The following is a 72,089-nucleotide window of genomic DNA, read 5'->3' on the forward strand; positions in this document are numbered from 1 at the left end:
TTGCTTCAGGATGAGAACAGAAATCACATGACGGCGGCGGGAGGCCCCATTAGCTAAAGTGGTGCTTCAGGTCAAGAACAGTTTCAGGTTAAGAACAGACCTCCAGAACGAATTAAGTTCTTAACCCAAGGTACCACTGTACATAAAATCACAATCAATTAATTAAAATATGTTCTAAAATCAATTCATTCTAAAATCAAATCAGAATCAAATTAATGGCAACCATTGGGCTAGAATTCTATGAGGGACAGAAGGGATATGCATAACGGACAAGAACTCCCCCTACATATATAAGTGCTCAGTTAGAATCCTTTGTGTGGTGAGTTCCCGCCCTCCCCCCAGTGGAAATAAAGACACATGGCACAATTATTAAGGTTAATGGGCTAAATGTGGCCACAACTTTATTGGTTACAGGTGATGAGCATTATTGGCTTAGGCATTGGTCCTAACCGACTATCCGGCTTCAGCCCATCCGCTTGAAGTCCGGGAAGGGTTAACCAGCAGTAGGGGGAGTCCTGCTGATGCACATCAACTAGGAACTCCCCCGGGGTCACTGCTTGGGGGGGCGTGCCTTAGGCCCTCACCTCCATAGGCTTCGGACAGGGCCATGGCCCCCGGAATCCTTTATCGGACTACCCTTCAATATGTGGGGCAGGTGATGGCGCTTCCTCCCCTCTTCCATCTACAAAACAAAATCAATACCAATGCCTAACCGCCAATACTAAGAGAGTTGTGATGATTTGTTATGAGGTAGGCCAAAACCGAGTGGCTGGTGCCAATTTGCCAAGTGGAAAAATTCCTACCAGGCCCCTCAACGGAGACCAACCGAGGTCCACGCAAAGTCAAAGGACGAAAACCTTAAAGGGTAGGAGGGTGGGAAAAGCAGGAACAGCTGGCAGGTGGGAAAAGAGGGAGATCCCCGGCAGGCCACGCCCTCAGAGCCAGCTGATTGGCTGGCCAGGGGGTGACGTGGCTGGGGATTCCCCCAATCACGCGGAGGCTGGGCTCCAGCAACTGCGTGCGTGGTGGGGGCGTGAAGCCTGCAATCCCACCTCCTCTGCAGGGTGGAAGTGGTTTTTCCACACTGTCCAAATGCATGGGTGGCAGGGAGGTTGCGAACATCAGCAGATGAAAGTGAGACCAGTCCACACAGCCCCCTCCTTGGAGTTTCACCACATGGGGAGGGAAAGGTTTTCCGACCCTCTGTACAACCACCACTGAATAGCCTCTCGTAAAATACAGGAATTAAAATCCATTCATTTCCTTGAAGTTAATATTCCCAAAATTTGTTTCTCTTAAACGACAGCACACACAATCCATACCAGACTACAATGATTCGAAAAAGAAACTCTGTACAGTTTTGGGGAAGGTAAACTAGACATACAGTTTATAAAGAAAAGTATTCGAAAAGTGAACTACAGAAGGGGATCATATGATATCAAATTACTTAATTTCCCCAAGTTTTGTCACATAGCACATTTTCATTAATTTAGATCATATACAAATGGCATAGTCAGGCATATATCAGAATCTTCTTCCCACTAAGAAGTGTTTGCCATCTGCTTACTTAATGAATTAATTGTCTGGCCGATACTCAAGAAACCAACTCGATGCTAACTCCACCAACTATCTACCATCTCGTATCTATTCCCTCCTTTCGGTGTAAGATTGTAAACTGAAGATTGCCTCTCATCTTCCAGGAAACTTGGATGACCTCACAGTCCTGGATCCATATGGATGTGCTATTAAGATGCGGATCATTTGGGCTTGTGGGTGAGGGGTACTTATATATTGTCAAAAGAGGAAACGCATCACCAAAAAAGAAGGCGGGAGAGGGCACAGATTTGCATAAGATTTGCATATGGTAACTTATATGTGTAGATGTAAATATTACTGTAATTCAAACAAAAATAGCGGGGGAGACTGTGAGAGAATAGAGGGCAATAGAAAGGCAGAGGGGCTGGCTCTAACCATGTTTGGCTCTGATCCTGCCCACTGTTGGATTTATGCGCATGCAGCCCATAAGAGAATGCAGCTCTCAACAGACATACAAGGTTGCCCACCCTGGCATACCTTGCCTTGTTAACTACCAGTAGAGTTAGTTGTCTCCCACGACTCTGGGAAATCGGATTATAAAGACTATATGCCACTGTGCTCTGGAGCTATATTGCTAAAGGAACTGGATCCGTTTTACACCTCCCTGAGATGAACTGCCATGTCAACAAAATTATTTCATTTGGGGCCCCACAAATCCATGGCGATTGGAGGATGGATGGCAGCTAACAGATTGAGGTTGAATTCCGGCAAGACAGAAGTACTGTTTTGGAGGGACAGGGGGCGGGCTGGTGTGGAGGACTCCCTGGTCCTGAATGGGGTAACTGTGCCTCTGAAGGACCAGGTGCACAGCTTGGGAGTCATTCTGGACTCACAGCTGTCCATGGAGGCGCAGGTCAATTCTGTGTCCTGGGCAGCTGTTTATCAGCTCCATCTGGTATGCAAGCCGAGACCCTACCTGCCCGCAGACTGTCTCGCCAGAGTGGTGCATGCTCTGGTTATCTCTCGCTTGGATTACTGCAATGCGCTCTGTGTGGGGCTACCTTTGAAGGTGACCTGGAAACTACAACTAATCCAGAATGCGGCAGCTAGACTGGTGACTGGGAGCGGCCGCTGAGTCTATATAACACCAGTCCTGAAAGACCTACATTGGCTCCCAGTACATTTCCGAGCACAATTCAAAGTGTTGGTGCTGACCTTTAAAGCCCTAAACGGCCTCGGCCCAGTATACCTGAAGGAGCATCTCCACCCCCATCGTTCAACCCTGACACTGAGGTCCAGCTCCAAGGGCCTTCTGGAGGTTCCCTCACTGCAAGAAGTGAGGTTGCAGGGAACCAGGCAGAGAGCCTTCTCGGTAGTGGTGCACGCCCTGTGGAACACCCTGCCATCAGATGTCATTGGAATAAACAACTATCTGACTTTTAGAAGACATCTGAAGTCAGCCCTGTTTAGGGAAGCTTTTAATGTTTGTTGTTTTATTGTGTTGGGAGCCACCCAGAGTGGCTGGGGGAACCCAGCCAGATGGGTGGGGTATAAATAATATATGATGATGATGATGGCAGTCTGTCGTTCTGTTTTCCTCCTGTCCCCCATATGCTCTACTTTTCTGTGTCTCTGTCAACGCTATGTCAGTGGGCTTTGAGGCGGTCTAATGTTGCCTGTGGAGCACTGAAGAGCTCCAGATTGCTTTATAGTTGTTGTTAGAGTGGAGGATTAGAAGCTTCATTTAACTTTAACAAAATAATAATCCGATGCTCGGATTGTGAGCTGGCTGCCTCCAGCTCCTCAGCGCTCTGCAGGCAACATTAAGGACAGCCTCACCTTGTGACGCTAGTGGAGGACGTCCCCACCCAACCCAAAGAAAGCTCTGGGAATTCTAAGCTGGGTGTTGTGAAGTTGTTAAATGCTTTCCAAGTGGGCAGGCAAGAGGATGCACCAGTTGGTTGAGTGGGTTTCTTACTTCCAAACTCCTCTTGTAGCTGTAGCGGTAACAACTGCAGAGGAAACAGTTTAGGGGAATTAATAGTGGAAGCCGGAAACAGGCAAGAATTTAATTATAATTAATGTTGCATTTTGTACTCACTCTTATTCCTTGTGGGGAATCATACGTATGTCAATGAGCTAATCAATTTATCAACCAACTCCATAATCAGATTGCTACTCTTTGCTCTCCTTCCGTCATAGATTTCTCTGCTGCTAAGCAGCCTGGGCACAGAAAAGTGGTGCTAAATGAGAGAAATCAAGTCCAAAGGTGACCTCTAGCTATTAAGTGAAAATACAAACACACCAAATTGGAGCAGGCTGATCTTTCCTTTCATAAAAAGTGGGAGGGAAGAGAAAAGGAGAGGGTTTTATAAGGCATCCGAAACAAGACTGTATTGATGGTAAAACTTCTATGTGGCCAAGGTTTACCGAGCAAATCTAAGCCAAGATGACTTGAAGAATAAATCATGAGCTGCTGGCATGAATGGCTTATCTTTACACTTCTGGAGAGCTGTGCCACTGTTAACTCCTTCACTGCTTAGGAAAGAACGGCAGTCCGCCACAAACATCTCACTGAAATGAATGGGGCTTGCTCAAACATACAGGTCACATTGTAGTTTAAAAAATGGTTCACCCTGTGGGTTTCTCAGGTGGCAAAGCTCCTAACAACCATAGTTCTATCCTTAAGCAGAAAGATGGTTGCAGGTGACATGAAAGACTTCTGGTTGAGAATCTGGAGGTTTACTGATCACATACCCTCCAACATTTCTCTGATGAAAATAGAGATGTCCTATTCTATAATAATAATGATTTTATTATTTATAACCCGCTTGCCTGACTGGGTTGTCCGAACTATATATACAGTGGACACTATTGCCGCATCTGCACATGCAGATCTGCACACGCCGCATCTCCACACGCGCGGGTTGTAATTCGGCACATCTGCGCATGTGCAAAGTGTGATTTAGCGCTTCTGCGCATGCGCCAAAACCTGGAAGTAACCCGTTCCGGTACTTCCGGGCTCGGCGCGGTGTGCAACACGAAATCACGCAAGGTATGACTCTCTCTCTCTCTCTCTATACACACGCACATATATATACATACACACCACACACCACAAAACATCAAACATTAAACAACTTCCTTATACAGGGCTGCCTCCTAAAGGTTGTACAGTCGTACCTTGAATCCCGAATGCCTTCCGAGTCGAACATTTTGGCTCCTGAACGCCACAAACCCGGAAGCGAGTGTTCCAGTTTCCTAATGTTCTTTGGAACCCGAATGTCCGACGGGGCTTCCACAGGTTCCAATTGGCTGAAGGAGCTTCCTGCAGCCGATCAGAAGCCATGCTTTGGTTTCCAAACATTTTGGAAGTTGAATGGACTTCTGGAATGGATTCTGTTCGACTTCCGAGGTTCTACTGCATTGTTACTTATCTCCTTGGCTCGGGGGGGTCGCATAACTCCTCATCCTCCAACATTTCTTCAGTGAAAATAAGGACACCCTAAGGAAAAGCAGGACATTCCTGGATCAAATCAGAAACCAGGGCGGCTTCTTTAAATCTGGAACTATCCCTGGAAAACAGGATGCTTGGAGGGCTTGCTATCAGAACACTGGTGTTGTATGTGTGCTTCCAGGGGGGTGGGCGAAGAATATGCAGGGCAACACAGGATATGCAGTTCCAGGACATTTTCAGAGCAGACGTAGTTATGGTATGTCATCTGCTGGAGCGCCAGGGTAATTAATGGATCAGCCTTGCTCTGACACTGTGAGGCTTTCACATTTATGGGAAAAGCCATAGCTCATTGCTGGAGCATCTGATTTGCATACAGAAAGCTGCAGGTTCAGTCCTTGGCATCCCCAGGTAGGGCAGGAAGGGGTCCCCATCTGAAATCCTTTGGGGTGGGGTGGGGGCACTGCCACTTGGAGTACACAGTATTGAGTTAGAATTCAGGGGTCAGCAGTGGCGTAGCATGGGTTGTCAGCACCCGGGGCAAGGCAAGTAATTTGCGCCCCCTAACCCGTGGATTGCGCCCCCTAACCCGTGAAGCTGCCAGCTTCTTCTTGCTGCTGCCTGGTCTGGTCTGGTGTGGTTCTCTCCCGCGCTCAGCGCTGCACTGGGCGGCCGCTGCACTGTCCCTCCCCCAGATAGTCCCTCGCTCTCTCTCCACACCGCACGCCTGGCACCCCCCCCCCTCCACAGTGGGCGGCGACCCGGCGGCTTGGATCGGATTCGCACAGCCAGCAATGCAGTGTGTGAGAGAGAGTGAGCCAGGTAGGGGCAGAGAGCTGCGAATGCGAGCACGCCCCCCAGATGTTGCGCCCGGTGTGGCCCGCCCCCCCTGCACCCCCCCACGCTACGCCACTGGGGGTCAGCAAACTTTTTCAGCAGGGGGCCGGTCCACTGTCCCTCAGACCTTGTGGGGGGCCGGACTAGATTTTGAAAAAAATAATAATGAATGAATTCCTGTGCCCCACAAATAACACAGAGATGCATTTTAAATAAAAGGACACATTCTACTCATGTATAAAAACATGCTGATTCCCAGACCATCTGTGGGCTGGATTTAGAAGGTGATTGGGTCGGATCTGGCCCCCGGGCCTTAGTTTGCCTACCCACTAACTAGATGGACCAATGATCTGTCTCAGTATAAGAGAATGGTCTGTCTCCTATGTTCATATAGTTGGTGTTGGATCAGCACAGAAGAAGGCAGAGAACGGGGGAAATCATCATGGCAGGTTAGTGCTTTCCTTTTGACAAGATTCCACTTCACACCCGCAGTTTAAATAATGACCCTTCTTTGCAAGATTGTTTGCATTTCTAATTAAAAGCTAAAGATTGCCTTTCAGTTGACTGAAGATCTTTTGTTAAAGCTTTTACAAGTTGAACTTACACAGTCAGAGAATGTAAGTCAGCACTGCTAGGGATGGGAGGAGGAATTCGATGCAGTGTGCATTTAAAACTGAAAGTCAACAATATGCAAACCAAACATAGCTCTCTGAAATTTGCCTGATATTTTTCTTGCTTTGCAGCTCCCCAATCAAAGAGTGTTTATAAAAATGTGTCTATTAGGGGAGAATATGAATAAAAATGAAGACTTTTGGGGGGGGGACATATAAAATGCATTGTGTTAGATAAAACAGCATGCAAAAAATGTGTGTGTTGGTCAAAACTCACTCTGAAAATATGTTCATTAAGAAAAAATTTCCACATCTCAGAATTCTTGGTGGGAAATGTAGGTCCCTGCCCCATGGTAAATGGGTTGAACCCGAATCATTCCTCTCTCCATTTTGCCCATTCAGCCATTTTGACGCAAACTAGTGTTGCAGGAATTTATGTATAGGTTGGGGGGGTTGCCTCTCCAGCAGATATCATGCACATGCAGCCCACTACCAAAATCAGCACAATCCCTTTTGTGACTTTTGTGATTTGTCCCCACAAAACACTTCATCACAGTTTCTTCCTATCTATTCAAAGGGCCTCTGCTGCAGAATACCAAATGTAACAATTCACTGATCAATGTATCTATGTACTGGCTCACTGGGAAAACTTCAGAAATTCATACAGACGTGTGAGCTCAGCTACTCAGCAGCCCCTCTGCCTGAGTGATAATCCCTGGCCTCCTGATACCTGAGTGCCAGGCAGGTAGCCATTCCAGAAATAACAAACCCAGATGAAGACAAAAGAGTGTGATTAACTTGGCTGGGAACCAGGGAAATGTAAATATCTCTTTTGTTACACTTGATGGGTGTTTGGTGGAGGGCAAGGGGAACCATGGGGCAGGGTCCAGGATGCTCAGATTATTGCCACCAGACCTCCCCTTTCATGATGTAACCGTGATGTATGAGTGATGTAGTTTGGGGGGGTGTAACATGGGGATTCGCAGCTAATAAAAGTTTGGGGGCTCTTTTGTTCGGGGCTTCCATCTTGTTCCACCTTGTGGCAGGTGGGAGTCCTGTCACGACAGTCTTCAGTAAAGACCAAGCCTACTGGCTGCTGTTTTGCTCTGGTATTCCTGGCTGGTGTCCTTGTTTTTTGTCCAAGGGAGCCCTCAGATTTCTCCATTAACACTGGAGAAGCCTTCAGTGGCACAGGAATAAGCAGAGAGTTGTTCAAATCCATCGAAATGCGTTATTAGACCAAACAGAAACAAGTTAACAATGCCTATCAGGTTCTTTCAGTGCTACCTGGGCAGTGCCTGAAAAATAAATAAAACCTTGGCTTGAACTCGTCTGCATTCTGGCCAAGCGATACACAACGCTGTTCGTGGAATGAATTGGCAATTGTGTGAATGGCTTTCTAAAAGGAGGCTGCAGTTGTGGGAGTCTGATCTGGACTGGGACTGAAGTAGAGGCAAAGGGGTGAAGGCTCCCCATGACGGGGTCCTGATCTGGGGCAGAGTTCCCCTACCGGCAATTACCTCCTGCGGGTTTTTTCCAACAGTAAAGCATTTTTCCGACAATAAAGCATGATCCTTTTATGTTGTTTGCACTGCCTCTCCGGCAGGAAGTAAAATCCCTACAGTTCTCTTCCCGTCAGTCCCCAGGGTAATAAAAATAATGGGTACTCAATTTCCCCTCCCATTGAATAAGAATGTGCAGTGGCAACACATGTGCAATTCTAGTCATACCTGAATGTGGGTCATTGTTTGCAGACAAGGCCACAGGGCTCACATTTCTAGGTGAGGAGCTCTCGAGTAGCAAGACCGGAGAAACCAGTGCCTGAACTTCAAAGGCCCATACTAGGCTAAAGATTCCAATATTCCAACTTGATATTGGTTGGTTGAATCCTGACAAGACATAAGTACTGGTTTTGGTTTTATTACAATCAAGCAGAGCATAAGTTTTGTGATATAAATAAAATAACAAACAAACAAACAAACAAATGAAATGAAATAATCCATGAGTTAACCCACAAACTGTCCCAACCATTCCGTTTTACCATATGATAATGCAAATATCTATGTGCCTGCTGAGGAACAGATTGTTTCCATTGCATGCCCCCCCCCCAAAAAAAACCCAACCCAGCCCCCCAAAAAATCCAAACCAGGAAGGAGGCAAAGAAACCAGAAAGACAGCAGAAGAAAAGTTAAAGAGAAGCTGGTTAAAACTAATTTTTAAAATGTACATTTCAATGCATTTTGGAAAAAAGGATTCCATTTTAAGGAGCAATATAAAAACAATTAAAAATGCAAACGTCAGCTAACAGATGAGCATAATTATGTACAATTCTGTTTAAAATACTTGAAACAGCTATGAGTGAAATATGTCAATCATTTAAGACTATTATATTAAACTATACAGTAATACAGTTCACTGGGCACAATATTTATTGTTGAGCTACATAACTGGACCCCTCTAGAAATGTCTAAGCCAGGGTCAGCGAACCTGTGGTCCGCCAGATGTTGTTGGACTACAAATCCCATCATCCTTGACCATTAGCTGTGCTGGCTGTGGCTGATGGGATTTGTAGTCCAAAAACATCCAGAGTGCTGCAGGTTTCCTACATCCCTGCCCCAGCAGTCTAAGCCGAATGTGCCAGAAGATGGTTGGGTCAGGATCCTCAGTCACAATGCAACCTGACAGATAGTTATCAGCCCGTAGAGCTTGACACCACAGAGAGCTTTAAAAGCAATGGCAAGACCTATTCCTGAGTCAGACATGAAGGCTTCGTTAGGAATTACTGGAGCAAATATGCTTGTTGCAACTTAATCAACTTGTTGCAACTTAATCAAGGGGAAAAGGCAATTCGAAGGTAGGAACTGCAACTGAAATGCTTTTTCTATTTTCGCTTCTTCTTGCTGATTTTGTAAAGACCCCCTATGCAGGCTCGTTTTCTATAATGTGAACTTATTTTCCAACCCAGCCTTAGAAATGATTGTGTTACTGAATGCCCCAGCACTCTTTGCTGCAGTCACGACTAAAAAAAAAGCCCCATCACAAAACTTCTGTTTCAGTGTATCTGAAGAAGTGTGCATGCACACGAAAGCTCATACCAAGAACTGACTTAGTTGGTCTTTAAGGTGCTACTGGAAGGAATTTGTTTTGTTTTGACTAAAAAAAAAGCCCCTGTAACCCTAAGCGGACTGTGATGACCTACCTCTCCCAAGGGATTGTCCCCCAGTTATAAGTATTTATAGCATATGGGGCTGAGTAGGGGGATAGTACAACCTACCATTGGTCTGCATAGTCCATGTATCATAATCCAAACAACAGTGAATGTTCGGATTCTATGTAGCCAATTCAGAGTGAGGGTATATCGTAGTTATAGTTTTTGAATTATGGTGCTGGAGGAGACTCTTGAGAGTCCCATGGACTGCAAGAAGATCAAACCTTTCCATTCTGAAGGAAATCAGCTCTGAGTGCTCACTGGAAGGACAGATCCTGAAGCTGAGGCTCCAATACTTTGGCAACCACATGAGAAGAGAAGACTCCCTGGAAAAGCCCCTGATGTTGGGAAAGATGGAGGGCACAAGGAGAAGGGGACGACAGAGGACAAGATGGTTGGACAGTGTTCTTGAAGCTACCAGCATGAGTTTGACCAAACTGCGAGAGGCAGTGGAAGTCAGGAGTGGCTGGCGTGCTCTGGTCCATGGGGTCACAAAGAATCGGACACGACTAAATGACAACACAACAAATGTAGCAATGCCATCTCTCTTAATAGGTGTTGGGGCTTAAAAATGGGGGGAAATGAGTCACCTCCCTTTTAGAGGGTAAAATATCAATAAGAAGCACTCCAGCCGTGGCAATTTTGACTGCTCTCAGGCTGACAGTGTCATTTTGTTACTAAATGCAATTGTGCCCAAGTTTGCTTTTTTCCTCCTCCCTCCCACACCTTTTTTTCCTTTTGTGACACGTCTCTTTGGCTGTAAGCTTGAGATGATGGATCTTTACCACTGATCAAATAAAGAAAAAATCAGGAATAATAGCATGGAAAGGAAAGTACCTATCCTTCCATGGCTGGTACCAGATTTCAGGTTGGAAATTGGTTCCTAAGGAGATGAGGAAGGGTTCCCAAGACAGTGGGTTGGCTTAGAAAAATTGCTCTCCTGCTAATTTTTCGTTTTCATTAAGGAACAACTCTGGTCATTTCTGAGTTGGCGGGAATAATACAAGGTAAACATACTTTGCTCCAGCTCTCCAGCTCTCTGTGCAATTTGAGTCATTGCACGGGGATGTAGTCCCGCGTTCCCACCCTTTGTCGGAAAGACAGCTCATGGAGAATGCCTGAACTGCCATTTAAACCATCACAATCACTCAGAACCCGAAGCCGCTTCATCACTGCCTCTTCCCTTCACACAGGCAGGAAGTTATTAACTTCCCAATAAAAAAATGTTTAAATGTCATTAAAAAGTTCCAGTTGTGTCATAATTCTCCTTAATGGTGGAAATTTCAGGCCTGGCCCCGTAGTCCTGAGATTGCATTTTCAAACAACCCTGTGCTTTAAGTCTCAAATTACCTAATTACCATATTTATTGGCAGATTCTGTTTTCTAATCCCTGATGACTTTCTCAGATATATTTATGCCTCCTTGCTTTTTACTGTTATACAAGGGAAATGTACAAAAGCTAGGCGGGTGGTGGGCTGTGAAAGGGGCTTGCGAGACCCCAAACTGGAGAATGTTGTCACTCCTGAGCGGCGTTACAGACTGATAACATCCTGCCAGTGGCGTAGCGTGGGTTGTCAGCACCCGGGGCAAGGCAAGTAATTTGCGCCCCCTAACCCGTGGATTTGCGCCCCCTAACCCGTGGATTTGCGCCCCCTAACCCGTGGATTTGCCCTAACCCCAGATGTTGCGCCCGGTGCGGCCGGCCCCCCCTGCACCCCCCACGCTACGCCACTGCATCCTGCAAACCAGCCAATCCAAAAACCATTTGCCTGCATTATCAGAATGAAGCACAAACAAGTTAGCTAGGGAAAACTGAGAAATCAATGAAGTAAGATCATTCTGAGAAATGTCTATGTGGGACAAGAAGCTACAGTTAGAACTGGATATGGAATAACTGATTGGTTCAAATTTGGGAAAGGAGTACAACAAGGCTGTATATTGTCTCCCTGCTTATTTAACATATATGCAGAATTCATCATGTGAAAGACTGGGCTGCATGAATCCCTAGCGGGAATTAAGATTGCCGGAAGAAATATCAACAACCTCAGATATGTAGATGACACAACATTGATGGCAAAAAGTGAGGAGGAATTAAGGAACCTTTTAATGAGGGTGAAAGAGGAGAGCGCAAAATATGGTTTGAAGCTCAACATCAAAAAAACAAAGATCATGGCCACTGGTCCCATCACCTCCTGGCAAATAGAAGGGGAAGAAATGGAGGCAGTGAGAGATTTTACTTTCTTGGGCTCCATGATCACTGCAGATGGTGACAGCAGCCACGAAATTAAAAGACGCCTGCTTCTCGGGAGAAAAGCAATGACAAACCTAGACAGCATCTTAAAAAGCAAAGACATCACCTTGCCAACAAAGGTCCGTATAGTTAAAGCTATGGTTTTCCCAGTAGTGATGTATGGAACTGAGAGCTGAACCATAAAGAAGGCTGATCGCCGAAGAATTGATGCTTTTGAATTATGGTGCTGGAGGAGACTCTTGAGAGTCCCATGGACTGCAAGAAGATCAAACCTATCAATTCTGAAGGAAATCAGCCCTGAGTGCTCACTGGAAGGACAGATCCTGAAGCTGAGGCTCTAATACATCAGCCACCTCGTGAGAAGAGAAGACTCCCTGGAAAAGACTCTGATGTTGGGAAAGATGGAGGGTACAAGGAGAAGGGGACGACAGAGGACGAGATGGTTGGACAGTGTTCTTGAAGCTACTAATATGAGTTTGACCAAACTGCGGGAGGCAGTGGAAGTCAGGAGTGCCTGGCGTGCTCTGGTCCATGGGGTCACAAAGAGTTGGACATGACTAAACGACTAAACAACAACAACAAAGATCATTCTGTCTCAAGTGATGCTAGTTGCAGGGATTCACGAGCGTGGAGAGTGAAGTCAGGTTCAGGTCCTGCTTTTGGGTTCCCCATTTGCATCTGGTTGGCCACTATGAGAATTAGACTAGATGAGCCTCTGGCCTGGGGTCAAGCAAGGCTCATATTTTCTTTTGATGTCTTCCTTTTTTAAAAAAAATCAAAGCGCAGCCACGCCAAAACCTCTATGTACCGGATTTCCAGCCCGCCTTTCTTAAACAAAACCAAGGCAGCTGACGAAGGCTGGGGCAATAAAGTCACAATAAAATAACGACAAAAGAACCCACAGCACCAATGACTGTTCAGATCAGTACATTCTTAATGCCCCCTCTTTAAAAAGCCAGCTGCAATAAAGTTGCTTTTACAGATCCATCTGAGAGCAAACAGCAATGGAGAGTCAAAAATTCCTCTCTTAAGGAGGCTATTCCAGGTAGGGGCATAGGAAGGGGGGCGGTGGGGGAGGACCGCCCCAGATGCCCTCACTGAGGGGGGGGTGACATTTGGCAGGCCGCCTGCCCATGACTCCCAAGCCTACCCAGAGCCGCCGGGGTAAGGGGGGAGCTGCGCCGCTTTGCCAGTGGCGTTCCCCGCTGTCAGGTGTACGTGCAGGAGTCAGGCCCTGTGACCAGTAGGGCTTCGCAGGACTGGGGCCTTCCTAAGTTTGTTCTGGAGAGGCAAGGCGCGGCCACACAGGTGAAGCCGATTGGTAACTCACAGCACCTTGTGGCAAGAGCCGGGAAAGGATATAAGGTCAGCATTTCCCTTTGGCTCTTTGCCCCAGCAACACGTTCCCTGCCTTGCTGCATTTGGCTCCTTGACTCCTTGCTTCCTGACCCTCGGACCCTTGGCTTCTTGAGTGCCAGTGTGGTGTAGTGGTTAAGAGCGGTAGTCTCGTAATCTGGGGAACCGGGTTCGCATCTCCGCTCCTCCACATGCAGCTGCTGGGTGACCTTGGAATAGTCATACTTCTCTGAAGTCTCTCAGCCCCACTCACCTCACAGAGTGTTTGTTGTGGGGGAGGAAGGGAAAGGAGATTATTAGCCGCTTTGAGACTCCTTAAAGGGAGTGAAAGGTAGGATATCAAATCCAAACTCTTCTTCTTCTTCTTCTTCTTGACTCCCGGCTCTCTGACCCTCAGACTCTGAGCTTTCTGACTCCTGGCTTCTGGAGTCCCGTTCCTGCTCCCACCCCGCCATCTTGCCCCTGGTCCTGACATCCCCACCTGGGACTTTGATCTTCTGTGAACCGGACCATGACACCCCCTCCTCCTTCTTTTTGACTGGCACCCGAGTGGCTATCCAGCACCTGGGAAGTCACCTTCTGCACCACGCCCCCTTTGGAGCGCAACACGCACTGGGCAGCCTGGGCATATGCTCTGCCGCTGATTCCAGGTTGTGGGCACAAGGGTCCAGTCGCTGGTGCCCCTTCTGCCATGCATGAGATAGCAAGGGACCCAGAGAAGGCCCTCTGGAGTGGGCTTCTTAGACAGATTCACATAGAGATGATTCTCAAGGTCATCTGGCCTCCACTTGTGTCTGTGTGTGTATGTACTGTATATATACACACAGTGGTGCCTCGGTTTACAAACTTAATCCGTTCCAGAAGTGCATTCTTAAACCAAAACTGTTCTTAAACAAAGGCGAGCTTTCCCTAATGAGGCCTCCCGCTGCCGATGCCCTTCCACCATTCAGATTCCGTTCTTAGACCAAGGTAAAGTTCTCACAGCAAGACACTATTTCCGGTTTTGCAGAATTTATAAGCCAAATCGTTCTTAAACCAGACTGTTCTTAAACTGAGAACCACTCTGTGTGTGTGTTTGCATTTTCTATTTTACATAAATTCATTAAAGACGTAAACATAAAATCCCTTTTGACTCTCCACCCCCCTTTGTGGATCTTAATAAATCAGCAGCTGATGGATACGGGATAAGGGGAAAAAAGAAAATTAACAATTGTGAATTGAATATAAGGAATGAAATGCAAATTAGAGATAAATATGTAGCATCAAGCAGCAATGGAGTGAAAGTAGGGATGCATCCAGGATGAAGAGTGGGAAGTTAACTCTTTTTGGAAAAAATCTATTAAATTTGATGTAATTTGGTATGGATTTGTTAAAAATTTGGAAAACTACTAAATATTATTTGGCAGAGGGTGGAAATGTTATTTTGGCTTTTTTTAATGGAGCAACATTCAAACATGCAAACTCCCCAACACCACTTCCAAACACACAGTCTAAAGTCCAGGAAAATATTTAGCGCTTGATTCTTTGGTATGTACGAACTGCTGTACAACACCAGGACTTCACTGTCGCTTTCCTGTGGCTCATGCTGGGGCATGAAAAGAAGAACGCCGGTGCTCTCAACATATCATAGGAAAAACCATTAATAATTTCACCCAGATCTGGCTCAAACAATGCCTGCATTGCTTAGGCTGGCAGTTGTTTCTGCCACCCTGAACTATGAAATATTCAGGAATAAATCAAAAGTTGCTCCGGAGATGGGTAGGAATTTTATTTTCTAATCCCACATTATTAAATGGAAATGCTGGTGTGTCTCAGAGGATTTTAGGTACCTAGGACTAATTAGTGAGAAGCCCGGGGGCATAATCAAATCCACTCCGGTCCAGTAAAGAACAAATAGAGTGAGACCTACCACAGCCAGCTGGAAGGAGCTAAAGCTCACTTGACAGGAAAAATTCAGTTTCATGAAAATGAGCAACATTCATGGGACATTACTTTCAACAGTCTCTCCTGCATATAAATGCGCTTCACCAGGCCTTCACTTGATTTACCTCAAGAGTTTTTAGAGGGTTTTTTTTTTTTAAAAAAAGAGAGAAGTTACTCTTATTCTGCACGCACAGATCAAAGACTTAAAAGCGGCGGGGGGGGGGTTAGGAGTTCTATAGGAGACTGAGTAAAATAGGCAAAATTAAAATGTAACATATTGCATTCAACAACTCAGTAAAAAAACCCATAAATCAATAAAACCACCCCAGCAATATTACGAAAATAAAATCCAACCATGAAATCCAACACTGACAGACACAAATAAGAGGTAAAATATATCCAGGGGAAGTGGTTGAGACATCGTTTTTATTGTGCGTTCACAACGATTCGTGCTCATGATGCTATTGGGGTCGTCACATGTGCATTGCTGCTTTCTAATACTGGAGTACGCAGGTGGCGCTGTGGTCTAAACCACTGAGCCCCATGGGCTTGCAGATCGTAAGGTCAGCAGTTTGAGTCCACACGACGGGGTGAGCTCCCGTTGCTCTGTCCCAGCTCTGGCCAACCTAGCAGTTCGAAAGCACACCAGCTTTTCCACCAATGTGGAAAATAAACCACATTCCCATGCGCTCTGACTTCCATCATAGTGTCCCATCGTGCCACATGACCCAGAAAAGCTGTCTGCGGACAAACACCGGCTCCCACGGCCTGAAAGCAGTGATGAGTGCCACACCCCATAGTCGAATTTGACTGGACTTAACCACCCAGGGGTCCTTTACTTTTGATCTTCACCCTTTGCACCTGCAAAGATTTAGAAGTGGTCACACTGCTTCGTTTCCAAACAGTGCACACCATGTAACTTCCTGTAGAAATCCTGTGGCCTTCATTATAATCCTGTGGCCTTCATTTATAATGAACTCAAAAAAATATTTAGGTATACTTTCCCCAAAAGACCGGAAGCATATCTATTAGGTTTAATAGGAATGGAAATCAAAATGGGAGACCAAAATCTGTTCATGTATGCTATGGCCGCCGCAAGAACCCTCCTGGCCCAAAGATGGAAAACACAAGACATACTAACCATCCAGGAGTGGCAGGTGAAGTTGACAGAATACACAGAACTTGCCAAATTGTCAGGGAGGATCCGGGACCAGGAAGACCAAAGATACCAAAATAATTGGAGTAAATTTATTGAATATTTAAAGGAGAATTGTAAAGAGGTCAAGACACTAGCAGGACTGACATAATACCCTCAGTGTATAATAGTACTATTGTAAGAATGATGTGCGCAATAGAAAGGGGTTAAATATACCAATTGCAGGGAGGGAGGGAAGTTGCGACTCGGCAGAGTCAAAGGGAATGTATGGCATTAATATGGTTTGTTGGAAAAGAATATGTAGGGAAAACAATAAAAATTTACTTGAAGGGGGGGGGGGAAGAAATCCTGTGGCCTTTTATACCACAAATGCTCTGGCTAATTTTTGTTCCACTTTTGACAGACAGCAATATTGTGGTGGCACTGGGGCCAAGGGCGGAGAAAGGGGTGTGTGGTGGGGGCGGGACGCCCTGGGTGTCACCACTGAGGGGGGTGTCAAAATGCTGGGTGGCACTCGCCACGTGTCTCTTCTGGGAGTGACACAGTGGCTTTGGCACGCACAGGCTCCGCGCTGTCCCAAACAGTCCACCCACTGCTTCCCCCTCAGCTGTAGGGCGGTTGAGTGGGAGGAGGCAGGCAGACTCCTCAGAGGCCGTGCCTTGGTTGGCCCCGCCCCATGGGCAGCTGGCCCCGCCCCTGGACGCAGGGCATGTGTGCCGCCCCAGGTGCCCAATCAGCTTGCTCCGCCACTGACTGGGGCTTTCCATCAGCATCTGCTTGGCCACCGTGATTCTGGGCTAGACGGGCCTTTGGCCTCATCTAGCAGGGTTCTTTTTTACAGAAGGAAAGAGCATGATTCAGCAACACAGAGAACCAGGTGGAGGCAATTACCTTGCAATACATGGGTGGTGCCCTCTGATTCGTTCCTTGGAAGCCTCGCAATCTCATCACCATTGCTAGAGAAGCAGTCCGTTCTTCAGTTGTACAGGTGTGTTTTGAAATCCATCATCATATAAATTCCCCCAATTTCCTAAGCTGCGGAAGCTCTGCTCCTTTAACTTCTAAATTGCTTTATCTAACTCCAGGAAACATTAAGGCTCATAAAAGAATACCCAAGGGGGTGTATCGGAAGGACGTGTATGTGATACATTTTAGGCTTTGGTGGTTTTTTTTTTTTCCTTTTTGAATAATAATCAGCCTTTAATATATAGCAATAATTTCCCAGAGTGTTTACCCACAGCTAAGGGTATTTAATTTCCCTCTGATTTTATGAGCCATTGGCTTTGATATTAAGCCGCTGAGCTCCCATCAGACGACTGTCAATCATCGGCTTGAAAGAAGAAGCCAAGGTATTGTTGAAAGGTGATTAAAAAAAAAACAAGGTCTGTGCACTTTTAAAAATGTATTCTTTCACTAAACATTGTTCTATGTGTTGCTCTGCTCAAGGGAAGCCACTGCGTAAATCAGTCTGTGTTTTCACTGAACTGGAAAGGGAAACTGACATTACGTGAAGAGCAATGGTTGCTCCTCAGCCAAATTTCCATAGCAGAAAAACTATGGATAAATGTTTTTACAATGGAGGTATTGGGTATTGGGTGGCGGGGGGGGGGGAACAAAACACACACACACAGAGCTGTCATCTAATGCTTAAATGTGTCATGAAGCATTTTAAGAAGTTTAAATAACCCAGGATCTTTAGAGTATCACAGGTTTTGTATATTTGTGCCTGGACATACGCCATAAAAGTGATTGAAACTATATTTGCACAGAGTGTTCATCAGGTCATGGATGCATGATTCCAGTTCCTGGTTCATGCAAGTTTTGTGGCCAAAATACACACATATCGAGAGTTCCTATACTCACTCAGACCAAACTTTTCGAATTAATTTTATTAACAACCTATGAATACAGCCTAATAATTCATGTATCTGAGCAGTGAACAATATAATTTAAAGGCCATACTTATTTATTAAAACAAAACAAAACACAAAGAAGCAAATTACCTTTTTTTAAAAAAATAGTTGAGATAGAAACCACCAGCATATGAAACAGAACTGAAAACTATTTGAGGAACTGAAGAATTCAGAACAACTGGAAAATATATTAAAAAACAAAGTGTTCACCTAGTGCCAAAAATTCAACAACTGGGTGCTGACAGGTAAGCCTGTCTCAAGAGCATATTCTGAATTCAAGGCACCTCCACCAAAGAGACTCTCTCTCCAACAGTGACCTGTCACTATTTTTCGGTGGGGGAAGACAGGGAAGAGACTCTGAAGATGATCTCGATAGGAGTAGCATACCCCATAAGTGTCCTGGAAAAACCAGGGCATTCTGTTTGTTCTTGTGAGAGACAGCTGCCATTTAGGATGCCATGATCTTGTGCAATTTTGTGCCACGATTTCAGAGCTGCAATCTCTCATGGCACGCCAAAATGGCCTTTGGGTGCCATGCCCGAAAAAGCGCTTTTTTTTCCCCAGTGGAACAGCTCTGACCATCAAAATGTATTTCCTGATGTTTAGTCAGAATCTCCTTTCTTGTAACTTGAATCCATTCGTTCAAGTCCTACCACCAGAGCAGGAAGAAACCTTATATGGAAGAGGCCATTGGTCCATCTAGATCTTTATTATTAAACAGAGTGCCAGTAGCTCTCCAGGCTTTGAGACAATGACTCCTTTCCCAGCGGTACTTGGAGAAAGCAAGGAATGAAGCTGGGACACTATGCAAATCATGAGCTCTACCACTGAGCTACTGCCCTTCCCATTGCCACTTCCACAGTGTCTAATAAGCTGTGGTGTAGTGGTTAAGAGTGGTGGACTCGTAATCTGGGGAACCGGGTTCGCGTCTCCGCTCCTCCACATGCAGCTGCTGGGTGACCTTGGGCCAGTCACACTTCTCTGAAGTCTCTCAGCCCCACTCACCTCACAGAGTGTTTGTTGTGGGGGAGGAAGGGAAAGGGAATGTTAGCCACTTTGAGACTCCTCAGGGTAGTGATACAGCGGGATATGAAATCCAAACTCTTCTTCTTAATTTGATTTATATTACAAAATCCACACATTCTAGTTTCAAAGTTTGTTTTTTTAAAAAAACGAAACATTGAACTTTTTACTTTAGAATTGCTTTGCGGTGCTAAGCTTAGCCTCCTCTATATTATTCATTCTGTAGTATAAGTTGTGGAACATCTGGCCGGGTGCTGATGGCTCTGTTCAGTCGCCACAGAAAACCTGACCTCAAACTTTGACTATTTTCTAATGCAATCCTTGCATGTTTCCTTCCATTCTGCAATCTGTTCTGGCACGGCACGTGGGGCCTAATAAATAACAGGAGCTGTGCTGCATATCAAGCCAGCTAATATTTATTTCTTGATATTTGTTGAAATAGCGATCACTCCAAGGAAACACTGACTTATTGCGGCAATCTGAAGTGTAAGATAAACTGTAGCAATTTTGACAGTGTAGTTATGAACATCTACGACTGGGTATAATTCTTTCTGCTGTGATATTTGGAGTGGGGGGATGTTTCTTTCAAAGCGGGACTTTGCATCCTCTCACTTGGCCACCCCATAACTGACCACTCTGGTAAAGGAGGACCATGCTTCTAAGCAAATACGCGTACATGCATATCATGGCCTAGCATATCAACTAATGCACAACTCAGCAGCCAGGTTGCTCACATATTACACCGATCCTGGTTTGACAACACTGGCTACCAATTAGTTTCCGGGCCTAACTCAAAGTGCTGGTTTGACCAAGGGTGAATGAAGGCATTGTGACACCCGGGGCAGGGCATCGCTATGTAGGGTGCATGTGTGGCGTCGCTACGTACGACGCATGTACCGTACATAGCAATGCTGCACATGTGCTGTACATAGCAGTTAGAGGTACCACTGTAATTGCACCCACTTCCTTAATGTTGGGCAGTGACACTGAAGGAGTGTCTCCACCCCCCATCGTTCTGCCCGGACACTGAGGTCCAGCGCCAAGGGCCTTCTGGCGGTTCCCTCACTGCAAGAAGCAACGTTACAGGCAACCAGGCAGAGGGCCTTCTCAGTAGTGGCACCCGCCCTGTGGAACTCCCTCCCATCAGATGTCAAAGAGAAAAACAACTACCAGACTTTTAGAAGACATCTGAAGGCAGCCCTGTTTAGGGAAACTTTTAATGTTTGAGAGACTATTGTATTTTAATATTTTAATAAACTGCCCAGAGTGGCTGGGGAAACCCAGAGCCAGATGGGCGGGGTATAAATAATAAATTATTGTTATTATTATTATTATTATTATTATTATTATTATTATTATTATTTCAAAGTGGAGTGGGAAACTCAGATGAAAATGACTTTTCAGGCACTGCTGATAGCTGGTTGATAAGGATCTGGCCCTCCTGTTGGATCCAAATTTGAACCCCCTGGGGAATTTTCACCACCAATCTTTGCATGTTCCTTTTGTTTTAACCACAGAGCGCATCTGCCCCTTGCACCAAAATGCCACACAGCCTTTAGCAAACACGCCAGGATGCAATGGGAAAGCATATTTGATGCAGCGATATAAATGGAGGGAAGCATGCGATGGAGATAGGGGCTGTTATCATTGTGACTAAAAGCAAGGTGAGTTGTTCCCTGAAACTTCACAAGTGAACCATCTGTACCTGTTTTCCGCTTTGATGCCTGCCTTAAATGGCAGCATTTAACGGAGTGGCTGTCAGTGCCTGCTTTAGCTGCTGAGGCAGCGCACCCTGGGAAGGCAGGAGTGGCGCTGGGACATTGAATCCCACACGCTACAATTAATACAGACACCGCAGATGCTCATGAAAGCATTTTGGTCTCGAGCCGTCCAATTTTAATCCTATTCTGAGCGAGAGTTTTTCTTTCAAAAACCTTGTTTGTCTGACAAAGGGGAGCATGTATTAAAAATTGCAATATGCCTAATTTTTCTCTCTCTCACGCACAAGCTTGCGAACTTTCAGTGCACAGCAGACTTCTGGAAGCCTACACTCAATATTCAACTCGTAGAAAAAGAAAAAGGAAAGGGATGTGTTGGGGAATGTTCGTCTTCCAAAGGAATATAGCCCCCTTAATGTTTTATTCCACCTCAATACCTGCTCACTTGCACACCCTCTAGTCCACCTTTGCTGTGTAGCTCAGTTGGTAGAGCATGAGACTCTTAATCTAAGGGTCGTGGGTTTGAGCCCCATGTTGGGCAAAAGATTCCTGTATTGCAGGGGCTTGGACTCGATGACCCCCATGGTGCCTTCTAACCCTACGATTCCATGACTCTCTTGCAGTGCCGAAAAAGGTTGAGGAAGTAACCATTTTGGAAAATAATTGTAACTCGCCAGAGTGGTGCATGCTCTGGTTATCTCCCGCTTGGACTCCCACAATGCGCTCTATGTGGGGCTACCTTTGAAGGTGACCCAGAAACTACAACTAATCCAGAATGCGGCAGCTACACTGGTGACTGGGGGCAGCCGCTGAGACCACATAACACCAGTCTTGAAAGACCAACATTGGCTCCCAGAACGTTTCCAAGGACAATTCAAAGTGTTGGTGCTGACCTTTAAAGCCCTAAACGGCCTTGGCCCAGTATACCTGAAGGAGCGTCTCCACCCCCATCATCCAGCCCGGCGCTGAGGTCCAGCGCCGAGGGCCTTCTAGAGGTTCCCTCATTGCGAGAAGCAAAGTTGCAGGGAACCAGGCAGAGGGCCTTCTCAGTAGTGGCACCCGCCCTGTGGAACACCCTCCCGTCAGATGTCAAACAGATAAACAACCACCTGACATTTAGAAGACATCTGAAGGCAGCCCTGTTCAGGGAAGTTTTTAATGTATGACATTTTAATGTATTTTTAATCTTTGTTGGAAGCCGCCCAGAGTGGCTGGGGAAACCCAGCCAGATGGGCGGGGTACAAATAATAAATTGTTGTTGTTGTTGTCATCAAGCTTCAGGGAATTCCGATCGTCCCCCCTCATGGCAGGCTGCGAAGAAGTAGACAAGAAAGCTGTTACCGAGTCTTTATTAAATATTCACTGAGAGAGGCTTAGGAATGCATCCTCTTAGAGTAAGGGCGCTGCTGCAAGTAATCTCCAACCCTTCCTCTCCTCAATTGTCAGCAGCAGCACCCGGCCTTATGATGGCCGCAAAGGGCCATTTGTCTCTGAGCCCTTTGCTTTCCCACTTTCAATGCTTGCCGGGTTCTGGGAGAAGGGGGGTCTGGGATGCTGTCTAGTGATAACGTTTCAGCCAGCTGCTCCGGGTCTGTCTCCCCCTCTTCTTCTCCCATTACCTCCCAACTCTTCTCTTCATCTGCCTCTGAGCTGTGATCTCCCTCAAACCACGATTGTAAATCTATACTGCTTCTCTCTTCTCTGGAATGTCCCAAGACTGGGAAGAATATGGAGCCACTGCAGGCATGTAGGGAGCTTGAAGCATGAATCTTGGCAGAAGGTGGCTTTCTGTGTTCTATAGCAACTATTAACATACACACAGAGAGAGAGAGAGAGATCCCAGCCTTTTCTGTGAGTCACTCTCACTTCCTTGCAACTTGATGATGGTCCTAGTGTGTAGCAGTACAGAGTGAGGGCTTAAATGGGCTCTTTGTGAGGCAGTAACTGTTGACATTTCCATTCCATTCTTAAGGAACAGGCATGAGATTGTTGCATGTCACATGTCTGTTTACATTCCAGCACAGTATGCTGGGAACTTCCGTTTCTGTATAGCTTTTGCTTTTGCTGTTCCCTCTGAGACGACATGAGAGAGAGAGACGACATATTTCTTTGTTCTGATTTATGTTTAATAAATTTGTAGCTGTAGCATGAATCCACACGCCTCACGCCTACTTCTGTGTGCGCAGTACTCTGCTAATTGCGTTCCCGGGCTTTTGAAGTTTGGGTCGCTGATTTACGTCGGAGCACGGGCCGATGAATGGAGACATCTGAGCTGGGCTTTGCCAGCTGGCCTCCCAACCCTCTGCATGTCAACAGTAACAGCAGGGCTGACATCAGAAGGTGCCATCACTGGGCATCATCTGCCAATGCCCACATCCAAACAGGGGCCCACATCTCTCTTTTTCTTTTCTTTTAGATAAAACTTTGGATTAATGACAACAGCAGACTGGCAAAGTTAACATAAACTTTCTTTAAGCCTTGGGGAGAATCAGCAGCATGATATCTAAATAAAGAAAATCTGGAATATCAAAATAAGCTTCTCCAAAAAGAAAAGGGGAGAGAAGATGGACTAGATTCTTCTGCCAAGGAATTAAATGAAGAGAGGCCAGTTATTTTGAAACTTACCTCTGATAATGTTGCCTCTAAATACTCTGCAATGTTGAGTTGGTTTGTCTGCAAGTACAGCCTCCCATACCCTATCATGCCACTTCTGCATAGTTAGCAAACAATCACTGATCCATAAGAATGAAATCTCCATCCAGCATTATTTGCTGTTGGAATCCATCTGTCTCAGGAGCCAATGGAGGAATGTGCCTTTGGGGGCGAAGTCCAGGGACTCAACCACATTAGTCAAAAAACAATGTTTTGAATGTTATAAAGATGGCACCAGAGAGCAAAAAAAATTCTATGCATTTTTCACATAGCGGTTTTTTTTCCTGTTGTTAATTTCTGACTTATTTAAAGCTCTTCCCCCTGTGTGTAGATCCACCCAAACTGTTGGAAGGTTGCAATGCCTATTGTGTCAGGAAGATTTTGGCCATTACATGGCAGAACCATAGGAGCAAACTCCTAGGAGTTGTGAGGGCTTTGGCCCCCGCAATAAAATATTTTGGGGGCTGAGCCCCCACAAAGTTGATGGGCATTCCCATTCAAATGGTGTGTACACACTGCATCATGTGACTGAGTATGTGGGGCAGGGTTTCACTGGACCCCCACAATATTTAATTCAGGTTTAACCACAATATTCAGAATTCTAGAAATCGTGGGGCCTACTTCTGAATCCCAGAGCCCTTTTGTTCCTTCTCCTCTCCTCTGCTCTCCTTTACTCTTGCTCCCTGTTCACTAGCCTTCCCCAAGCAGGAGGAAGAGAAGGAAAAGGAGATGCCTTCACTTGCTTTGATCTCTTCTTGGAAGTAGTAAACAGTGGAAACTGCATAGTCTTACTCTGGGAATTTAAATCTAGGGGTAGTGGCCAATTAAGGCACCTTTCCCAAGGATAACCCAACATTGAGAACCAAGACTAGGCAACGGCAGTGACTTTATTTAGCTACAGTCACAACAATACAAACACAACATGTAGGCTAATAGTTAGTAGAAAATATATAATAGAACAATGATATCATTCAGATTATAGGAGTAAGCCAATCAAAGTTCTTATATACAATTACATATGCTTCAGGTTACATACTCCGCTAACCCAGAAATAGTGCTTCAGGTTAAGAACTTTGCTTCAGGTTGAGAACAGAAACCGTGCTCGGGTGGCGTGGCAGCAGCAGGAGGCCCCATTAGGTAAGTGGTGCTTCAGGTTAAGAACAGTTTCAGGTTAAGTACGGACCTCCGGAACGAATTAAGTACTTAACCCGAGGTACCACCGTATAACAGAGTGGTAGTGAGTACCATCAAGCCGTGTGTTCAAAACAGATGTCTAAGGACAGTCTCACAATAGTCTTTCAAAAGTATCAACAGAAGACATCTCAAAAGTTTCAAAAGTAAAGTTTCTCAATGGTTTTTCAAAAGTTTCAACGGAAGATGCCTCAAAAGGACAGTTTCTCCGGAATGATGCTACTGTTTCGTAATAGTCTTCATCAGCCGATATTTTTCAACAGAATATGTAAGTAAGATTCATGCTAAGGATCAGTGCTCACTTGATATGAAGACTATTACATGTTGTGTTTGTATTCTTGTGGTTAGTTCTTATTGCAACACAGGGGTTTGTTTTTGGTTTATTTAGCTACACGCATGTTTGGGGAGCCAGAAACATGAAGAACTAGTTTCAAAGAGAAGTTCTTGTCTTCAACAAGTACTGATTTCAAAAAGCATATCCACACATGTGAAATGGGTGCAAGTTCCTCAAATAGAACGTGTCCCTTCCACACAGATGTTTATCTGAACCACAATGTTTATCTGTTTAGAGATCAAGCACAGCTTCGCAAGCCCCGGTGGGATGTTATCTCTATCTTCAGGAAGCACACACAATCACGATGGGCCAGAACTTCTCGTCGCTTTGCATGTGACATTTCAGCTGCTGCTCTCCCTACCTTCTCCAGCTCTATAATACATTTTCCTTTTTATAAAAACCATATCCCTAGTTAAGAGAACTCAAATCCTACAGTGCTGGAAGGCTATGGGGTTTTGTGCTAGAAATGAATGTGCTATACATTTGCATGCTCAAAATAGAAACCTGGGCAGAAACCTCAGCCCGCGTTTGTGAAGTGCTGTAATCCCATCAAAACGATGAGAAGGGGGGGTTGCATCCTATTCCAGGGATGCTTTTGTCTCCCAAATCCCCTTCGTTTCTCCCATCCTATTTAGAGTTTGTCATAGAACAAAGCAAAATTTCAAAAGTGGGGAGGCCGGCCAAGGAGTTTTGAAGGAAGCAAGAAGAAACATTTGAGTACAGCCAGAATGTTTTCTGAGGATGACGGGAAGGTGTTTATGCATGTCCCACAAAAAAAATTCATGCAGGTTGTGGTAGCCGAACAAACAATACATGGAGGATCTGGGTTTCCTCATGATCAATTCTGTGTCCAGGGTAGCTGTTTATCAGCTCCATCTAGTATGCAGGCTGAGATCCTATCTGCCCATGGACTGTCTCGCCAGAGTGGTGCATGCTCTGGTTATCTCCAGCTTGGACTACTGCAATGCACTCTACGTGGGGCAACCTTTGAAGGTGACCCGGAAACTGCAACTAATACAGAATGCGGCAGCCAGACTGGTGACTGGGAGCGGCCACCAAGACCATATAACACAGGTCAAGAAAGACCTACATTGGCTCCCAGTATGTTTCCGAGAGCAATTCAAAGTGTTGGTGTTGACCTTTAAAGCCCTAAACAGCTTCGGCCCAATATAACTGGAGGAGCATCTCCACCCCCATCGTTCTGCCCGGACACTGAGGTCCAGCGCCGAGGGCCTTCTGGAGGTTCCCTCACTGCAAGAAGCAACATTACAGGGAACCAGGCAGAGGGCCTTCTCAGTAGTGGCACCCACCCTGTGGAACGCACTCCCACCAGATGTCAAACAACTACCAGACTTTTAGAAGACATCTGAAGGCAGCCCTGTTTAGGAAGCTTTTAATGTTTAACAGGTTATTGTATTTTAATATTCTGTTGGAAGCTGCCCAGAGTGGCTGGGGAAACCCAGCCAGATGGGCGGGGTATAAATAAATAAATTATTATTATTATTATTATTATTATTATTATTATTATTATTAAATTTTCACTTTAAAACAACTATGAGGAGGAGTCCATATATGGTCGGTGCAGTGGTACAGGGTGAGAAAAATTGAATCCTTTCTCCCGTACTGCTGTCCTGGTCTAATTAACCAACCTCTTCTCTCTCTCTACATCTTCCTTGTTTCCACACTACCCCTTCTGCCGGACTCCGGCTCTTCTAACTGGCCAGACAGCAGTGGCAGAAGCAGCAGTTCCCCAAGTTGGTTGGGGAGGAGGAAGGTGACCAATAGCATCGCCAGCCAGCCTAGAGAACTGGATCCCAGAGGCAGGAGTCCCAAAGATGGCAGGGTGAGGAGCCAGCAGAACTTAGGGGCTGCTGCAGCTTGTTCTGGCTGTCTCTCTATAGCTTGCCTAGGCTGTGCATCCACCACTTCTCATGTTGTAGTTCACAGTGCCACCTATCTGTGGGAAAGCAAACTGCAGCCCGACAACATTCTTACAATTTTATTTCTATAGGAAGCTATAACCCAGTAAGGCTAATAGCAGTTTTGAGGGTGGTTTAGATCCACATTTGAATTACAGAGAGAAGGGTGATCATCCTAAGAATCTTTTATCTCCATGGGAGGGGGAAAAGCAGCTGGGGCTAATTGTCAATAGGGGGAAAGAAAGGAGGAAGGATTAATAAGCTCTTCTCCCCTCCTACCACTCTATGGGTCTTTCACTTCTGATTGCAGCCTCTGTGGGTGCATTTTATAAATAGCTAACACAAAAACTCCAGGGGGGTAAAGCCATATGGGACTCCGCATCACATGTGGTTTGGCCCTTAGTAATATTAGTCAAAGAGTTTTGGATTTGCATAGAGAAGTGATTATTCATAAAGCTTCCTGTGCATATGTGATAAGGAATAATATTTGTTTCTGGTGAAGGCACCATTTGTGCATCATTTTCAGGTTTTATGTGTGGAAAACTTCAGTTGCCTAATGGAATGCTGATACAATATCTTCTCAAGGCCGGGTCTTATTTCACCAAGAGTCTAACCCATTAGTAGGCAAACTAAGGCCCAGGGGCTGGATCATGCCCAATTGCCTTCTAAATCCGGCCCACGGACGGTCTGGGAATCAGTGTGTTTTTACATGAGTAGAATGTGTGCTTTTATTTAAAGCGCATCTCTGGGTTATTTGTGGGGCATAGGAATTTGTTCATATATTTTTTCAAAATATAGTCCGCCCCCCCCCCCACAAGGTCTGAGGGACAGTGGTACCTCGGGTTACAGATGCTTCAGGTTACATACGCTTCAGGTTACAGACTCCGCTAACCCAGAAATATTACCTCGGGTTAAGAACTTTACCTCAGGATGAGAAGAGAAATCGCGCAGCAGCAGCGGGAGGCCCCATTAGCTAAAGTGGCACCTCAGGTTAAGAACAGTTTCAGGTTAAGAACGGACCTCAGGAAGGAATTAAGTTCTTAACCAGAGGTACCACTGTATAGAAATAGAAAGTACAATGAAATCACTACAGGACTCCGAGTTATTTCACAAACATACATACATTTGGGTTCTACACTGGATGTACCTGACTTCTGAACTGAATCAAATAAATTCAGGGGGATCCTGTCTTGGGCCCAGTTAGGTCAAAAGAGCAATTTGACTTAGGTGAGAAAGAAAAACAACAACAGAAGTTAATATTGCCTTATTTTAAAAATATGCATGACTTTCCATTGTATTTTTTCTATCTCCAATATTTCTCCGAAACAGGCAATTACATTTACGCAACTTTGCAGACGTTGAACGTCATGTTCCCTTTTTAAATATTTGCAAATTTTCAGTGGGGGTGGGGGGTGGGGAACAAATCTTAAAAGAAATAACAAGATCCAGCTGGTTAAGAATCAAATGTGGCAGGATGCTGAAGTATTCAGAATAGCTCCTCTGCTGCTTGATGACTGTGAGTAAAAAGGGAAAGGTGGAGAGACACCCCTGTACTTCAGACGAAAGCCACGGATGATGGTCTCGTATTTATGCATGTCACACCACACGCCAGCATCAGCAGCGATAAAGAGCAGCTATAGGGAACTCCAGCATCACCCTTGTTCAGCTTAGGAAATTTCACCAGCCAGAGCATTTTCAAAAGAATAACCCACCACACATTAAATTAAGCTGATTTGACTTCTCAAAAGGGGATGCCAGGGCTTTTGTACTGGGCTTACGCAGTTGTGTGTTTTTTTACAGGGCCTCATTCTTACTATTATCACCACCTCGGCAAAGTCGCCACTGTGATTTTGCTGTCACTACTTCAGTGTTTCTGAGATGAGCTCTCGAGAATGGGGGTGGGGGGAGGACTTGTCAATGAGAGGAGAAAATTGTTCTGAAATCTATTTGCCTTGAGATGTTTCCCCTTTCTTTCACTTCTTCTCTTCAGTTATGTTTATCTTTAGCGCCTTCTGCATTTTCCGCTTTCTTTTCATAACATTCTTTGTGCCACAGTTCTTAGGTGGATTCGGTCTCCTTCCCAGTCTCTGGAAGGATCTGCGAGAATTCGACTCTATCTCCCCGTCAGCAGGAAAAAATAAATAGAATTGTAAAATTTTTAGTAGGGCTCTCAAATCCTAGCTCTAAGGCAAGATATCCTATTCACAAAACATTCCTCCTTTGTATTCCCCTCTTTAAAAAGAGAGGGGAGAGACTCTCTGAGGAAGCTGTAATGAGGGAACTGGGTGAGATGGAGATTGAGAAATATGATTGTATTATACAGAATAGTGCATTCAGCTTCTCTGTAAGAAACTGTAGGATTTCTGTAAAACTGTAAAACTCTGTAAGATCTGTCTTATCACAGATGCCAACATGCATCTGATCACAATATTGCGGCTTTGCATTTTCCATTGAATTTCTCTGTGACCAACCTTCCTGAAGGCTTTTCTGGAGATTGACCAAATTAGGCTAAGAGACCATTTTCCTTCCTTCTGTGTCAAATTAAATGTGGGTTGCCCATTGTTAACTGGAAGAGCTTAGGAAGTTGATACGGTAGACCTCATATAGATATGACAATGATGTCAGGATCGTCCTACTTGCGTGTAGGACCCTGGCAGAGACACATGCCTGACTGGGATGTTCTCTCCTTCCTGGTCAGTCGTTCGAGAGCTTCAAAAGCTTTCTCTAGCCTGAACATCATAGCGACTGATACCAAAAGGCATTAGCATGCTTAGGAACCTGCAGAGTATTGGCAGTTTGTGTAACAGAAATCAGTAGCTCAGCATTTTGGCTAATCTACTTTTATTTACATATAATACACTCGGAGCATTCTGCCTCAGCTCCTTCCTCTTTTTTATCAGACAGCAAAGAAAAAGAGCCAAGGACAATAGTCCCACAGCACGGAACACAGTAATACCAAAACATCCTGTCTCCACATTGTTGAATGAGAACATACACTGTCATGTGATAGACAACAATCCCATGACTGCAAGCATGGAGCAAGAATCCTAACAAATGATGTGTAGGGTGTATGTTCAGATCCTCAATAGGCTATTTCTCACAATCACTTAGAGGGAATAATATGAACTTCAGTTTCCAGTCTGGTGGTCTGATTAAATATTGGGATGGTAGGGCAGTGCAGGAACCCCTACAAAACCCTATATGCATTGTCCTTTGTGATGGGATATAGGAAAGCAGGAATATGGAAGCCTGTCCATCTCAGCATTGTGTATTCCGATTGTGTTAAATTTGTCCATGGGAACCCCCCCCCCCGGGAATCCCTCAATACACTGCATAGGTGCCAACTCCCTGGGGCCCTGGATTCCCAAGCATCCACAAAATTCCTCATGCAGGGGCCGTGCACCCACATTTTGTGTGTGCCAGGGCTACGCACACTGCATGGCACCCAAGGCAAGGGGCACCCATGGTTGCGGGGCCAAGCTGGCACTCCTGATACACTGTACAAGCTAGTAATGAAAAGTTGTGCATGGAGTCAACCGCACTGTTCTAAATGTGTGCCTAATCAAACCCTTACATGCAAGAAACACACTTTTGCACAGCTGCACACAAAACATTGTTGCATGAAAGAGAGCACACAGATTACAGTGGTACCTTGGTACTCAAACGGCTTGACTTCTGAATGCCGCAAACCCAGAAGTAAGTGTTCCTGTTTGTGAATGTTTTCAGAAGCCAAACGTCTGAGTACAGGAAGCTCCTGCAGCCAATCGGAAGCCGCACCTTGGTTTTCAAAAGGTTTCGGGAGTTGAACAGACTCCCGGAATGGATTAAGTTCGAGAACTAAGGTACCACTCTATATGCTCAGTAACCAATGTGAATTAATTATAAAGGAAACACCCAGGTTAGCATTTACAACTGATATGTTCCGATGCATACTTAATATAAGAGATTAAGAAGCTGTCAGACAGTGCCACCCCCTAGACTGGGACCACGTTCATGCCATCCATTTAAAAGATTTTGATAACACTGTAAACAGTCATGGTTTCCCCCCAAAGAATTGTGGGAGCTGTAGTTTGTGGAAGATACTGAGAGTTGTTAGGAGGGCTCTATTCTCTCCCCAAAGCTACAGCTTGCAGAGGTCTCTGTGAAGAGCGATTGATTTGTTAAACCACTCTGCAAATTTTAGCTCTGAGAGAGGAATAGGGATCACCTAACAACTCTCAGCATCCTTAACAAACTAGAATTCTCCCAGAATTCTTTTGGGGGAAGCCATGACTGCTTAAAGTGATAACATAATGCTTTTAAATGGATGGTGTGAATGCGGTCTTAAACAAGTTTAAAACTGGGTTAAATTATATTATATTTTGTTTCTCCTTGTGTTCACGATAGACTGCTGAAAAATTCAATTCAGTGCAAACTAAATGAGTCACTGTGGTTCTGTCATTCATTCCATTTCTTTTGAAATGTTTATGAACATGCCATTCTTCTTCGCCGCGCACTCCCAGTGCATGCTTTCCCACTGTGACATCACAGTCACAACATGCTCAACGTTTCATAATCTGCCTGCCACACACCTGTGCTTGGCAAAAGGGATAGAAGACAGCAGTGCAGGTTTGGGGTTGCAAGAATTTTCTCCCCCAAGAGGAAACACCATGCGTATTGGGAACTATAACAGTTAGGACCAGTGGTGTTGCCTGGGGAGGGCCAGAGGGGCGATTGCTCCAGCCATGTTTTAATTTGGGGGGTGGGTGCATTTTACTCCTCACTGCCCTGCCAGCCCTGCACTGCTGTACCCCTGGATCCTGGAATGTCCCTATTCCCCCCCACAAGTGGCATCATTGCTGGCAAGCTCAGGGAGAAGATTAGCCAGTGCTTTTCCTGAGTGATGACAATGGGGATGGTTGCCTTTCCGTGGCCACCTCTGCTCCCTTCAGCAGCTTGTAGCAGCTGCTGGAGAGCAGGAGAGGAGGAGGAGGAGGAGAGACTGCCACTGCCATCCCAGCTCCATATGACACAGCTGCTCTGTGGGGCAGGTAGAGGGCAGGGCCGCCCTGTGCAGGAAGAAAGAGGGAGCAGAACAGAGCGCAAGGAGTCTTGATTTTTGTAATTAAAAAAATATGCTTTGTGCATTCATGTCTAATCTTGCCCCTTTCTAAAGTTTATTTATTGGTGTGTGTGTGTTTTTTTTCTTTTTGTAAATCTACCAAAGAATAAAATTAAATCAGGATTAAGGGGTTTTCTTAGGACGATGGAGGGCGTGTGTGTCGTGTCCTGGTGGTGTGGTGCTCTTGGCACTCCCCCTTCTTCAGACAGGAAATGCTCTGTGGTGGGGGTACACATTGTCAGGAGTGTGTGCAGGATCCAGGCCCTGTGACTGGTAGGGCCTCGCAGGACTGGGGCCTTCCTGAGTTTGGCCTGGAAGGGCAAGGCGCGGCTTGACAGAAGACTCGTAGCACCTGGTGGGTAGGGCAGGAGGGGAATATAAGACCAGCATTTCCTTCTGGCTCTTTGCCACAGCAACACACTACCCACCTAGCTGTGCTACGGCTTCCTAACTCCTGGTATCCTGACCCTCGGACTCTTGGCTTCCTGACCCCTGGACTGCTGACCCTGCACTGCTGATTCCTCTACCCCAGTCCTGACGTACCAAGCCCAGGACTCTGACTGCCTGTAACCTGGACTGTGACACACATACAAAAATGAAGGGCTGAGAAGGGTCAGTTGGAGGGGGAGTGAGAAATGTCCCTATTTTCATCTAAGGAACGTTGGAGCGTATTTGACCAATGGGAGCAGTATGACAGAAGGAGGGGAGGTCTACCATAGGAGACAGAGCCAATGATAGGCTTTTTTAGGGGTGCTGGGAGTTCTTAAAAGGTAAAGGTAAAGGGGACCCCTGACCATTAGGTCCAGTCATGACTGACTCTCAGGTTGTGGCGCTCATTTCGCTTTATTGGCCGAGGGAGCCGGCGTACAGCTTCCAGGTCATGTGGCCAGCATGACTAAGCCACTTCTGGCAAACCAGAACAGCGCATGGAATCGGAGCGGTACCTATTTATCTACTTGCACTTTGACGTGCTTTCGAACTGCTAGGTTGGCAGGAGCAGGGACCGAGCAATGGGAGCTCACCCCATCGCAGGGATTTGAACCGCCAACCTTCTGACCTGCAAGTCCTAGGCTCTGTGGTTTAACCCACAGCGCCACCTGCATCCCTCTACTGGGAGTTCTTAGGAGGCCCCTATTCCTGTCCCCAAGCTAGAATTCCCAGTTTCCTGTGAAGAGGGATTGATTGTTAAACCAATCTGGAAATTGTAGCTCGGGGAGGGGAATAGGATTGTTTTGATTTGATTTGTTGTATCTCTACGCCACTTTCCATTGAAACAAATCCCAAAGCGGCTTCTGTACAATAAATGACAGTAACGTAACAGAACATTGCGAGTACAGCACAAATCATATAATTAACAAATCGTCAGCACAATCTATAAAACACTATTACCAAACAAGCAAAAGATACACATCACAATTACAGCACAATTCATGCTGTACGGTTAACAAATCAATACGGCATTTCTAACCTATAAAACAATATTAACAAAATAGAAACTAAAAAGTAAGCTGAATGCTATTAAGTTCGTACACACACTCTCCCCTCCCTGCAATGACTCACAACCTTTTCACTTTATTCAGTTCATTATAATACACATCTGCCAGACAGAAGGACCCTGATCTAACAGAAATTCCTACAACGGAGTTATCTGTAATTTTTTAGCTATAAAGTTAAACCTGTGAACTGTCTCCAAACAACTCTCAGCACCCTTCACAAACTACAGCTCCCAGAACTCTTTGGGGGAAGGCATGCCTGTATCATAGAGCTGTCAAAGTTCAGTGGTACCTCCGGTTGTGAACGGGATCCGTTCCTGAGGCCCATCTGCAACATGAGCAAAACGCAACCCGCATCTGCGCATCTGCATGTGCGCGGGTCACGATTCGCCGCTTCTGCGCATGCACGTGACGTCATTTGTGCATCTGCGCATGCGCGAGTGGCAAAACCCAGAAGTAACCCTTTCCGGTACTTCCGGGTTGCCGTGGGACGCAACCTGAAAACGTGCAACCTGAAGCAAACATAACAAGAGGTATGACTGTAGAGTATGTTGTGAATGTGGCCAAAGGCCTGAGGTGTCTGCCACACTCTACTGAATGGTAGGGATGGAAATAGTCCATAGGATTGGAACTTTAGCTATTGTGGTGAAACCATGGGGACAGCATTGCTCTCCAGTGAATGAGGTTTTGTTTTGGCGCAGGAGCTCATTCTGTCTGCAATCTCAGACAGAATCCGTGGGAAATGGCCCATAAATACCACTACAGGAGGCACATTTGAACATTATTGTTCCAGACCCGCTCATTTGAAATCCCTTCCATCTCTGTGCGGTTTTCAGGCATGTCAGGGGAGAGGAGGGAGGAAAGTACGAAGGGGCGCTAGACGCAAATGAAGATCAATGTTTGAGAATAACTGGACCTGAACTGAAAAGGTCACGAGACATTTTATCAACTTCCTAGCCCAATCCTAACAACCCCAAAGCATGGCCACTCTATCGTCATTGCCTCCAAATGAGAAATAAAACACCTGAACTCAGCAGTGCAGAGGATGCTGAATGAGAATCGCCCCGTTTTTCATTTCGGTTCATCTCCATTAACTTGCCACTCGTTAATAAGAGCAGAAGAACAATCAATCTAAATAGAGGCCCAGCAATCAGCTCCTCTAATGTACGAGCAAAGGCGATTAAATCATCCTTTTCACAGCTCAGAGAGGAATGCTACTCACGGAGGAGAGAGCAAAGGGAACTTTATTAGAAGCGTGTCAGGGTGTAATTTTTATTTTACAGTTTCTCCATCTGATGAAGCCCAGCCACTGTTGGATCCAATTTTGCCTTTGAAGCTTGGCAAATTGGCTCGGAGAAATATCTTGTCATCATAGTTGTCATAATCAAAACTGCAAGATGCATATTTCAGAGACTTTGCAGCTTCTGCAGAGTTTTTGTGGGAATTAGAGGCACAATCTTGGGGTGGGGTTTTTTTTTTGTTTTGTTTTTAATAAAAGGGAATCACTCACATTACAGGGCAAGGAGCTCATTTCTCAGAGTAAAGCCATGATATTGTCAGAGTGAAAGTGCTCTAGCCAGGATTACCGATGCTTGAAGAATTCAGTTTATGGGAATCCCAAAGCAAAAGGACCTGATCCGCACCTCTGGGACTAATGTGTAAATCAGAATGTAATTGCCCATCAGATTTCGTACCTTGGTTTTCGAACAGCTTAGTTCTCAAATGTTTTGGCTTCTGAACGACGCAAACCCAGAAGTGACTGTTCTGGTTTGCAAACTATTTTTGGAAGCCGAATGTCTGACGGGGCTTCCGCAGCTTCCGATTGGCTGCAGGACCTTCCTGCAGCCAATCAGAAGCCGCGTTTTGGTTTCCGAACATTTTGGAAGCTGAACAGACTTCTGGAAAGGGTTCCGTTCGACTTCCAAGGTATGACTGTATTCTTAAGAATTATTGCCATGGTACCATATGCTTAGGGATGCAGGAATAGGGGCCTCCTAAGAACTCCCAGTAGAGGGATGCGGGTGGCGCTGTGGGTTAAACCACAGAGCCTAGGGCTTGCAGATCAGAAGGTCGGTGGTTCGAATCCCCGCGATGGGGTGAGCTTCCGTTGTTCAGTCCCTGCTCCTGCCAACCTGGCAGTTCAAAAGCACGTCAAAACAGGACTTGAACAATGAGCCATGACTCACTTCGTTCAGTTGTCTCACACACATTACCAACATGGCAAGGCTTTTGGGATGTGGGTTTCTCCCCTATCTGTTTCTCTGCTAATTGTAGTGGTTTGTGACGTCATCACCCCCAGTTTCCAAAATGCTGGCTCCTTGCTTGTGAGTATCTCAGGCTGTACACACCCTAACTCATTTGTAGCAGGACGTTTTTCTCGATCTGGAATTGAAGCTGGGATAGCTCAGTTAGAAGAGCATGAGACTCTTAATCTCAGGGTTATGGGTTTGAGCCCCACGTTGGGCAAAAGATCTTTGCATTGCAGGGGAATAGACTCACTGACCCTTGTGGTCCCTTCCATCTTTGCAATTCTACGATTCTATGCTTGCCCTCAACATGCCGTTTTCAATCTAAATCGATTGCGAATCCTGCCATCGACAAGGGTGAGTGTGAGTGCTTGATATGCATTTGAAAAACCATCCCTTTGTTTAACTTATCCATGCCTTCCTTACATTCTTACCTGTCTGATTATTTAAGGACCGCATGAAGGACTGCATGAAGGAGTATTGAAGAACCACACTGAAGGAGCATCTCCACCCCTATTGTTCTGCCCAGACACTGAGGTCCAGTGCCGAGGGCCTTCTGGCGGCTCCCTCGCTGTGAGAAGCCAAGTTACAGGGAACCAGGCAGAGGGCCTTCTCGGTAGTGGCGCCCACCCTGTGGAACGCCCTCCCACCAGTTGTCAAAGAGAAAAATAACTACCAAACTTTTAGAAGACATCCCAGAGTGGCTGGGGGGACCCAGCCAGATGGGTGGGGTATGAATAATAAATTATTATTATTATTATTATTATTATTATTATTATTATTATGACATCAGAGGGGCTGCTGAAAAGGAAATGAAGTAGCTGATCACCCTTGATCAGCAGTAGAAATTCGGCAGGAGCAAAAGCGAGTTAGACAGGCGAGCGGACAAAGACAAAGGATGTGGGTGATCTGGGAGATCCCTTGGCACCCTGTTCTAGAAGGCCCACAGCTGCTGTATAAAAAGGTTGTTTTCTGCATTTAGGAGGCATTTGAGCAGGAGGAGGGGGTCGAGCACAACAGCAATACAGCAGTCTGAACAAACACAAACATATATATTCATGCAGAGGTTTTTCAAATTATAACTACCCCACCCTTCCTCCAACATTTCCTTTTCATCAAGATTCCAATTTGCCTCAGACCCTGTAAGCACAGCTTAGCACTTGGTATTCAGTACCACACACTCAGCCTTAAACAAGGGAAAACTTCTCTTTAAAGAAAGGCAAAAAAAAAAAAAAAAAAAAATTCCCTTGCTTGTGCTTTAAATTCCCTGCAGGCAAACAGCAGAGTTCTGGGATCATTTCCAACCTGTTTTAATAGGCTAATCTGCTTACTGTATCACACACCAAGAAATTAGGCTTGTTTGTTCTGATGGCTACATGGAAAGATGGAAGGCTGTACCCAGCAACCAGATCTTTTGGGGGAAGGAGTGTAAATCAGGGCCAGAAGTAGGAGAAGGTTTTGGTCTTTCAAATTTAAGCAGCGCCCAATGCGAGCCCAAAAATCAACACACACGCCTCACCTTCTGTTCTGCTCAATTCACCATAAAGATAAAGGACACCTGGACATTGAAGTCCAGTCAAATTCAACTATGGGGTGCAGCGCTCATCTCGCTTTTCAGGCCGAGGAAGCCGGCGTTTGTCCAAAGATAGCTTTCCGGGTCATGTTGCCAGCCTGACTAGACCACTTCTGGCACAACTGGACACTGTGACAAATGCCAGAGCGCACGGAAATGCTGTTTACCTTCCCGCAGCAGTGGTACCTATTTATCTACTCATGATGGTATGCTTTCAACCTCTAGGTTGGCAAGTCATGATATCATAATTGCGACACCTGGCAGCGCTTCCCTCGGCTCGGCATCCAGGGCAGGGAAACTGTTTGTGCTGCCCCAAATCCTCTTTCCCCCTATGTGTAGGGATGTTTATCTTTAGCAGATGAACTGCTCAGTTATGCAAACCCCCACCTCCCAAAAAAGGTGAGGTAGCCCAGAAACAGGTCTACTGCTTTATCAGTTAGTTCTGACAACTAGGCCCTAGGTCATGGGTAGGCAAACTAAGGCCCGGGGGCCGGATCTGGCCCAATCACCTTCTAAATCCATCTGGGAATCAGTGTGTTTTTACATGAGTAGAATGTGTGCTTATATTCAAAATGCATCCCTGGGTTATTTGTGGGGCATAGGAATTCGTTCACCCCCCCCCAAAAAAAAATATAGTCAGGCCCCCCACAAGGTCTGAGGGGCAATGGACCCTGCTGAAAAAGTTTGCTGACCCCTGCCCTAGGCAATGTCTTTCAAAAGCAAATATCCACACATGCTAGAGAGGTAGCAAGTAAATGTGAGGCTGCTTCACCTGTATCTGTCAGAGAGCATCAAGAGATGTGCCCAAATGCTTCTCTTGTTCAAAAGCTAGTAAGGCCCATTTTTGAAGATGATCCCTGTCAGCAAACTCTTCGATAAGCCTAGAAGATGAGCTCAGGAGAGCAAACTAGGTCTCTCAGCGTTTAGCCGCATTGAAGCTTCTCCCTTAGTGCTATCCCTGAGAGAATAAGAATGCATCACAACAATTGCTCATCCAACAGAGGGATGGAATGAGGGACAAGGGACCTCTCTCACTCAACTGCTGCAGATCTGTAAAGGATAGGATTTCAGATGAACCACCAAAATGAACTTTTCTTGCCTCCTATTCTTTCCCAGGTGTTTAGAACGAGCTGAGGGGCTATGCTGCATGTTTGTCTTAATCCATTTCTGAGTTAAAAGTAGTGCTTTCAAGGAGGAAGGGAAGAAATTTTATTTTGGACTTGTGGAACAGCAACATGTGGAGGGCCATAGGTACCCTGTTGTTGTTGTTGTTTAGTTATTTTATTTACACAAAAAAAATGACAGGAAAATCAAGGGCTCTGCTTCCAAGGATTCATAGTCCAGGGCCATGCCATTGCGCCACATCTTCAAAATGCTTCCATGTCCATAATTCCATCCTTTTTTGGCTTTACTTCCAGTGTTCTGTATACACTGGACATTTTGGTTTCTTTGCTTTCTTGGATGGAGGAAGATGTTTCTTCACAAGGCCTCAGTCCCAAAGCTAGCAGAAGAAGGATGCTTGTTAGACCAAGTGGTCCATTCACCCCTGCTGTACTTTTGAATTTCACAATCCCACTGAGTGGGGGCTGCTCAGTGGGAAGAGAGAACCAGTGTGGTGTAGTGGTTAAGAGCGGTGGACTCGTAATCTGGTGAACCGGGTTCGCTTCCCCGCTCCTCCACATGCAACTGCTGGGTGACCTTGGGCTAGTCACACTTCTCTGAGGTCTCTCAGCCCCACTCACCGCACAGAGTGTTTGTTTTGGGGGACTAAGGGAAAGGAGATTGAGACTCCTTAAAGGTAAAGGGACCCCTGACCATTAGGTCCAGTCATGGCCGACTCTGGGGTTGCGGCGCTCATCTCGCTTTAGTGGCCAAGGAAGCTGGCGTACAGCTTTCGGGTCATGTGGCCAGCATGACTAAGCCGCTTCTGGCAAACCAGAGCAGCGCACAGAAGTGCCATTTACCTTCCTGCCGGAGCGGTACCTATTTATCTACTTGCACTTTGATGTGATTTTGAACTGCTAGGTTGGCAGGAGCAGGGACCGAGCAACGGGGGCTCACCCCGTCGCAGGGATTCGAACCACCGACCTTCTGATCGGCAAGTCCTAGGCCCTGTGGTTTAACCCACAGCACCACCTGCATCCCTTGAGACTCCTTAGGGTAGTGATAAAGCGGGATATCAAATCCAAACGCTGCTGCTGCTGCTGCTGTATTAATACAGCCAGACAGTTGCGAAGAGCAGCTCTGCTTTGATTGACAATTCACTTACTTAGTAAGACACATCAAAAGTGTGGAGTGCTGGAGACAGAGCCAAGGAACTGCTAGATGATGCCTACTCTAAAAATGGAGAATCAATTGTATATTTTCTTTAGCTCAGATGCCTTCACCGCAACCTGCAATCTGATGAGCACTTTGGAAAGGATAACCGACTGAGTCTGCAATCCAATATATACTCACCTGGGAGTAAATCACATTGAACTCATAGGTGTTTCTGGGTAGGGATGGGAGAAAAAAATGTTTTGCATTTGAATGCAAACCTAGCTAATTTGCACTTCCTGAATTAAAACACTGTGCGCCTTTGAAATTCGCACTTCTCCGAATTTTGCAATGCAACTCTCCAACCAGAGCTTGTTAAATAATATCTTTGCTAGTGGAAACCACTTAGAAGCATATTTTGGCATTAAATGGTATATAAATTAACAAGTAGCCAGGAGAACATGCAAAAAAAATATGTGTATATATTAGTAAAAAAAAAAAAAAAAGGACACAAATTCTCCGTGAGACTAGTGTACAAATGTGTTTTCACCATAGATCATGCAGCCCCCATCCCCTTTTTAAGACTGTTTATCAAAATGAGCTTGTGTAAACCATGAGGGGCTGGTCCACAATTGCAAATGAGGCACAGTCACAACAGACCCTCTAGGTGTCCCTATCTTCCAGCGACGTCCCTGATTTAGAGAAGCCATCCAGATTTCTGATTTGGTCCCAGAATGTCCCACTTTTCCTTAGGATGTCCCTATTTCCACCAGAGAAATGTTGGAGGCTATGGAGTTATCTGACCCCTGAGCTGTCTGAAGGCAATCCTATATAGCAGGGGGTGTCCAACAGATCGATCGTGATCTACTGGTAGATGTGTGGCTGTTTTATTTTATTTTTTAAAAATAATATTTATTAATTTAAATTACACACATATACAAAGAATTTACAATCTCATCCTACAAAAAGAAAATTAAAGAAAAAACAAGTAAGAAGAAAGAAAAGAAGAAAATACAGAAAAAAGAAAGAAGACAAAGCAGATTTACATGCATAAAAAACTTAATCTTCCTAAATAATACTTAAATAAACACTTAAATAAAAAAGACTTCTGACAAAATGAGTCTTCCAATCATTCTCATTGTACTGTTTATACTGTCGTCGGGTTTTTTTGCAGTTTTATATTCTTTAATATTGTTCCTGTCTACTCCACAAACAGTATTTGTTGTGTTTACAAGTATCACTCAAGTTCTGCAGATGTGTGGCTGTTTTCATCCATAGTGATGTTCTTGTGAGTGACTTAACCCCAACTTCCCTTGTCTTCCTTTAACCCCCCCCCCAAAAAAACAGGGCTTTTCTCTTCCCCCCAAAAAACTCAACAACTTTGAGCTGAACCCCTAAAAAAAGGGGGTAGATCACAATGTTTTACTATGTTTTTATATATGTTGGAAGCTGCCCAGAGTGGCTGAGGCAACCCAGTAAGATGTGTGGGATATAAACAGTAAAATTATCATTATGGAATGGGACGTCCCTATTTTCATTGGAGAAATGTTGGAGGGTATGCCTTCCTACTTGACACGCCTCAGGATCGATGCCTCCGTTCAGCTGCTGCTCTCAGCCCTACCTACCTACCTTCTTTACTTAAGAGGAATCCAGGAGGTTGTACTTCCTGTCACCTTCCCGTTCCACCTTAGTCTTAGTGCTGCCTTTGTAGAACTCAGCAGGGAGGAGGATGGGTGCAAAACTGGGAACGAGTCGGCCCTCTCTGTCATGGGCTCTAGCGCCACCTACTGTTGGCCTCCCCACCTTCCACCCTACCATTACCAGCGGCCACCAGCTGCTATTGGCCTAAACTCTGAACACATATATCAAGTTGAAGCAAGCATTCTTATTCCAAAGCAAGAAGGGAAGAGTTACAGATTTTATTTTCCTCCAGAAATGAAAGTTATTTGAATTTCTCCAGTATATGTTTATTAGAGCTGTGATCTGATAGCGTGCTGGTGGGCGGAGGTGATTTCTTTTTTCTTTAAATTATTTATAAAGTATAAAACAGTGAGGGTTCATACCAATAAAACAATTTAAGCTGAAATGGGAATATATCTTTTAAAACACACACACACACACACAGCACCCAAATTCTCTTCTTTTCACAAGGAAAATAAAATTCAGATATACACCCCAGCAAAACACAGGATAGGGGTAAGAAAATTGTTTCACCTATGAAGGTACATTCTTTCACCTTTGGTGCGTGCCCAAGGATTAAGGCTTTCTGGGAGATGATCTATAATGAAATGAAAAAGGTATTTAAATATACCTTCCTGAAGAAACCAGAGGCCTTTCTCCTGGGCATGGTCGGCCAATTGGTGCTAAAGAAGGACAGAACTTTCTTTATGTATGCAACAACAGCAGTAAGAATACTCATCGCGAAGTACTGGAAGACACAAGATCTACCCACCTGGGAAGAATGGCAGATGAAGGTGATGGAGTACATGGAACTGGCAGAAATGACTGGCAGAATCCGAGACCAGGGAGAAGAGTTGGTAGAAGAAGATTGGAAGAAATTTAAAGACTATTTACAGAAACACTGTAAAATTAAGGAATGTTAGAAGGATGCGGGAATGAAGTTATGTGGTTTTAGCAGTAATGTTATAGAATTAGGTAAAATTGGATTATGAATAGGTGGGAATGTAAAGTTACAATATATTAAGATAAATTACTAAGATAAAAGCAAAAATGGAAAGGATTTGCTGAAATTGCTAATTGAATTAGAATACAAAAGAGGGAGGTGTGAGGAGGTCTGGGAAACAAGTAAATGAAAGACAAGACATGGAAAGACTGAAATGTTTTTAATTGTTTTTATTTTTTGTATTTTGTATTTTCTTTTTCTTTTCTTTTTCTTTTTCACTTTTGTAACGTTTTTGAAACTTTAATAAATATTATTTTTTAAAAAAAGATAATTGTTTCACCTAACTCACTACCTGCCTTTTGTCACCACCTGTCATTTAAATATTTGGCAAATCAATCAATAAATACATAAACAAATAAGTCACATTTACCCCAGCCATCAGCCGCATAACATGACAGTCCCTGACGACAGCTTTGCAAACTTAAAAGACATGAGGCAAAAGGAAAAGAAGGTGAGGAGGCAAGCAGCAAATGTACGCATCATAAAGCTACAATTTATTTTATCATGGTCAGCTTGGATGGATCATTTGATGCAAGGAAGGAGCCAAACGGCAGCTGATCCAATGGATTGGGTCCAGCAGTCTCATCTCTCCCTCGGCTGTAGTCAGAGCAGGATTTGAAAAAAGAACTGAACAAGAATAAGAGGTCTAGTTGGGGTGGGCCTAGCACCAGGAGCCTCCCCTCATACATGGGGCCCCAACTCCTAGGTGTCGAGGTCCCTTTGTCTACTCAATAAAATATGGTCAGTGTAGACCAGGGGTCCTTAAACTACGGCCCGTGGGCCAGACACGCCAGGGTCCTGAACCCAGCCCACCCAGCAATTGCAGAATCCGCCGCTGTCTAACGGGTCTATGGCCTCAAAGGGCGGCAGCACCACCACCACCCCCCAGCGCAGAGGACGTGGGGGAAAGGGTGTGAGGGTCTCCTCGGCCCTCTTCCCTGTTTGGTGCTCCCTCTCTCACTCTAGGCCAGGGGTTGGCAAGGCTTACCTTGCAGTCACGAAATTAAAAGACGCCTGCTTCTTGGAAGGAAAGCAATGACAAACCTAGACAGCATCTTAAAAAGCAGAGACATCACCTTGCCAACAAAGGTCTGTATAGTTAATGCTATGGTTTTCCCAGTAGTGATGTATGGAAGTGAGAGCTGGACCATAAAGAAGGCTGATCGCCGAAGAATTGATGCTTTTCAATTATGGTGCTAGAGGAGACTCTTAGAGTCCCATTGACTGCAAGAAGATCAAACCTATCCATTCTGAAGTAAATCAGCCCTGAGTGCTCGCTGGAAGGACAGATCCTGAAGCTGAGGCTCCAATACTTTGGCCACCTCCTGAGAAGAGAAGGCTCCCTGGAAAAGGGAAAGATGTTGGGAAAGATTGAGGGCACAAGGAGAAGGGGACGACAGAGGACGAGATGGTTGGACAGTGTTCTCGAAGCTACCAGCATGAGTTTGACCAAACTGCGGGAGGCAGTGGAAGACAGGAGTGCCTGGCATGCTCTGGTCCATGGGGTCACGAAGAGCCGGACACGACTAAACAACAACAACAACCTTGCCTGGGCCGGTTCACTGCCGCAGAGCCCCCTCCATGGGTCAGATCAATTTCTGCGTCTGCGCAGACGCAATTTTCTGCGTTGATGCGATTTCCGGTGCTGCACATCCCCCAATTTAGATATCCATCTAATGACCATCTCATTAGCCAAAAGCAGGCCCATACTCCCCATTGAAATACTTAAAGTTTATGTTGATTAAAATCATTCTTCATTTTAAATATTGTATTTTTTCCCCTGCTTTTTTGTGCACCACAAATAAAATACGTGCAGTATGCATAGGAATTTGTTCATATTTTTTTCAAACTATGGCCTGTTCCCCAACAGTGTCTGGGGGACAGTGAACTGGCCCCCTGTTTAAATAGTTCAAGGACCCCTGGTATAAACAATATTGAACTAGATGGACCAATGGTTTGGACAGGGCCCCCCCCAAATGAAATACCTTCCTTGTTAAAGGCCACGCCTTGCGCACATTTTTTTAATCTGAAAGGGGGCTCTGAGGGCATCTGGTAGAATAAATCCTCACAGGAATGTTTGAAGGAAAGTAATCATTCTTTATAAAGCATGAGGCCATTCCAAAGCCCTGCTTCTTGCTTATTATCTCCATTTCACCCACCTCTCCCGTGTCCTTTCAGTTTTGTCTATCCCACGCAGGGTTTGTTTTGTTTGTGCCTGTTTCATTAAATTGGCATTTGGAAACTATTTCCCCCAGAATGCCACATCCCGGCATAGCCCACTTAGAGGCAAGTCCTCTCACGCATTTCCCTCCCTTTTGCATTCCTCTCAGGGACCGTGGGCATGCATGCAAGGAGAGAGGCTGCTCTCCGCCTCTGGAGACCAGTCACTACCCGACATCTTGCCCCCACCCCTGCTTGGTTTAATTAACATTACACAGCAGCTTGAAAAACCAAATGACTAATATTCACTTCATCCTAGGCTAGGAGTAGGCAGGGGGGAAGCAAACACACACACATTCTTTTGTATATGAGATTTATTTGGCAATAAAGGAATTTGACCTTTTTAGAAAAAAGAGAGGATGGGGTGATCAAAATCCTCAGTGTTGAAGTGAGGAGTTTTGACAAATGTCTCCGTGCAAGTCAGGCTCCTGAAAGATTTCAAATGATGCCTCCTGCTTGAAAATGAATCTCTTTCCCCAAATTCTGCTTTCAAGTCTTTGCTTATAATTTAAATGTATTCATTATCTTGATGTTAAAGAATTGCCTGATACTGTCTGGAGAGCAAAGTATTTGCTGAATATATCAAGGCCCTACATTTAAAGCACTCTGATGATAAACAGCCATAGCTTTTCCCAAAGGATTCTGAGAGCTGTTGTTTGCTAAGGGTGCTGAGAGTTGCTAGGAGGTCCTGATTCCCTACAAAGAGCTATGATTCTTAGAGTGAGTTAACAATCAATCTCTCTTCCCAGGGAACTCTTAAGAAAAACCCTAAGTCAGGAATCACCAACACAGAATCAAAGAAATCTCAGCCAGAGCATCATGACAGATGGCCATCCAACCTCTGCTTAAAAACCTCTGAAAGGAGAGTCCACAACCTTCTAAGAGGGTCCATTCCACCCTAGAACAACTCTTACTGTCAGAAAGTTCTTTCATATGTTCAGTCAGAATTTCCTTTCTTGTAACTTGACGCCATTGGTTCGGGTCCTACCCTCCAGAGCAGGAGAAAATAAGCTTGTTCCCTCTTCCATGTGCAGTCCTTGAGATATTTGAAGATGGCTATCATATCTCCTCTCAGTCTTCTCTTTTCCAGGCTAAACATACCCAGCTCCCTCAACAGTTCCTCACAAGGCTTGGTTTCCAGACCCTTGATCATCTTGGTCACTCTACTCTGCACACGTTCCAGCTTGCCAATATCCTTCTTAAATTGAGGTGCCCGGAATTGGGCACAGTATTCCAGGTGTGGTCTGATCAAGGCAGAATAGAGTGGTACTATTACTTCCCTTGACCCAGAAGCTATACTTTTGTTGAAGTATGCGTGGTGCCCCTACAAGTTGATGTTGGACTCAAGTGCCTCTCATCAACCGCAGCCAGCATGGCCATGTCATGACTAAAGTCTTTGAGGGCAGAAACTGTAAAATGCTGGAAGATACTAGTTCATTCTAGAAGGTTCTTTTCTTTTTTTACTGATACAGTTGGAAATGTTATGCTTTATGTTTTGGTGATCTCGAAGTCACACTGAGCCAGGAGAGATAAATTTGTGTGCTCAGCAAGCTGGTCATTCTTTCTTGCTTTCATTTTCAACCTCGGACGTTTGCAGATTTCTCTGAAGTATTATTTTATTTTATTTTATTTTATTTTATTTTATTTTATTTTATTTTATTTTATTTTATTTTATTTTATTATTTCATTTTATTTTATTTTGGTAATGACGTCTTTCTCCTTTAGTAAAAGTTCCTCTTTTACTTGTGAACCTTTGCATGTTTTATTACTACAAGACTCCAAATATACTCCAAATATACGCTTCAGGCAGAGGGCATTCTCGGTAGTGGCACCCGCCCTGTGGAATGTCCTTCCATCAGATGTCAAGGAAATAAACAACTTTCTGACTTTTAGAAGAAATATGAAGGCAGCCCTGTTTAGGGAATTTTTTAAAGTCTGGTGTTTTATCCTTTATTATTATTATTATTATTATTATTATTATTATCATCATTAATTCTGTCGGGAGCCACCCAGAGTAGCTGGGGAAATCCAGCCAGATGGGCGGGGTATAAATAAATAAAAATTATTATTATTATTATTATTATTATTATTATTCAACTCTGCTATTCATCAGGACATGGAGTAGCAAGGATTTTAGGCTGATTCCCGTCAGGCCAATAGTCAGGGATGTTGGAAGCTGTAATCTACAGCCTCTGGGGGGTGTTGCCTTGCTCACTGTGGATCTGGTTCACATTATCTTGAATGGGATCTGAGCCATGCATTGATATAAAAATAGTAGGCTTTTACTAGTTATCAAATCTACTGATTTTTATATCTTTATGCAACAGAACGAAATCATCGACGCTGACCTCCCAGAGCAGGAGATATGGAAATGTCTGTAAAAATATTATTTCAGGTCATGCCAGGAAGTGACACTGTTGCATAAAGCGACTATTCAAGCTCTCCTTAATCTCCTTGTGCTGCAAAATGAGCAATGAAGGAGCCAAAGTCTCCCTAGAAGTACTTACTGTACCTGCTCTTTGCTGATCCTGACATTCCCTAAAGCCGCCTTATCCTCCCAGGGTATTAAGCCATTGCTGCAATCACCAAGAGCTTTTTTCAATGGCGAGCTTGAGTCTTTTGGCTGCAGTTTATCAGTAGCATTCCTTGTTGGGGGTTTTGTGCATTACAGAAGAAACTTAGAAAAACTTAAAATGAAGAAAGAGGAAATGGAGGGCAGTGGGGCCTAAGGAGAAAAACAGCACAATTCCATACTTCTGCAGCAAAGAAAGTTTAATAGTCCCAAGTTTGAAGCACGAAGGACAGTAGTTGACAGAGAGCATTTCCATGGGTGGTAAGAATCCAGCCCAACTGCAAGGCTTGTGGAGCCAGCAAATAGCTATTAAGATGGGGTGTACTGATTGCTTCATAATTTATTTTTGCTGTTCTAGCCCTCTACATTGTATCCAATTGGCTGTGCAATGGCTCCAGCCAAATCCCAGATCCCAAACCAATTGGAGCTCTGATTTAGGTCAACCTGGGATTCATCCGGAGTAGGTTAAGGCAGTGCCAGATCAGATTGGGTCCAACTGGAGCAATCCTGGGCTGTCAAAATGGGGGGTTGTTGGGCAACAAGGTTGTGCACCTCCAGCCCTCCTGATAGCACGTTTAATCAGGGTTAAACACGGTTTTAAATTCTGATTAAACCCTAATTAAAGATGGTGCAAGGTCCCCCATTAGATTTGGGGCCTGGATTCAGGTCCGGATCACACACACACACACCCCAGTTCATCTAGGTCAGATCAGGGCTGTCCCAAAGCACCAGATCTGGCGCTGAATTAGATCAGGAGATCTGTGCACAGCCTCAGTACCCAAGGCTGCTGACAAATATAATGCCTGAATCACTGCAATCTTAAACAAAGCAACAGTTCCATGTGCTGACAGTTCATAAATGAACTTCATGGTGCCCGTTCAGTATTGTTCAGTAACCTCTGTTGCACCTTGGATGGAACCAGGAGAAATTATTGTGTCAGGTGTTGGGTGTCTTAGTGGCTTGAGAGCCAGTGTGGCGTAGTGGTTAAGAGTGGTAGACTCGTAATCTGGTGGACCGGGTTCGCGTCTCCGCTCCTCCACATGCAGTTGCTGGGTGACCTTGGGCTAGTCACACTTCTTTGAAGTCTCTTAGCCCCATTCACCTCACAGAGTGTTTGTTGTGGGGGAGGAAGGGAAAGGAAAATGTTGGCCGCTTTGAGATTCCTTTGGGTAGTGATAAAGCGGGATATCCAATCCAAACTCCTCCTCCTCTTCTTCTTTGAGAAAGTAGATAGAATGAGAGATTAGCAAACACCAAGGCACTGAGAAATTACCTGAGTAATAGGGTTGCCATATTTCAAAAAGTAAAAACCATGACACCCCAAAACTGTTGAGCTTTTTTTTACACAAACTACAAACTCCAAAAAAAACCCAGGAATTTTTGATTGACTTGCCTAAGATCCAGGACAAAGTGACGCCTTTCAGAAATTCCCCCCTGGACGTCAATTCCGCCTTGGAAATCCCAGTAATGTCAGGGAAAATCCGGACATATGGCAGCCCTACTGGGTAACGAATAGGTAATGTAGAAGTCACTTTTTCCCACCTTCAGAAGGCAGAACATAGTCATCAGGGTTGGTATGACATCAGAACCATATGTAAGAAGGGAACTCAATACAGAGCTTCGATTTTCACCAGAGGCACCATGTTTCTTGTAACATGTAGTTCAACTCATCATTTAAAGCATTCCTGGAAAGGTTAAAATGGTGCTTAAGTCTCAGGCAGTCCCTGGGCATAAAACCATAGAATCACAGAATTGTAGAGTTGGAAGGGACCTCGAGGGTCATCTTGTCCAACCCCCTGCAACGCAGGCTTCTCAACTAAAGCATCCATGACAGATGGCCATCCAACCTCTGCTTAAAAACCTCCAAGGAAGTCCACCACCTCTCATGTGAGTCTGTTCCACTGCCAAACAGCTCTTACCATCAGAAAGTTCTTCCTGATGTTTAGTCGGAATCTCCTTTCTTGCAACTTGAAGGCATTGGTCCTACCCTCCAGAGCAGGAGAAAACAAGCTTTTCCCCTCTTCCATGTGACAGCTCTTGAGATATTTGAAGATGGCTATCTCTTCCTTTCCAGGCTAAACCCAGCTCCTTCAACTGTTCCTCATCAGGCTTGGTTTCCACACCTTTGATCATCTTGGTCGTCCTCCTCTGCACACAGTCCAGCTTGTCAACACCCTTCTTAAATTGTGGTGCCCAGAATTGGACACAGTATTCCAGGTGTGGTCTGACCAGAGCAGAACAGATGGAATATGATTTCCCTTGATCTGGACACTATTATTATGTTCCTGCATGGTAAGTCATTACTGGAATGGCAGCCAGTGACTTTGCCTGGCCTCTGGGGTCTGACATAGTCATCCACAGTGAATGGGGCAGCGGTCGCAGTTAATAACTTGGTGAATGGAAAACCAGCCTTTAAAAGCACCACACAATGGAAAGCAGATAGCGTGAAATAAAGTAGATTACTTCTTTCTCTTTCCCCTGCTTTTGCTATCTAGAGGTATTGGTGTCAACCATCTGTAAGCGCCCATTGTGAGAGGCCCACATTCCTCAAAGGGAAGATTTCAACTATTAAATCCTGGAGCAGCGGTTATGAAACTGCAATCAAGGGAGTAATCCCTTGCTAATATGCAATCCTATTTTGGGCCTCAGCGCAAGATACGTCAATTTCATTCAGCGACATGGCTGCTTTTTCCTGAATAGCATAGCAGGTTACTGGATTATATAAGGTAGGGATAGCTGTTTATACCTTGCAGTTTCTGCAGATATGCAGAAAAAGTAAAAGAATTTTTTTTGCTGAAAAAACACATGGAGTGGAAGAAGATTCCACCTTTCTAAGACTCATAGTCTTTCTTTCTTTCTTTCTTTCTTTCTTTCTTTCTTTCTTTCTTTCTTTCTTTCTTTCTTTCTTTCTTTCTCCTTAGCCTTATAGTTGAAGCAATGCAACAGTCAGCAGCTACAGTACTGGTCTTAGGCCTGGGAGACTGAAGGTAAACATAGGATGAGCCTGGGACACTCGTGTTCTCTCAGCCTCACCTACCTCACAGAATTGTGAGGATAATAGCAAGAGAACCATGTGGTATGCTGCACTGAGCTGTTCTGAGGGCAGATGGCTTGACAACTGTAATAAATAAAAAGTAGAGCCTGCACAAAAAAACTTGCAAGTTGAGGTTTCATGTACAGGGTTCCAACGAACTGGGCATGCCCTTTTCCTGAATTTTCCATTTCATTCCCTCTTCCAGTCTTCCCTCCCCTGCCCTGCCACCACCCAACATTCATAGAATCACAGAATTGTAGGACTGGGAAGGGAACACAAGAGACATCTAGGCCAGCCCCCTGCAATGCAGGAATCCTTTGCCCAATGCAGGGCTTGAACCCCTGACCCTGAGCATAGCAGACAACTCCTAGGGGCCAAGGTCCTTTCAGCACCTCCAATAAAATATTTGAGGGGCCAGGGCCCCCCATAGTTGATGGGCATTGTCATTCAAATGGTGTGCATGCTCCCTGTCTTGTGATCAATTATGTGGGGCAAGGCTTGTTGTTGTTGTTTAGTTGTTTAGTTGTGTCCAGCTCTTCGTGACCCCATGGACCAGAGCACACCAGGCACTCCGGTCTTTCACTGCCTCCTGCAGCTTGGTCAAACTCATGTTGGTAGCTTCAAGAACACTGTCCAACCATCTCGTCCTCTGTCGTCCCCTTCTCCTTGTGCCCTCCATCTTTCCCAACATCAGGGTCTTTTCCAGGGAGTCTTCTCTTCTCATGAGGTGGCCAAAGTATTGGAGCCTCAGCTTCAGGATCTGTCCTTCCAGTGAGCACTCAGGGCTGATTTCCTTAAGAGTGGATAGGTTTGATCTTCTTGCAGTCCATGGGACTCTCAAGAGTCTCCTCCAGCACCATAATTCACAAGCATCAATTCTTCAGCGATCAGCCTTCTTTATGGTCCAGCTCTCACTTCCATACATCACTACTGGGAAAACCATAGCTTTAACTATACGGACCTTTGTTGGCAAGGTGATGTCTCTGCTTTTTAAGATGCTGTCTAGGTTTGTCATCGCTTTTCTCCCAAGAAGCAGGTGTCTTTTAATTTCATGACTGCTGTCACCATCTGCAGTGATCATGGAGCCCAAGATCACTGGCTTACCTGCCCCCCCAATATTTTATTCCAGTTGGAATCCCGACCCTGAGATTAAGAGTCTCATGCTCTACTGACTGGTCAACATTCCATGCCCACAAGCACTGGCTGCTTTTGGTTCTCCTGCTCCTTTTAGATTAATTCTTCCAAATAGGTTTTGTACTTTTGGGTTGTCCCCTCCCCCCCACCTCCTGATAACCTCCCTTGTGTGTGGGTGGTGCCATTTTGGCTACAGAACGGCAAAGATTTGTAGAAAATCAGTGACACCATCAGCATCCTAAGCTTTATACTCCCCAGTTGAGTTTGATACTGCTTTTAATGCACTTACTGCTTTGTACCTCTGAAGCTGCCTTTTACAGAGTCCATCCGGCCTAATGTCATCTGGTCTGGATTGTGGCAGTTCTTCAGTCTCAGGGTTTCCCACCACATGCCCCCTACTCTTTTGGCTGGAGAAGGCAGGGAGGAACTTAGAACTTAGGAAAACACCTAATAATAATAATAATAATAATAATAATAATAATAATAATAATTTATTATTTATACACCGCCCATCTGGCTGGGCTTCCCCAGCTACTCTCGGCAGCTTCCAACATCTCCCAACAGCTTCCAACATCTTCAGCTGCCTTCAGATGTCTTCTAAAAGTCTGGTAGTTGTTTTTCTCTTTGACATCTGGTGGGAGGGCGTTCCACAGGGCGGGTGCCACTCAGTGTCCGGGTAGAACAATGAGGGTGGAGATGCTCCTTCAGATATACTGGACCAAGGCTGTTTAGAGCTTTCAAGGTCAGCACCAACACTTTAAATTGTGCTTGGAAATGTACTAGAAGCCAATGTAGGCCTTTCAAGACCAGTGTTATGTGGTCTCAGTGGCGACCCTACTTTCATGTAAGGCAAGCACTCTATCACTGAACTATATCTGCCTCTCTTTACTTATGCAGCTATTGATCTCATTGTCATTTTATTATTGGATGTTTTAGGACAGCTGCCTTGAAAGGTAGATTAGAAAGGCGGGCTAGGCATTCACTCATTCATTCAGTATGGACAATGATAACTGGTCACTGCCAGGTAGGGATGGATGAATCTGTCAATATTGGTTGCTCTCAGTTCCTCGTTTTTCTGGTCCTAAACACAGTTTGTTGCATTTCCACATCAGTTTGTGAATCTTTAAAAAATAACCACATGAGAACATACGAAGATCCTGCTGGTTTCAAGCCCGTTTCCAGTTCCCACAGTGATCATCCAGATACTTGTAGGATGCTGTCAGGAGCCAGAGTCAGAGGCAAGTTAGTTATAACTGATACACGGTGTCAGTGAAGTTAAGTCAAAGAAACCAGAACAGGCCTAGTGTTCTCAGCAACTCTTCCTAGTAGGTCAGAGTCTTCCAAACTGTGTGTCACAATACTTTATGGGCCCTACTTTTAATTATGGAAATCTGGCAGACTCGATAAGAAGGAATATGACCATCGTTGGGTTGGAGCTCCCCCGAGAACTGCCTTTTAATATTAAAGATTATCAAGAAGATCAACAGATGGGACATGAAAAAGACTTAAGAGCCTCGGATTTAAGATCTTCAGGTTGATGGACTGTTGTAAGCTGATGGAACTGTTGGTATGGGCCAAGACCGGGGAGGGGAGACGGTGAAAGAAAATTGGGAATTTAAAGTGTATATATCAAGATTTTTTTAATAAAAAAATTGCTTTTAATGAGAGATGGAGAAATCGTGGAATGGAATTTTTATGACCTTAGGGGAAATGTCTTAAGAGAACAAGTTTAAATATATTAGTTAGGATAAAAACAAAGATGGAGGATTTGCTGAAATATCTATTTGAACTAGAAAACAAAGAGGGGAGGTGTGAGGAGGTCAAGGAAATAAGTCATAGAAAGAAAATCATGTAAAGGTTTAACTTGTTTTTTTCCTCTTTTTCTTTTTTGATTGTATGTATTTTCTAATTACTTTTTTCCTTTTTATCTGTTTTTGCTTTTCTCCTTTTTTACTTTTTCATTTTTTCTTGGAAATGTCCTGTTTTTCTGTATTGTGTTTTGTTTCTTTTCTTTTTTGTAATGTTTTAAAACCTGAATAAATATTATTTTAAAAACAAAAAAACAAACTGTGTGTCACAACACGTTAGTGTATCGGCTGCAGTGTGTAGGTGTGTCGCATGAACGCTCCCTTCTGGAGCTGGTAAGGTGTTAGTTTAACCTCCAGTTTGCTAATAAAACTGAATTACTCTTTCGTGAAATGATGTGTGTCTAAAAAGTGTGCCACCAACATGAAAAGTCTGGAAAGCTCTGCAGTAGGTCTTGCCCCAATGAGGCAGTTGTGAGGACAGAAGGTCTCTGCCTTCCCAAGTCCCTTCCTCTCTGGGGGTTTTCCCAGGCAACCTAAGGCTCCTTCGTTTTGTCTCTCTTTGCTCCATCCTCTTCATTCCTCTCTGTGTTCTAGGAGACCATTGAAAAGGGGAGCTGGTTACAGCAGGAGGGAGAGCTTCCCTGGCTTCTTCAGTAGCCTGCCTCCACTCTGTATCTTGAACATGAGGCTTCTGATTCTGGACTGCTCTCTGTTGCCTCTTCCCCTTCCAACATCTCCTCCTCCTCCCAGTCTGCTCCCTCTTTTCCCTCTGACCACCCATCTTTGTCCCACCAGGAATCCCCTGGCTCTGAGCCTTCTTCCCCTGGGGGTTCCCTTGGGGCTTCCCCAGCTAGTGCCTCCCAGCACTACTTTGCATCCAGCCAGTCCATGACAAGCAAGCAGGGCTGTTCAGAGAAGGGTTCCACTGGGTGCTTCTTGCCCAGGGGCATCCCCAAATCTGGAGTCAGCAGTCCAGAATGGAAAGACACCAGAATGGATTGGGCAACTAATCTCTGCCATGTGGCTCCTGTATACTAGGGGCAGCCATGTGCAATATTGGAGCATATGCTTGTAATATACTCCCTTTTTAATTACAATGAGAAAAAAAAATTCTGGGGCACAGAGCTTGCTCTGGATTATATTTGTGGATGATTAGATGGATGAGATTTCATTTCTGAGCTATTCAAGTGTGAACTTTGGTGACATCTCAGATACCACAAAGAACACCTATTTGCATCCTCCATTGTGCTTTCATAAGTAGTTTTGAATGATTTAGGAGGAGGAGACTGCTATGGTGAAAAAGAAACCCAAGAAATCCAATGAGCATTGGGATCTGGGCACTTGAGCTTGTCTGGATCGGAGCCAGTGCTTAGAATTGCTTTTACGTTTCTCATCGATGCTCGTATTGATTTGAGCTCCTCCATACTTTAAGGCTTATTTTGGAACTGCAATTGAAATCAATCAGACTTACTTTCAAGTAAACATGTCTAGTACTGAGGAATTTCTTGGCCTCTTAAGGGGAAGACATAATGTTTGAGTGCCATCGCTCTGCTGATTTCAAGTGGTCAGTCATCGATGACAATACGCTCACCTTGGAAATTAAAACAATTGGAGATTACTTCCTATGAAGAAGAGTTGAATCAACTGAGGATCCGATTCTCCTTCCTGAATCTAAATTCTTCTGCTATTTTTTGTTTTGTTTTTACTACTCAGTTTCTTTCTAAAATTGTTAGGTAGTACAAAAGAAATACCATGCAATTTATCCCCCACAGATTGAGAGTCCACACAGATTAAGTTGCTGCCCAATTAAGAAAGCAGCATATGACTCACAATGCAATGAACAGCTCATGTAGTAGTATGACACCATACTGTTCTGCTTCTCCCTGGGCCCCCTGAGGAACTACAGACAAGGAGTCCAGGGCAGGTTGCTAAGGAAGAGTGCCATCTTTTTTCTGGGCATAGATAGCATGATTTCAACCACTGTATGAGAAGCAGAATCGGAGTAGGTGAAACATCACTAGGAGGAGCACCATCATGGGAGACTAAAACCCTGGAGGATGTTAGAATTCCTGCTCCGTGATTGCAGTCATAGGATTCTTGTCTGTCACATGACAGACGGTGTATGTTTTGACTGCACAGAGTGGGAAGTGACGGAGACGGGATGTTTGTGTTACTGTGTTCCATGAAGTGGGACTATTGTCCTTTGTTCTTTCTCTTTGCTGTCTGATGCTAGAGAGAGAGGGAACCATGTTGCAGTGCTCTGTGTGTGTTTATATGTAAATAAAGTAGATTAGCCAAAATGCTGAGTTGCTGAGGTCTGCTACTCAAGCTGCGAAGACTCTGCGGATCCCTAAGTGCGACGATGTCTGTTGGCATTGGTCGCTGTGATGTTCGGGCTGAGGAAAGCTTTTGAAGCTCCCGAACAATCGACCAGGAGGGAGAGAACAGTCGGGCATGTGTTTCTGCCATGGTCCTACTCAAGAGTAGGACAAGCTCCTGGCAGAGACATGGTATCTCTACGCATGTTTCCATTCCCCCACCACTTGGTCATGTTGAGCATTCCTGTATGTGCACATTAAGGTTTTGGGGATCCAGCAACATTTGGGAGGCTCCCTGTACTTTCTAGTAGAAAAATAACCATAGAATTTTAGAGTTGGAACCCCAAGGGTCATCTAGCCCAATTTGCTGCAATGCAGGAATCACAGCTAAAAGAAAATTCCTGACAGATGGCCGTCTGTATGGGAAATGCATCTGGAAGACCAAAATGTATCAAGGAGTTAATGATCTGACACGGTTACCCTTCCTGCCTCTGTTTCTTTCTCCTCCCTCGCTCTTGTTAAGTTTTTGATGGTGTGAGAACAGTCTTTAATGTCCTGAGAAAGTTGGGAGGAGGTGAAGACCCACACAGCTGCCTTAATCAGTTGTGGAGGATAATGCTGGGTACCTTCTTTGATGTTGGACATTGTTTTGGGAAAGTGAGGCATTAGGAGGGGGTGGCTATTGCATGATCTGCACGTAGCCAGTCTTGGAAGCCACACAGGGTATCTGTAAAATCGGACGGTTTGGGCAGAGTTTCTTTGAAGCTCATGCATGGACTGATTGGCCGCAGGGCTGTGCAAACTGAGGCTACTTGGGGGAGTCGCTTTGCTGCTTCTTGAGGGATTCCAAGTGGCAGATTGAAGTGCTTGCTTGGTATGTACATATTGCTTGATGTTTTGGAACAAAACCTTTAATCTTCTCACTCACTTGTATATTTTGTATTGCTTCTGAATCTCATTTTGAAAGAACCACCTTGCCTTTTCCTGCCAACCTAGCACTTTGAAAGAACATCAGCGTGCAAGTAGATAAATAGGTACTGCTCCGGCGGGAAGGTAAACGGCGTTTCTGTGTGCTGCTCTGGTTCGCCAGAACTGGCTTAGTCATGCTGGCCACATGACCCAGAAGCTGTACGCCGGCTCCCTCGGCCAATAAAGCGAGATGAGCACCGCAACCCCAGAGTCGGTCACGACTGGACCTAATGGTCAGGGGTCCCTTTACCTTGCCTTTGGCAAGACACCATCCAACCTCTGTTAAAAAAAAACTTCCAATGAAGGAAAACCTGCCATTTTCTGAGGTAGTCAGTTCCACTGGCAATGGTTCTTACCTATGCCCCTCCAGTTGCTGTTGGTTCTCCAGCTCTCAATAGCCCTGTCAGACAGCATGGTGGATAATCAGAGATGATGTGAGATGTCAGGCCACAGGTTTCCCATTCCTGCTTTAGAGGAAGAGAATATGTCCTCCTGCCACTGGAAGAGTAGTGTTACAAAAGGCCAGAAGTCCCTATCTGGGTTCTAAATATCCTATGCTACACATAGGCTATTCTCTTCAGGCTATAATATCCAAAACAACATATTATCTAGGGTTTCATTTACAGGTCATGCGGACAGGAGATGCTGTTCCTGTGAACGTATACCCTTTCCCCACTGAACCCATAATGTAATGTGTGGTGTGATCTCTCCACATGAACACTTATACAGAGATGATCCAATGCAGCCATACACATAGAGGATCTCCCAACTGTTTTGAGGGGGATGGATCACTTCTGGATAGCCAGGTGTCTCAGTGGAGAACCTGTGCCACAAGTTTCACCATTAGCATTGTGGATGAGGTGGACTTTTGGCCAATCTGAATTGGTCCAATTTTCTCCTAGGAAGTAATGTGTCTCCTCCAGATGTCTCAGAAGATAATGCCCATCACCCCTAATTGTTGTGCAAGCTGGGTGGTGCTCATGGGAGCTGGAATCCAAAACCTCTGGAAGAAACAAGTTGGGAAAATCTGGTCTAACTTCTGAGCAGAGCGTTGACCTTTTGATCCTTAAGGGAAGTGGCTCTTTTGAAAAGTATTCTGTGCAAAATGGAAGCTGCTCCCAATATAGCAAGTTCAAAATTGAAAGTTGCACTGAGATATTGTATGAGGTTGCCTCAGAAATAGAGCTAAAAGCACCTCTTCAAGGCACCAAGCGAGACACACTATCTGCCTTAAATTAATGCTTTCAGCAGCAGCAACAACAACAACAAGCATCTTAAAAACATTCTATTTCACTTCAGCATTATTCGTTAACTGCCTTATCTGATGCACCTCCACGGACTGAAATTGGCATCCAGGTGCCTTCTTATTTATTTTCAAAACTCCAGGTTGCCGTTCCATTAACATCTATATTGACAAGCTTATTTTAAGATAAGCGTTTTCATATCTGATCTTCCTTACAAGGGATTTAAGGCTGTGGTTGGCTCTGTAACTACACAAGGAGCATAATATTCGAGTTCTGCATATCTAGAAGAAGAAACGCAGATGATGACATCATTTTCTGGTCCAACATCTGCTGGCATAAGAGTGTAAGATTTAGATAAGAATGTAAAGCTCTACTTAAGCAAGTGCATGCATTCTGAGATACAAGGGGCTGTGATCATTAGGTCTACCTTATATTCTGGAGGTAGACTGACATCACTCTGGCTACTACCGGTTTAGTGATTGAGTTTTAATTTACTGATAGTGTCCATTTTGTGTTTTTAATACATCTGTATTCTGTATAAATGTGGCCTATTTCACATTTTAATGCAAACCTACTTAATTTGCATTTCATAAAAAAAAATACACTGACAAAATTACAGGTATCATTTGAAGTTCACACTTCTGAATTTTGCAATACTCTACCCAAACGATGTGTACAAAAATGCACATATTATTTATCATATGCATATCCCATCCTTCCTTCAAGGAGCTCAGGAAAACGAAGGTTTTTTTAGGGAAAGACCTGCCAAAGAAGCTAAAAAACATCTTTATGTATGTGACAACGGCGGCGAGAGTTTTAATAGCACAAGGATGGAAGACTGAGGAAACCCCGATTAAAGAAGTATGGCAAGAGAAATTGATGGACTATGCAGAACTGGCAAAATTGACACATAAACTACAGGACAAGGATAACTGTGATTTCAAAGATGAATTGGAATTTTTTACAAAGTGCTTAAAGATGCAACAAAGTGAATTGGACTCCTTGGCAGGTTTTGAATAAACACTCACAAACTTTTTGTTGATAATAACTAGTTAGATAAATTAAGGATATTTACAACTTTGTAACATGCAGAGAATAGCATTTACAGAGAAACCAGAGCCTGGAACAGAGGGAAGTCGGGGGGGAAGGGGGGTTGTTTTATGGGAGGGAGGGGGAGGGGGAAATGGGGGCAGAATTAAGGATGGTATGTTTAAAGATAATATATTTTGTTTAAATTCCTAATAAAACTTTTTTAAAAAAGGAAAATGAAGGTTTTTTAAAAAGTAGTTTTTAAAACTACTCTGGGAAGTCTAACTTTGTGAGGGGAATAGGGGTCTCCCAATAATTCTCAGCACCCTCATTAAAGCAGCAGAAATATGAGATGATTGGACTCTTACTGAACTCGAAACATGGGTACCCACAACAAAAATTTTAAAAATTCAGCAAAATATTTGGATTTTATTATATGTATTGGTATAATTTGGATTAACTAATGTGATATGATTAGATTGTTAAATGGAAAACTTAATAAAAATCATTTTTTTAAAAAAACCTCTCAGCACCCTTAACAAACTACAGTTCCCAGAAATCTTTGGGTGAAGCCGTGACTTTTCAGAGCGGTATGATACTGCTTTAAAGGAAGCTAACAGCAGCAACCCTCCACTTGCAAAGTTGGGGAGGGGGGTGGGAGAAGTTTCTAAACATTTCTTTACAATCTTCCTTTATGCTTTTTAGCTGGAAGAAACATCATTCTTGCGAGACGCTCTCAAGAGAGTTGGAAGAGCTTTGCCTTTTCAGCTTTCAAACCCTAAAATAATATTTGTTTTCCCCCAGACACGCTTCTTTTCTGCAGAATGCTGGCGAAGGGCATGTCATGTCACACAAACCAATCTGGTTGCCTCCTGGCAGCAGAGTCTGGCTCTGTGGCCATTCCCCCACCCCACCCCCACCCCACCCCCCATCGCAAACTCTGCTCTCAATTAACTTTGAACTGAATCAGCCCAAGGCAGTAGATATGCAGCTGCAATCCTATGCAGCAGGGGTGGGGTGGGGGACTAATGGTTTCATTCTTGGAGTGAAATTCCCCTCTGTACAACTTTCTGGGGGCCACATAGCATTAGTTGGTGGAGCAGAACTGGGTGGGGCCAGAGATACACCATTCTCAATATGTCATCCAGCCAAGAAGGAGATATTGCCACAGGTCAAGGATACATTCCAGCAGGTAAAATCACTAGAGAAGCATCGAGAGCAGGGCTTGAGAGATGAGTGGCCTGGGCTGGGGGCCAGATAGAAAGGGCTGGAGGGCCACATCTGACACCCCCCCAAACCTGAAGTTCACAACCCCTGTTGTAGAGGAGCCAGCTTTCTTCAGTTAATGCTTTCCCTGTGTGAAAATTTAAACATCACAATCATATTTAATATCGATAAACTGTGTAGCCTTACCTGTGGAGCCTTACCTGGAGCTTAACCAACCACCTGAGGGGGGAAAAAGACAAAAATGAGAAAATAAATTTAGATTGTAGGGGTTTGTCCTAGGCAGTTGGGGTCGTTGGACAGGACCCCTCTTTCCTAAAACCCACACCATCCATTTATTTATTTAGTTATTTGGTCCTTCCATTCCATGTATGAATCGCTTCCTACAAAACAATCTCGACGTGATTTAACAAAACCTACATAAAACCATTTCACACATAGAAAAATGGCAAAAAAATCGAAAACGATTTTCACACATAAATGTCATCCATAAAAGCAATTAAAACAATTTCAAATGCAGTACAGATGCAAACTAGAAGAAAAATGTCCTCTTAAAAGGCTTATAGAAACAGGAAGGTCTTCAGAAGATGCTTTAAAAAGGCAATAGAAATGGTGCCTATGTCTTCTTTGGCTAGAGGGAGTCCCAAAGGATAGATGCCATGGCACTAAATACCTGATTCCTCCATTGTACAGAAAGAACCTCCTGTCATGGGTGCTCTAGCTGCGATTCCTGCATTGCAGGGAGTTGGACTAGATAACCCTTGGGTCCCTTCCATCTCTACGATTCTATGAGATATTAGCAGGATGCCCTGTCCTACAGAACCCAGGAACCAGTTGGCAATATAAGCAATAGGTTAGGCATGGGAAAACTTGTTCGGTCAGTGGGCCAGATTCTTATGTCCCATTGCTGCTGAGCCAGATTTGGCCAGTGCTGCCCACCTGTCAGTCACCTGATGTCATGGTGATAGCAGCTGATGCTGTGCTTTGACGTCCCAGCTCCAGAAGGGGCTGATAGGAGTTGGAGTCTATCCACATCTGGAAAGTCTCCAATTCCCCACTCCTGCACTAGGAATTTGAGCGGGACTTAGCTGGATTGAGGACATGGGTGGCACTGTGGCCTAAACCACTGAGTCTCTTGGGCTGGCCGATCAGAAGGTTAGCAGTTTGAATCCCAGCGACGGGGTGAGCTCCCGTTGCTTGGTCCCAGCTCCTGCCAACCTAGCAGATCAAAAGCACGCCAAAAAGTGCAAGTAGATAAACAGGTACCACTCCAGCAGGAAGGTAAATGGTATTTCCATGCACTGCTCTGGTTTCGGTGTTCTGTCGCACCAGAAGTGGCTTAGTCATGCTGGCCACATGACCCGGAAAAACTGTCTGTGGACAAACGCCGGCTCCCTCAGCCTGTAAAGCGAGATGAGCGCCGCAACCCCAGAGTCATCTGCACTGGATTTAACTGTTAGGGGTCCTTTACCTTTTCTTTTTTAGCTGGATTGAGATCCTTTTACTTCTAGTTGTCTGAGGTGGGGGGGGGTTTCCTTAACACAAATGAAATTTTGTGCTCCATTAACCCATAAAATAAACGAACTGCCGACTGTTTTCTTTTTCTGTTGAGGATTTAATTAAAATCATTTCAAATGAAGGGCTGAGAATTGTCTGCTGGGAATTTCATATTCAGGTTTTTTTATTGTTTTCCATGCAAACAAGTAAACATAATGATACATCAGACTCCAGTGTTATTTAATTGAAGCTTTCATCCAATATGAAAGGCAGACTTCCCTACTCGATGTACAAAAAGCAACTGGAGATAGAATTTATCCTTGGTGGAGGTTTGATAGCTCCAAACATTATTGTTTGGATTGCCCAGTCTGCCGAAGCTTCTCAAAGAGTGTCAGGGGCATCAAAGCCTCTGTCAGGTGTTCTTGAATGCAATGATTATCTGGACCCATTTCAATCCAAATTCATGCCTTGGTTTCACATTGAAACAGATTTTGGTCACCCTGGTTGATGAGCTACCAAGAGAGAGAGAGAGAGAGAGAGAGAGAGAGAGAGAGAGAGAGAGAGAGAGAGAGAGAGAGCTTGACTATGTCTTGGTTCTCTCAGTAACTTTTGACACCACCAACCAAAGTATCCTCCAGGAGCAGCTCTGTGAGGCAGTGAGGCAGGGCATGGTAACTGGGATAGGGTAACTGGGATGTGGTGGCACCATGTCTTTGGAACATACAGCCCCTTAACTGGGTCAAGCATCATCAGTAATAGAACCATGGTTGGTTGGTTTTCCTACATGCAGACTTGTGCACATTCAATCATTTATTTTATACTGATCAAATAAGTATGGGGGACGCAGGTGGCATTGTGGTCTAAACTACTGAGCCTCTTGGGCTTGATGATTGGAAGTTTGGCAGTTTGAATCCCGGCAACTGAATGGGCTCCCATTGCTCTGACCCAGTCCCTGCCAACGTAGCAGTTTGAAAGCACACGAGTGTGAGTAAATAAATAGGTACCGCTGTGGCGGGAAGGTAAATAGTGTTTCTGTGCGCTCTGGCTTCCATCATGGTCTTCCATCGCACCAGAAGCGGTTTAGTCATGCTGGCCACATGACCCAGAAAGCTGTCTGTGGACAAATGCCGGCTCCCTCAGCCTGAAAGCGAGATGAGCGCCACAACCCCATAGTACCTTTGACTGGACTTAACTGTCCAGGGGTCCTTTACCTTTTTACCTTTACCACATGTTAGTGAGAAACCACTTGTGTTACTGAGCCAAAGTGTGTATGGGGTGTTAGGGGATGGGTAGTACCTCTGGTGGTGAACACTTCATGCTCATTCTAGGGTAGTTTGTCACCTTTGACTGGACTTAACTGTCCAGGGGTCCTTTACCTTTACCAGCTAAGTATGCCACCACATCATCATCATCATCATCATCATCATCATCATCATATATTATTTGTACCCCGCCCATCTGGCTGTGTTTCCCCAGCCACTCTGGGCGGCTTCCAACAAAGACTAAAAATACACTACAATGTCACACATTAAAAACGTCCCTAAACAGGGCTGCCTTCAGATGTCTTCTGAATGTCAGGTAGTTGTTTATCTCTTTGAAATCTGATGGGAGGCCGTTCCACAGGGAGGGCGCCACTGCTGAGAAGGCCCTCTGCCTGGTTCCCTGTAACTTTGCTTCTTGCAGTGAGGGAACTGCCAGAAGGCCCTTGGCGCTGGACCTCAGTGTCCAGGCAGAATGATGGGGGTGGAGACGCTCCTTCAGGTATACTGGGCCGAGGCCATTTTCCAGTCTTTTCTTCTCCTGAGTGTTCTGGCAGATCCCACATTGTCCTGGTGTTATGGGCAGGAAGTGTGTGTTTTCTGAAATGATCTATAATGAAATTAAGAAAGTCCTTAAGTGGACCTTTCCTAAGAAACCTGAGGCTTTTCTCTTGGGCATGGTTGGCCAATTGGTGTCAAAGAGGGACAGGATTTTTTTTTTATGTATGCTACCACAGCAGCAAGAATTCTTCTGGCAAAGTATTGGAAGATGCAAGAACTACCTACTCTGGAAGAATGGCAAACAAAGGTGACGGACTTTATGGGACTGGCTGAGATGACTGGCAGAATCCGCGACCAGGGGAAGGAGACAGTGGAAGAGAACTGGAAGAAATTTAAAATATATCTTAAAAACTGTTGTAAAATTGAGGAGTGTTAAGATGTCAAGGGGTAAGAAGCAGAGAATTACAGCTGTAATTAACAAATTAAAGAAAACTTAACGAAAGGGAATTATAGATAAATTGACTAAAGGGTTGCTAAAGAATCGTAAAACAAGGATGCAGTGATGGGGAGGTATGGGGAAGTCGAAGGAAAGAAGGTGCATGAAAATAAGATTATGAAGTTATACATGTTTAAATGTTTTGTATGTTTTTGTTTTGTTTTTCGTTTGTCTTTATTATGTGTTTGGAAAATGAATAAAAATTATTATAAAAAAAGGAAGTGTGTGTTTTCTAAACAGAGAAATCTGGATGGATTGGGAGACAACACTTTGCTTCTCTTCCAAAAGAAGCTCTCCAAGGGAGATGATGCTCCCTTAAAAAAAGCTCAATAACTTGGGGTTTGTCTGTTCCCAAAAAAGTGGGAGTTCCTGCACCTCTTCTTCTAGAAAACAAGTGCTGAGTATAACCATTTATACTGTTCAACTAACTGTGTCATCCCATGCATGTTTACTAATAAGCAAGTCTCACAGTCTTGAATCTGTATTACAACTTAGTGTGACAGCCCTCCTCTTAAAGAATCATCATATGGTGGGATCATAGGGACCTACAGTTAGATGAAGAGATGGGGATCCAGGAAGTCCATGTAATGATTCTCATGAAAAGGTGGAAGGTTCACTTCCTGCCTTGACTGATCAAGTCAATTGCAATCTGTCCCTTGGAAGATAAATGCATGCAACAAGCACTCCTGATCTAAGGCAAGGATGAGGCATCTATTCTACCACAAGTGACTGCGAGTGACCACTGAGACCATATAACACCGGTCCTGAAAGATCTTCATTAGCTCCCAATACATTTCTGAGCACAATTCAAAGGGTTGGTGGAGACGCTCCTTCGGGTATACAGGACTGAGGCCGTTTAGGGCTTTCAAGGTCAGCACCTTGAAAGCCCTAAACGGCCTCAGTCTGTATACCCGAAGGAGCGTCTCCACCCCCATCATCCAGCCCGGACACTGAGGTCCAGCGCCGAGGGCCTTCTGGTGGTTCCCTCACTGTGAGAAGTGAGGTTACAGGGAACCAGGCAGAGGCCCTTCTCGGTAGTGGTGCCTGCCCTGTGGAACGTCCTCCCAACAGATGTCAAGGCAATAAACAACTATTTTACTTTTAAAAGACAACTGTTAGGGAAGTTTTTAATGTCTGACACTGTATTGTTTTTAATATTCAGTTTTAAGCCGCCCAGCGTGGTTGGGGAAACCTAGTCAGATGGGCATGGTATAAATAATAAATTATTATTATTATATTATAAGGGCCAGAGTCAAAGTTGGTCAACTTTCTGGAGACCGCATTCCAATGGTTGGTGGAACATCCTCAAATATCTTAAGGGCTGTCACAGAGAAGATGGAGCAAGCTTGTTTTCTCCTGTTCTGAAGGGTAGGACTTGAACCAAAGACTTCAAGTTACAAGGAAGGAGATTCCGACTAAACATCAGGAAGAAGTTTATGGCAGAAAGTGCTGTTCAACAGTGGAACGGTCTCCTTTGGGAGGTTGTGGACTCTCCTTCCTTGGAGGTGTCTAAGCAACAATTGGATGGCCATCTGTCATGGATGCCCTATTTGAGATTCCTGCATTGTGGGGGGTTGGGACAGATGACCCTTGGGGTCCCTTCCAATTCTACGATTCCATGACAAAAGTGGGTGGGGCAAAATAACGCACCAAAACAAATAAGAAGAAGAAGAGTTTGGATTTGATATCCCGTTTTATCACTACCCGAAGGAGTCTCAAAGCGGCTAACATTCTCCTTTCCCTTCCTCCCCCACAACAAACACTCTGTGAGGTGAGTGTGGCTGAGAGACTTCAGAGAAGTGTGACTGGCCCAAGGTCACCCAGCAGCTGCATGTGGAGGAGCGGAGACGCAAACCCGGTTCACCAGATTATGAGACTACCGCTCTTAACCACTACATCACACTGGCTCTCCAGTGAAAAATATTCTATTGCAATGAATCCAACACATGCAAGAAAAGCTGCCAAAAAGAACATCCCCATTTTACTGAGTCGTGTAAGGATGAATGCAAAGAGATGAATACATTTGGACAACTACAGCTATGCATTAAACACTGATACACCCGGTAACTTTTAACACCTCTCGACAAGGCAAGCCGACAACAAATCATTATAATGTCTGCAGCAGGTCATAATTAGGATAATTAATTTTTCTGTTGCAAATAGAATGTTTTTCTGCTGAATTATGACAATAGAAAAATGTTCATAGTTTAATGAGATGCCAGCGCATCTGAATGATAACTGGGCATATGCTTCTTCTTCCAAATAGCTAACTCAGGCAACAGGATATCAAATTAAGGGTCACCATTATGCATGAACAATAGTAATTGATTGAAAATGTGCTAATTTATCTTTTTAACTAGCCAGGCTTCTACATCAGGCTATTTTTTAATACATATATATAGATATTCAGACATCTGATGAGTAATGAAAAGCAAATAAGTCAATACACTCTGTTTTCCTTATGCGAATGGGGGTGGGAGCATAAGCTATCAGACAAGTAGAAGGCGCTGCCTTACCTGGGAAACAGAAAGAGAATGTGCATCAGTGATTGGAGAATTACGGTAAGTTGATTTACATCAACTTTACTTAATTTGAAGCCCTTCGGATGCTGTTGGACTACACTTCCCTTCAGTCCTACCCAGCAAGGCCAGTGGTCAGTGGTGAAGGGACTTGGAGTCCAACACACCCGGAGTTTGGAAGAGCCGTTTCATAGTGTCAGAGCTGGTCTTGGGTTCAATCCTGCCATCTGCAGATAGAGCTGGGGGGAAACTCTCCCCGAAACTCTGGACAGCCATTGCCACTTTGTGGAGCCTGAGGTGAACTGTAAAATAACTCACCCCCATGCCTGAACTATGAGAAACTGCTATTTTTAAAGGGTGCTGGATTAGAGCATGTATAGGGTATATCCGGCTCAGGGGACAAATGCAGCCCTCTAACCCTCTTATGCCCCCTTAAAAAGCAGCAACATCACCTTGCCGACAAAGACCCATAGAGTTAAAGCTATGGCTTTCCCAGTAGTGATGTATGGAAGTGAGAGCTGGACCATAAAGAAGGCTGATCGCCGAAGAACTGATGCTTTTGAATTCTGGTGCTGGAGGAGACTCTTGAGAGTCCCATGGACTGCAAGAAGATCAAACCTCTCCATTCTGAAGGAAATCAGCCCTGAGTGCTCACTGGAAGGACAGATCGTGAAGCTGAGGCTCCAGTACTTTGGCCACCTCATGAGAAGAGAAGACTCCCTGGAAAAGACCCTGATGTTGGGAAAGATGGAGGGCACAAGGAGAAGGGGACAACAGAGGATGAGATGGTTGGACAGTATTCTTAAAGCTACCAGCATGAGTTTGACCAAACTGCGGGAGGCAGTGGAATACAGGAGTGCCTGGCGTGCTCTGGTCCATGGGGTCATGGAGAGTCGGACATGACTAAATGACTAAACAACAACAACAAAGCCTCTTATGATGGGCCTCAGACTACCCCTCTCTAGTCTTGTTTTGCACCCTCCTTGAGCTCCCGTTTCTCGATCCCAGCTCCTGCCAACCTAGCAGTTCAAAAGCATGCCAAACAGTGCAAGTTGATAAATAGGTACCACTCCAGTGGGAAGGTAAACGGCATTTCCATGTGCTGCTCTGGTTTTGGTGTTCCATTGCACCAGAAGCGACTTAGTCATGCTGGCCACATGACCCGGAAAAACTGTCTACGGACAAACACCTGCTCCCTTGGCCTGAAAGCAAGATGAGCACCGCAACCCCATAGTCACCTTTGACTGGGCTTAACTGTCTAGGGATCCTTTACCTTTTTACATTTAAGTCTTATCTGGATTGAGCTTCAGTTTGTTGGTTCTCATCCAGTCCAAGACAATGGTCCTGAACATCCGCTGCTACACCTGCAAATGTAAAGAAGTGTCATCAGCATATTTCTCACAGCGTAATCCAAAACTGCTTCCATTCCACAACATTTGCATTTAATTTGCACTGAAATGAATCAGGTGGGATAATGCAATGGAAACGTAACTTACATAATTTATGTAAAATATGTCAATATGTTCCACTCAAGTATGACGCTGCATGTGGCAGACTCCTAGCTTTGCAAAAGGGCAGCTGCATTCTCCTGCCATGGTGCAAAGCCAAAGAGAGGGCAGCCAGTGGAATGGAAAAAGGAAGTGTTTTTTGAGGGGGCTACGAAGGGGGTAGGGATGTGGGTGGTGCTGTGGGTTAAACCACAGAGCCTAGGACTTGCCGATCTCAAGGTCGGCGGTTCGAATCCCCACAACGGGGTGAGCTCCCATTGCTTGGTCCCTGCTCCTGCCAACCTAGCAGTTCGAAAGCACATCAAAGTGCAAGTAGATAAATAGGTACCACTCCGGCGGGAAGGTAAACGGCATTTCCGTGCGCTGCTCTGGTTCGCCAGAAGTGGCTTAGTCATGCTGGCCACATGACCCGGAAGCTGTACACCAGCTCCCTTGGCCAATAAAGTGAGATGAGTGCCGCAACCCTAGAGCCAGCCACGACTAGACCTAATGGTCAGGGATCCCTTTACCTTTACCTTAGGAAGGTAAAATGAACACTCTCCCACCCCCACCACAGTACCCTTTCTCCATCCACAGACACTTTATAGTCAGCCAGAAACACTCATAAGGTAAAGGACCCCTGACAGTTAAGTCCAGTCGCAGACATTTGTCCACAGACAGTTTTCCAGGTCACGTGGCCAGCATGACTAAAACGCTTCTGGTGTAACGGAACACCATGACAAAAAATCAGAGCGCACAGAAATGCCATTTACCTTCCCGTTGCAGTGGTACCTATTTATCTACTTGTACTGCCCTGCTTTCGAACTGCTGGGTTGGCAGGAGCTGGGCCAAGAGCAATGGGAGCTCACTCACTTGCGGGGGTTCGAACTGCCAACCTTCTGATCGGCAAGCCCAAGAGGCTCAGTGGTTTAGACCACAGCGCCATCCGCATCCCAGATAAGACTTAATAGTTATTAGTTGTAGAAGTAAGAGAAAATACTGATTGCATTTGCTGCATTGAATTCTGTTCCAGACATGGGACAAATAAGCAAGCATTGGCAATTTCCACTCCAATTTCTATTTTCATTATGATTCTCCAATATCCTTATCTGCTCAGTGCTGGCACAACAACTCCACAAGATAACCTCTCAGCCTTGTAGCTCCACTCCCTGATGGACAACTCCCTTGCCTTGCTTGTATGCAACAGACAAAGTTAATATGTTGAGGACCTTACACTGGGGCAGGCAGTTGGTGTTGGCAACCCTTGGGTTTCTCCTGGAGCTCTGCTTGTATACAAAATAGATGAAGCCTTGCTGATTTTCAGCTTGCCGCAATCATTTTTGTTGAGAACAGAACTGGTTAATGCAATATGCAGTAGGTTCTTCCATGAGGAAATAATCTGAAAGAACCAGGAAAAAACCATCAAACTTATCTTTAAGAAATTGTTTTTCTTTCTTTTCTTTTCTTTAAAAAAAACACCTCCCATTGTTTCTATATATAAATCTCTCAGCTCTTCATTAACCTTTGTAGTAATCCCTCCAGCAAACCCCTAGTCCCACCCACTCTATGCATAGATCTCTTCAAAGCCTGGCTGCTCAGCTGGAAACACCTTTCTGAAACTAAGGAGAAAAGTTGATTGATTTTTAAGGCTCGCTAAGTATGGCAAGGCCTTTAACAAAAACCAGGGAGGAAACTTTAAGCATCTTTAGGGTTGAACAACACACAATGTAGCCAACATGAAGCTTGCAAACCCAGGTTTGAGGGAAAACAGTAATAATGTGTAGCTGGGGAGAGAAATGAGGCAATGGATAAATTAGCAACAAGAGGGAATACTCAACCATTTCTTTAAATTATTCTCCCTGAAAACATATCACCACACTCTTTTGTTTTTCCCATGCTAAGCCTGCTTATTTTTATTCTTTACAGTGGTACCTCGGGTTACATACGCTTCAGGTTACATACACTGCAGGTTACAGACTCCACTAACCCAGAAATAGGGCTTCAGGTTAAGAACTTTGCTTCAGGATGAGAACAGAAATCGTACGGCGGCGGCACGGCGGCAGCAGGAGGCCCCATTAGCTAAAGTGGTGCTTCAGGTTAAGAATAGTTTCAGGTTAAGAACGGACCTCCGGAACGAATTAAGTACTTAACCCGAGGTACCACTGTATTTATCGCACAGACATATCGCGCACACAATATAATAAAAACGTAAGACTGTTATCACACTGTAGTTTGTTTGACCACTGACAGGTGGCGCTGTAAACTGCAGCGTGGCAACAGCCTGGGCCATCACAACTGTGTCACAGAGTGAGAAAGAAGGTGATGGGGGCAGAGAGGCGGGCAGTTGGAAGGCAGCCCAGGCAGGTGGGCAGGCAGGTGGTGGGTGGCCCAAACCAGTGGCCCAGAAAATACTCCTTGCTGGCTGTGCTTCACACCCCCACCCACAAGTTCTTATCTGATAATGCCTCTTTCTTACCTGGATGGAGGATAGAGGGATGTGTGTAGAAACTAGCCTGCTGTACAAATGTAAAACTTACATTCATTCATCTTCTCACTTTTGACTCTGGCAGGTGGTCCCTGGCAAGTTGTCAAGAAACTAATGTAGCTTTGGGGTTTCCCACCCTTTTTCTAACATCCATGACAGAGGGACTGTCCTGGTGGTTAAGTTCAGCTGGACTATATCCTGAAGAACTCATGGAAGATATAATGGGTAGGTAGGAGAAAGGTCTAGAGATCTCCCAACCTGTTCCCCGGTTCCTAACTGCAAAAATGACCCCACTCTACTGCTCCTTTGTGGTGTCAGACAGAAGAAGATACAGGAAGAAAGCAACCCTAGGCAAACAGAAGGTCTCGGCTGAAGAACATTGCTTCCCTGTGGCCAGGCTGCGGCGTGGTGACAGAGTGCCACTGCACCCATCTCTGCCACGATGTCAATGGACCTTGGAGGCTTCCACATTCCCTGTGCTGATCCTAAATAACCCCCTTGAACTTGTGAAATCTGACAAGATCAACAACTCAAGGTAACCAGGCCTCCGGGTCCATAGTGCATCCCATAGAGATTCAAATACATTTTTTTCCTCCTAAAAAATTCAACTTTTTCTTTCCCCTGCTAAGAACAATTATGATGAAAAGGAAATGAAATCTTGGCATACATCATCCATAAGACTTGAAGGCAGTACACAGACTGAGATGAACAACAGAGGTCTCATTAGAGGGGTGAAGGTGGGGTCATGCTCACCCCAAGCTTGACATCCTGAGAAAGGAAAAGGAAGACTATCCTCCATCTTTGTTCCATGTATGCTCTTAACCTTCATCTATCCCTGCAAAAATATGTCTCTTTTATTTAAAATAATATATAGCCAAAGGTTAGCTTCTACGAAGGGCTTTCTTTCTTTCTTTCTTTCTTTCTTTCTTTCTTTCTTTCTTTCTTTCTTTCTTTCCTGCTTCCAAACTCATATGTGGCTTCTAAAGTCATTAAAACAGTGGCTCCCAAAAAAATTTGGGACCCTGCTCCCATGGTTCCATAAATTCATTCCCAGTGCTTCCTGACGCACCCTATAAAAACATTATTCAGAATAGCAGTTTCCTCAACCCACTAAGTGAGATAATAACACAACAAAATTGAAATGAGTAACAATTAATTGGACATTTATTCAAAATCCAATTAAAACAATTTAGCTCAATTAAGTCAACAAAATCGATGAACTTGAGCCAGTGGCAGCACTTTTTCAAAGTCTGATATTTATACAGTGGTACCTTGGGTTAAGTACTTAATTCGTTCCGGAGGTCCGTACTTAACCTGAAACTGTTCTTAACCTGAAGCACCACTTTAGCTAATGGGGCCTCCCGCTGCTGCTGCGCTGCCGGAGCACGATTTCTGTTCTCATCCTGAAGCAAAGTTCTTAACCTGAAGCCCTATTTCTGGGTTAGCGGAGTCTGTAACCTGAAACGTATGTAACCCGAGGTACCACTGTACTTTCAGTGCTCCCTTTGCTTCTTAGCACTGTCCCCTAGGTAATCCCATCCACCAAGGTAATCCCACTGCCCACTTTGGAAACCACTGCATTAAAATACACACAGCATCCTTCTTTCGCGCTCCATTTACCCCCAGACTTTTAATCTTCCTGTGAGCTAAAACATTGGTGGACTAGAAGATGTTTGGAGAGTTCTACAGGTTGGAAGGCTGCATGAACAGAGGCGTAGAGTGAAGAGGCCATGCTTCTGTTTAACCACCAACATATCACTGGCAGAGTATGTTAGTAGCCTCGCATGTACAAACCACACTTCCGGAATGTGTTGGGTCTGGTCTACTGTACGCAGAAGGCAATGTGGCCTGAACCAGTG

This window comes from Podarcis erhardii (genome assembly GCF_964252035.2).
Source record: "Podarcis erhardii genome assembly, chromosome: 8".
NCBI classification, from domain to species: Eukaryota; Metazoa; Chordata; class Lepidosauria; order Squamata; family Lacertidae; genus Podarcis; species Podarcis erhardii.